Source organism: Phacochoerus africanus, chromosome 4 (assembly GCF_016906955.1).
Source record: "Phacochoerus africanus isolate WHEZ1 chromosome 4, ROS_Pafr_v1, whole genome shotgun sequence".
Lineage (NCBI taxonomy): Eukaryota > Metazoa > Chordata > Mammalia > Artiodactyla > Suidae > Phacochoerus > Phacochoerus africanus.
Genome location: NC_062547.1, coordinates 69,017,879 through 69,078,826, shown reverse-complemented (window position 1 = coordinate 69,078,826; position 60,948 = coordinate 69,017,879). Strand labels below are relative to the sequence as shown.

General features: G+C 48.6%; 4 protein-coding genes and 1 pseudogene across 9 annotated transcripts in view; 3 read left to right on the top strand and 2 right to left on the bottom strand.

Moving 5' to 3' along the window:
- Positions 1-713: 713 nt before the first annotated feature.
- On the bottom strand, positions 714-14,288 carry PIN1 (peptidylprolyl cis/trans isomerase, NIMA-interacting 1). 2 transcript variants are annotated; one of them, XM_047776981.1, is made up of 4 exons: positions 14,181-14,288; positions 11,449-11,661; positions 2,231-2,341; positions 714-1,335 (listed from the first exon to the last, which is right to left on the bottom strand). In XM_047776981.1, the coding sequence occupies exons 1-4, from the start codon at positions 14,236-14,238 to the stop codon at positions 1,226-1,228; spliced, it is 492 nt and encodes a 163-aa protein (XP_047632937.1). In that variant the 5' UTR covers positions 14,239-14,288; the 3' UTR covers positions 714-1,225. The 2 variants fall into 2 exon arrangements, with proteins under 2 accessions (XP_047632937.1, XP_047632938.1); XM_047776982.1 differs by having other exon boundaries at positions 714-1,352; positions 14,181-14,279.
- Positions 14,289-22,163: 7,875 nt separating this feature from the next.
- On the bottom strand, positions 22,164-24,046 carry UBL5 (ubiquitin like 5). The gene is made up of 5 exons (XM_047776980.1): positions 23,932-24,046; positions 23,526-23,592; positions 23,238-23,321; positions 23,040-23,077; positions 22,164-22,320 (listed from the first exon to the last, which is right to left on the bottom strand). The coding sequence occupies exons 2-5, from the start codon at positions 23,579-23,581 to the stop codon at positions 22,277-22,279; spliced, it is 222 nt and encodes a 73-aa protein (XP_047632936.1). The 5' UTR covers positions 23,582-23,592; positions 23,932-24,046; the 3' UTR covers positions 22,164-22,276.
- A 4,244-nt stretch (positions 24,047-28,290) lies between these two features.
- Positions 28,291-37,090, top strand: FBXL12 (F-box and leucine rich repeat protein 12). Of its 4 annotated transcripts, none has more exons than XM_047776976.1 (3): positions 28,291-28,627; positions 28,738-28,844; positions 35,608-37,090. In XM_047776976.1, the coding sequence occupies exon 3, from the start codon at positions 35,608-35,610 to the stop codon at positions 36,427-36,429; it is 822 nt and encodes a 273-aa protein (XP_047632932.1). In that variant the 5' UTR covers positions 28,291-28,627; positions 28,738-28,844; the 3' UTR covers positions 36,430-37,090. The 4 variants fall into 4 exon arrangements, with proteins under 4 accessions (XP_047632932.1, XP_047632931.1, XP_047632933.1 ...); XM_047776975.1 differs by having other exon boundaries at positions 28,292-28,627; positions 28,738-28,810; XM_047776977.1 differs by lacking the exon at positions 28,738-28,844 and having other exon boundaries at positions 28,292-28,627.
- A 6,321-nt stretch (positions 37,091-43,411) lies between these two features.
- Positions 43,412-43,691, top strand: LOC125124675 (60S acidic ribosomal protein P1-like; annotated as a pseudogene).
- Positions 43,692-52,187: 8,496 nt separating this feature from the next.
- LOC125125665 (zinc finger protein 177-like) overlaps positions 52,188-60,948 on the top strand; it is a 10,598-nt gene continuing 1,837 nt past the window's right edge. The window contains exons 1-5 of one of the 2 annotated variants that reach the window (XM_047776973.1): positions 52,188-52,338; positions 56,750-56,837; positions 57,356-57,464; positions 58,237-58,320; positions 59,588-59,824. In XM_047776973.1, coding sequence (XP_047632929.1) covers positions 56,790-56,837; positions 57,356-57,464; positions 58,237-58,320; positions 59,588-59,697 — 351 coding nt within the window. In that variant the 5' untranslated portion in view covers positions 52,188-52,338; positions 56,750-56,789 and the 3' untranslated portion in view covers positions 59,698-59,824. Of the gene's footprint in view, positions 52,339-56,749; positions 56,838-57,355; positions 57,465-58,236; positions 58,321-59,587; positions 59,825-60,948 lie in introns of those variants that run through there. The other variant, XM_047776974.1, reaches the window with a different exon arrangement.

Here is a 60,948-nt window from a genome sequence, read left to right as displayed (position 1 = left end):
GTGGCAGTGGCCCCACTCCCCTCCAGGCTGGCCCTCCCTATTGCTATGGTAACAGCATCTGTGGAGGCAGTAGGACGCAGGCACAACCTGCCGGGAGCACTTACAGTGACAGGGAAGCAGGCATCAGGGTGCCGGGCTAATTTGGTCTAGTTGAAGTGGTGCGAGTGTGCGTGCATGTGTGCATGGGTACAGAGTGGTGGTGGTGGTGGAGATGCCCAGAGCACCGAGATTGGCTCTGATGAATCCAGAGCTGTGCGGTCAGGGCCCTTGCATTCCAGAATATTCTTTTTTTTTTTTTTTTTTGGCGACCCAAGGCATATGAAGTTCCTGGGCCAGGGATCTGATCTGAACCACAGTTATAACCTATGCAGCATCTGTAGCAAGGCTGGGTCCTTAACCCACTGTGCCAGGCTGGGGAATCGAACGTGCGCCCCAGTGCTCCAGAGAGCCCGCTAATCCTGTTGCACCACAGCGGGAACTCCTCTAGAATATTCTTGACCACCCAAGTTTGAGGACTTCTGATACTGAACAGTGCTCTACTTCCAAGAGTCTGGCTGCTGCTAGGATGCCCCCAAGCCCAGGATGAGGAGAGGCTTCTCAGGGAGGAAAGTGCAGCCTGGACACTTGGACACAAGGATGGCAGGAAATGATCACTTCCCCAACAGTGTCCCACCCACCTCAGCAGGGAGGAAATGAGACACGGGACAGTGGAATAGTGGTTCCAGGTTTAATTGAGGGTGGAGAGGGCACTGCGCTGCTGTGTAGAGAGAGCCCCAAAGCAGCAGGCAGCCTGGGCCCCAAGCAGAGCATCTGCTTTTTGCAATTGAAAAGAGGAACATGGCATAACCAGAAACAACTTAAGGCCCTCCTGCCTGCACCCCCCCACCCCCTTCCTGGACCTGGGGGAACACAGGGGGTGGCTCAGCTAACTAGGCCTTCTCTTTGGGACAGGTCACCCCCACCTGCTGGGTCTGGGAGCCTGGAGGGCCTCTCCACCCTAGGCCCTTCTGAAGTCAATTCCTAAAAGGGAGGGGAGTCTGGCAGGGAGACCCCGATGGTGAAGAGCCCCCCTTCCAGCCATGTTGGGATCAATAAATACTGTGTGACGTTAGCAGGCAGGGGGACCCACGGGTCGGCTGGCAGCAGGGAGCAGGGTCTGTGGGCCCAGCCACCCCGTCCCGCCCCACCCCACCCCGGGAGGCCAGGCCTGAGCTGTCCACACCCCTCACTCCGTGCGCAGGATGATGTGGATGCCGGAATCCGTGAACACGGGCCCGCTCATCTCCCCTGTCCGCAGAGCAAAGGAGGCGTCTTCAAATGGCTTCTGCATCTGACCTGGGGAAGTATGAAGGCTGGTGTGTGCGGGGGGGTCAAGACCTGGGCCTGGGGCCAGGACCGGGCAGAGTCAGCAGATGGGGTGCCCACATGCCTGCCCCTGGCCCTCATTCAGACTCATCTGTCACAGGTTTATGGCCCTGTCAAGGGGCCAAGCTGCGGCCCAGCTGGGGGCAGCAGGGCTATTAAGGAGGCCCCAGGAAGCTGGAGGACAGCGTGAGGGATGGCGGACAGAGCTGCAGCCTCCACCGTCCACTGAAGAGATACTTTTTAGTAATGAACTGATCTCCCTGGGCCCGGTTCCCAGCCACTGCCACATCACTTGTCCTACCTGCCTCCTGGGGTGGTCCGCAGCCCCTTGCTGGCTCCCTGACACCCCTCACCCCATTCTGGGTCCCTGATGACCCTAGGGATGGAGGGGGAAGGAGGCGGTGGCCTGGTTCCCTCTGCTCCTCGCTTTCCACAGTCTCAGCTGCAGAGGCCCGAACTCAGGGGTTGCTCACCTGACCTCCCTCCTCCCCTCACCCTGTTGTCCCCACCCACCAGGGGAGGCAAGGGATTCTGGGCCTCCAAGGGCCCCAGCCTGACATCTCCAATGGGAGAATAGGAAAATGTCAGCAAGCACCCACCCTGGTGGGCCTGTGATGGGGCCAAGTGAGCAGAGAGACACACAGACCGCCTCCCCACCCTAAGAAAGAAGGTCATTGGGAGAGGGCTCTGCGGCCGCCACTCCAACAGGGGAGTCTATGAAGCTCGAGGAGGAACAGTGCTGCCACCTGGTGGACCCTAGAGGCCTGCGCGACAGGGGCCAGCCCACCCTATCTCTAGGTGGGGGGCAGGCGCTGGTGGGTTAGGGATTCCCGCCAGGGTTTGGTGGTGCCCATTCCTCGCGCACCTCTGCTGAAGGCACCCAGGTCTCCCCTGGCCTTGGCGGAGTTGCAGTCGCTGAACTGTGAGGCCAGAGATTCAAAGTCCTCCTCTCCCGACTTAATCTTCTGGATATAGCCTGCAGGACACACCAGGAGACCTCCACGTCAGTGGCGGGGCGGGGGGGAGCTCCAGGGAGGGCGGCAAGGTACTCCCTGTGCGCATGCGCAGTCACACCTGGAGTCGTAGGCACCCACGATGTGGGGCTTTTCATGTGCATGCACACCGCGACCCTATGGTGACCTCAACAGCCAGCTGGTCTCACACCCCATTCAATGCATGAGTCTCCCCATAATGGGCGCCTGCATGAACACGAGTACGCATGCGCGCACACATGACTGCACCGTGAAGAGCACAGCTCTTCCTGCCCCTTCTCCCGACACAAACGCTATGAGAGAAAACCTTCCTCCGGGCCGTGTTAGGGAGGATAGCAGGATACAGGACAGATGTTAAAAAGGGACACTGGGACCCAGGGGCTCCCCCAAGGGCCTCAAGGCAGTGGTAGGAAAGTTTTCTAGAGGCTTCTAGGAGAAAGGCAAGAAGGCCAAGGCACGTGCCCAGTTCTGCCATAGGAGACGGCCAGGTCCTAGGCCCATGGGTCTCAGCTGTCCCTTCTGTCCAAAGTGTGAGAAAGGCCAGGGCCGCTCACCAGGGCATTGTGAGGGGACCCAGAGGCCGCCAGGCTGGGGCTCGGAAAGGGACATGCATTGTTCCACGGAGTACGCCCTAGGGGCGGCTGACAAGACTCTTCTTCCAGCTGCCCTGACAGGGTGTGTTGGCAGTGTACCACATTCACCACCATATGTGGCCCGGACTGTCCCCACTGGGGACCGATGCGGGACCGATCCTCCCTGGAGGGACAGGGAGGCTGGGCTCTGTGAGGGGAGGAAAAGATGAAGGACTCCCAATAGAGGGCGCCAGGGGGCAGCAGCGAGCCCAACGCTAGCCTGGTGCAAACTTCACGGTCTGACCTCAACGTCACTTGTCATCCATTTATCTGCCCCAGACGACCAGGACAGCACTCCCTATCACCCTACCACCCCAACCCCATCTCGCTGCACATCAAGGCTGCAACCGCCTGTCCCAGCATCTGCTCTGCCTGGCTGGTTCCATGGCTGTCCCTATAACCCTCACCTTCCCTGTATCTTGGCCACGCTCATACTGTCTTGACCACCCCTCTACCTCTGAGCCTCAAATGTTAGTCATCTGCCAGCAGGCAATGCACTGACACACAGCACAGTGCTCGGCACAGAGAGACACCTTGACAAAGCACACTTGCTGTTGCCATTCTGTTCTCCCTTCTGTGTGGGCTGCCAGCCAGTGATGAGGCTGTCCCTACTCTCCGATCCACCCATCCCTGGTCCTCCTGGTCTGCACTGGCCGTCACCTTGACATGCTGCCTGTCAGACAGGCTCTCTGATGCAACACAAAAGCCCCAACCTCTGCGGACTGCATGCTGCAGTGGCTTCTGCTGTAATGTGTCAGTGTGCTTGGACCACCCCTCTGGGGCTCCCAGGTGGTCCCCCTAAGCCAGAGGCATCTTTGAGTGACTATGATCTGAGTGACTCTGGGCTGAACTGGCTGTCACTGGGATATCCCTCCCCGACCTCCTCTTCTCCCTGGATTCTGGTTCTCTCTCAGCCTCACCAGGGCAGCACCAAGATGGCCTTTTCCTCGCTCCTCTGTTCAGACCTCGGTAACACCAGCCAGGGAATCCTGAGTGCACTGTGGCCCCCAGTGTACCTGTCCACCTCCAGGGACTCTGGCAGGGACACCATTTACACCTGGGGAGTCAGGCCCAGCCCTGTATAAGCACCCCCTTGCTGCATCCTCCAGCAGCTGGGGGTGGATACAGCCACAGGATCCCCAAGACTAGATGGCCTGTCCAAGGTACATACACAGTGCGTGTGTACAGGCAACAGCAGCCTAAACACTGACTAAGAGACAAGCTTTTGCCCCCTCCCGTAGTTCACAGCACCCAAATCTTCTTCTGATCGGCCAACTCCCTCAGAAAATATCCTGCTTGGATGGGAGCCTGACATGATTTCTAAAAAAATTTGTTTCATGGTTAAGGTTCTAGCATTGTCACTGCTGTGGCTTGGGTCACTGTTGCAACCCGGGTTCGATCAAACTTCTACAGCGTGGCAATCGATCGATCAATCAAATAAAATAATAAATAAGTAAATAAATAAAAGTTTCTTCCTAAGCAAGCTCCCCTTTCAAAAGCTGACCATCAGGGGTCTGGCCACAGACCAAGACGCAAAGCTGCATTCAGACCCCTGTGTGTACCCTCAGCTCGGTCTTACACACCTCCATGGTGTCCCCCACAGTCCCGGCCTGGCCCCTGTCACCCCTCAGCCTCTGCTTAATGGTCTCTTTCTACTGGAAGCTCATCTGCTGTTCCCTGGTCGCACCCCAAGTCTTCCTCACTGGGTGAGGTACCTCCCCAGGCCCTGCGTTTACCACTGTCCTGTTTGGGTGTCTGCTGCTGCTTCATACAGAGAGGATGGAGGCCCAGCTGGACTAGCTCACTGCTGTGTCCCCAACCCCTGGCGCTGTGCACAGAACAGGTGTTCACTAATGTTGAAGGAATTCGTGAATAAATGAGACTGAAACAGGCCCTGGGGAAGGAGGGAGAGGAATCCACCATTGGGCTCTGTAGGCAGAAATGCTGAAATCTCACGGCTTTTTTCTACGAACCTCAGGTTCAAGTGCTAAAGAGGAGGCAAGCATGGAACTGCAACTATTGTACATGGAATAGAGGGTCAACGGTGACCTGCTGCATAGCCCAAGGAACTCTACTCGGTACTCTGTGATGACCTATGTGGGAAAGAATCTGAAAAGGAGTGGATGTTCGTATGTGTCTAACCAAATCACTCTGTTGAACCGCAGAAATTATCACAACATTGTAAGTCAGCTATACTTCAGTAAAACTTAAAAAGAACGTAAGCGCAAACCAGACCCCCTAGCCTGTTCCCAGAAACACCCCTCACCCAGACAGGATCCACCCAGTCTTCATCCATCAGGGCACCTGAGGCAGAGAACGGTGGACGCTGGACCCCAACTGCTGTGTTCGGATCCCAGCTCTGTAACTGTCTCTTTGAGCCTCACTTGCCTGGTCGGTAAAATGGGCTAATTATCAGTTCCCACCTTGGAGGGCTGCTGTGGGGAGTTAAGGAGTGAGTGCCAGAACAGGGCCTGGCCCAAAGCGAGCCCCTGACAGTTATCTGCTGCAGTCCATAATAATACATGGAATAATATATATATAATATATAACATATGGAATGTCTGAGTCCCTCTAAAATTCACACTTTGAAGCCCTGGCCCCCAGTGTGATGCTCTTTGGAGATAGGAACTTGACAGAAATAAATGAGGCCTTAAGGGAGGGGCCCAGATCTGACAGGATTAATGTCCTTATAAGGAGACACCAAAAAGCTCTCTTCTCCCTTTCCCTCACCACATGTACTGAGGTAAGGCCAGTACACAGAAGGCAGCTGCATGCAAGCCAAGGAAAGACGCCTCAGAAGAAATCAATCCTGTCTGCACCTTGATCTTGGACTTCTAGCCTCCAGAACTGTGAGAAATAAACATCTACTGTCCAAGCCATCCAGCCTGTGGTATTCTGTTGCAGCAGCCTAATCTGCACTATGACTATCTCAGGGAAAATAGAACAATGGAGTGGTCTCTGATTCTTTTTTTTTTTAATTTTTATTTTTTGGTCTTTTTAGGGCCATACCTGTGGCATATGGAGGTTCCCAGGCTAGGGATTAAATCAAAGCTGCAGCTGCCAGATTACACCACAGCCACAGCAACGCGGGATCCAAACTGCATCTGTGACCTATACCATAGCTCACGGCAATGCTGGATCCCCGACTTGCTGAGCGGGGCCAGGGATCAAACTCGAGTCCTCATGAATACTAGCAGGGTTTGTTACTGCTGAGCCACCACGGGAACTCCCGGTCTCTAATTCTAAAAAGGTTTTTAGAGACAAACTAGGGAAGGGGCCTGGACAGGGAGAAAGGTGACAGGATTAGGTCTGCCTTCCCTAAAGACCCACATTCCAGCAGAGGGTGCGCAGAGAGACCAGAGACCTAGCCTGAAGCCGGCAGGCTGGAAGATGGCCACCCACCTTGGGTGGGAACTCTAGGCCAAAGGTACACACTGACTGCCAGACCCTCGGCCTGTGGGGATGGAGGGATGGGGAGCAGGCACAGAGAGCTGCTCCATGGCTTGGCTTTCTGAGATAAGGACACAGGCAATGACAGGGAGCCAGTCTCCCTGACAAGCCTCTGGCTGCAGCCCAGCAGCTGCAGAGGAGCTGACGCCGGAAAAAGAAGCCTCAGCAGAAAACGTGGACACACTGGTTTTCGCTGCGGGTGGCCTGTCCCCTTGGGGCAACTGGGGAGCACAGGAGCTAAATGGGTATTGATGAGAGTCAGGACCCAGGCTGCCAGCTGCGGCGTGTGCTGCCCAAAGCCTGATCTCTTCATCACCTGGAACAAGCCCTGACGAGAACGGGGGGAAGGGGAACAACACTGTGAATTTCCACTTTCACAAAAGAGAAAACCGAAGCTGGCTGACATTGCACACCAGTGTCTGGTTACCAAGTGCATCAAGGCCTGGGCCATCTTGCTGCCCCCCTCATAATGACCCACAAGGAGGACCTGCCTCAGCCCTCAAGACACTGAATAGAACATCAGGCCAAGGTCATGAGAGGTTTGCACGCTGAGATCACCAGGTCTCTCATGTCCTGGCCAGAGCTCTACCCATGGGCCACCGAGAAGCAGCAGGGGTAGCTGGTGGGCAGAAGCCTTGTTCTGATCACACACACTTAAATGCCTGGGGTCAAGGCTCTGTAGTGTAGACAGCAAGCGGCAGACACTGAGGCCCCTGCTCTGCACCTGGCTGGCCCTTGGATCTTCATGGTCAGCCTGTCCCCGTCCTACAGATGAGGCAACCGAGGCTCTGAGAATGAAGACATCTGCTCCAGGCCACATAGCTGGCACCGAGATCTGTCTCTGGGTGGCTCCTTACATCAGCCTGCCCATCTAATCCATCACCCCATCCTCTTGATTCTGCCTCCTAAATCTCTCTAGAATCTACTCCACCCGCCTCCTACATATGCAGTTCAAGTCACAGTGCTTCTGGTTGCAATTCCTCCCACAGCTTCTACCAGGCCTTCTGGCACAGGCAGGCCTGCAAATCCGACCCCTGCTAACACTCCCGTGTGTGTGTGTGTGTGTGTGTGTGTGTGTGTGTGTGTGTGTGTTGACTTAGGGCTAGGCCCCAGGGCCTGAATATGTACCAGGCACACCCCCAGACACGCCTTCCCAAGACCCCAAGCTGCCCTCAGCACCCCCAGGCCTGCACTGCAGTGTCAGCCCCACCAGACATGCCTCATCCGTCCTTCAAACTGGTGGGGGTGGGGGGGTGGGGGGGAAGGACCTCACTCGTCACTCCCAGGCAGTTCCCATGGCCCAACAGCTTTCCTTTCAAGTGATACCCAGATATCCCTATGTCTACCTGCCTTGGCCTCCTGTCACCTCTGGCCAGGACTGCCCCAAGGGCTTCTGTCTCTGCCTGGCTGCTCTACTGAACCCAGGCCCTCTTGCAGTTGCCTCTCCAATGTCTTCCTCAGCCCATCCCCTGACTGTGCCTCTTCCTGAGTCCCTTCCCTTGCCCAATGATGGCACCTTTTGGAACTCAATCTCCCAGTGCCCATCACCTCGTGCTCACTCTCACATGGCCTGGAAGCCTTAGAACAGGGACCACATGAGTTTGGAGGACCCAGAGGTCAACTTGTGATTCCTTCTGAGCTTCCGGCCTCGACCTCTTCCCCTGGGGCAGCCAGACCCTCTGCACCGCTCACAGTTCACTGCTGCTCCCAGCCCAGCCTGGGCTCTGGGCCTCCCGGCTTCCCTGGCCCATCCCGCTCTGGCCACATGGCTCTTCCCTAAAGGCCAGCACCGCAGGGCCCCCCATCCACATGGGCATGGGTTTCCTGCTGCCTCCAAAAAAAGGGCCCTAAGTCTTGGCCTCAGCCTGGGGCCACAAAGGTCCCACAATGTGGCTGGGACCTGCCCTTGAAGGGTCTCACCCTGCTTCCGTTCCCTGCACAGCCTTCCCCCGAGTCCTGGCTACAGTCCCTGCCGCTTCCTCTGCTGGGAATCCTCCCTTCCTACAGGTTCGTGAAAAAATGCTGAGGGCGCTACCATGGCAGGGCCAGGCTGTGTCCAGTGGTGGGAATACAGCTGCGCTTTTATTTTTTTTAATTTATGTTTTATTTTTTGTTTTTCCTTTTTTGACCGCCCCATGGCATATGGAGTCCCCAGGCCAGGGGTCAGATCAAAGCCCCAGCTGTGCGACCCAATGCCGGATCCCCACTGTGCCAGGCGGGGGACCGAACCTGTGAGCCAGTGCACCCAAGACACCACTGATCCTGCTGCACCACAGTGGGAACTCCAGCTCTTTTATTATTTATTATTTTATTATTTTTTAACAGCTACATCTGTGGCATATGGAAGTTCCTGGGGCAGGGGTTGAGTTGGAACTGCAGCTGACGCCTACGCCACAGCCATGGCAATGCCAGATCCGCAGCTTGCAGCAATGCCGGATTCTCAACCCACTGAGCAAGGCCAGGGATCAAATCTGCATCCTCATGGACACTATATTGGGTTCTTAACCCACTGAGCCACACTAGGAACTCGGAGGTGAACACTTTTTAATCTGCCTTCAAAATTCTGTGCAAGAACTTGGCTTGGCTCTGCAAGGCTGGGAGGTATGAGGCTAAAAGGTGCCATTTATCATGCGAGACCCTATATGGGGTGTACAGTGGGGGTGTGGGTGTGTGTAAGTAATATCCTGCAGGCTAAGTACTGGACCAGTGATGTGAATGTTAAACAGCCAATATGGATCAGCCGTGCCAGGCTTGTGCCAATAACAACACTCATGGAGTTCCCTTGTGGTACAGTGGGTTAAGGATCTGCTGTTGTTACTGCAGTACTGGCCCGGGTTGCTGTTGTGTCCTGGGTTCGATCCCTAGTCCAGGAACTTCCACATGCTACAGGTGCAGCCAACAAACAAACAAAAAACCCAAAAAAAACACACACAATTAGGGTTCCTGTTGTGGCTCAGCAGGTTAAGAACCCTACATAGTATCTGTGAGGATGGCCTCGCTCGGTGGGTTAAGAATCCAGTGTTGCTGCAAGCTGCAGCATAGGTCAGATATGACTCAGATCTGCCACTGCTGTGGCTGTGGTGTAGGACAGCAGCTGCAGCTCTGATTTGACCCCTAACCTGGGAATTTCCATATGCCGTGAGTGTGGCCAGAAAAAAAAGAGAAACAAACAAACAAACAAACAAAAAACCCACAAAAAACCAAAACAGGCATTCCTTCATGGCTCAGTAGTTAACAAGCCCGACTAGGATCCATGAGGATGTACGTTAGAATCCCGGCCTTGCTCATTGGGTTAAGAATCCAGCATTGCCATGAGCTGTAGTGTAGGTTGCGCAGACGTGGCTCGGACCCCATGTTGCTGTGGCTGCAGTGTAGGCCAGCAGCTACAGCTCCGATTTGACCCCTAGCCTGGGATCTTCCATATGCCGCCAGTGCGGCCCTAAAATAGCAAAAAAAAAAAAAAAACCCCAAACAAACCCCAAAACACACACACACTCATAATGGCCACTAGCAATTATAGAACATTTACTAGATGCCAGGGGCTGTTATTCTTGCTTTATTGGATGAGACTAGAATCCTCATAACTACCCTATGGGTGGATTCTATTATCATAACACTAATTTTACAAGTGAAAACACTGGGGCTTAGAAATGTTAAGTGACTTGCTCAGGGTCCCAGAGCCAGGAGCTGGCAGAGCTGGACGGGCACTCAGGCTGTTTGAGCAGGGGAGACAGACTAGTTATGTGGGGCTGGAGCACTTGGGAAAGGTCTGGGATCTCTGCTAAGAGAGGTTGAGTGGATGATGAAAACATAAGGGGAACCCCGACCAGTACTGTCCAACAGAACCTCCTGCAAGGATGGAAATGTTCTATATCTGTGCTATCTGAGATGACAGCCGCTAGCCACATGTGACTACTAAAGAGTGTGGCTAGTGTGAGTGGGTCACACCAACGGGTCGAATCCTGTTGGTTTTGTAAATAAAGTCTAATTGGCGCACAGCCACAGTCATTTGTTTCCACATCCCCTATGGCTACTCTGGTGTTACAAAGCAGAGCTGACAGAGATGGTGTGGCCCTGCAAGACCTAAAATACTTACCATGTGGCCTTTTAAGAAAAGGTCTGCTTACCAAATGCTGCTCTAGAATGTGGGGGGAACACAGAGCAGAGCAAGGAAGAGCCTCCTCCCACAGGGCAGAATTAATTCACTGATGCTGCAGATTAGTTCTAATGCTGCTACTTTTCCTGCCTCCCTCTTTTTTTGCTTTTAGGGCTGTACATGCAGCATATGGAGGTTCCCAGGCTAGGGGTTGAATCAGAGCTGCAGGTGAGGCTTACATGACAGCCCCAGCCACAATAGATCTGAGCCACATCTGTGACCTACACCTCAGGTTGTGGCAACACTGGATTCTTAACCTCCTGAGCGAGGCCAAGGACTGAACCCACTCTCATGGATACTAGTCTGGTTCTTAACCTGCTAAGCCACAAGAGGAACTCTCCAACTCCCTCCTGACCCATCCACATATGTGCCCCAGGACCCTACTTAATGATACTAAGGTCAAGGAGCAATGTGAATGAGATCTGAGGAGCCACCACCGTCCCCCCACCTCCCCTCCATGCTCTGTCTCACCTCACTGAATTTTCACAATGTCCCCTGGAGTATATGTTGATGCCCATTTTACAGAAGTGAAAACTGAGCCTCAAGAAAGTGCTCTGAATCTCCCAAAGTCAAGAAGCTTACTGGGGTATAGCTACCATCTGAACCCAGGTCTGCTAGCCCCAAGGCTGGGTCCACCCCCCCCACCTACCCTGACTCACCATCAATTACCTGCTGGACAGGAAAAGAAGGGGCAGCCATGTGAGCCAGACTCATGCCATGAGCAGGCATTTTCAGGTCAGCCAAGGCCCCACCTGACAGCTGAGCTGGTGAGCCTGGCATGATTCCTACAAGGCCTGCTCTGGCCCCCGGGGGGAGAGGGACCCCCCCCAGCCCTGTCTCCATCCCTGCTTACCGTTGATCAGCTCCAGAGCCTCCTCCTTAGTCCGGGTGATCTTCTCTTGCCGCCAGGACGAGGGCCGCCGGGACTGGCTGTGCTTGACCAGCAGATGCGAGCAGCGGACCCTGGTGGGCTCCCCTTGTCCATTTTTGCTGCCGCCACTGCTGTTGCCACTTGGCCGCTCCCACTGGCTGGCATTAGTGATGTGATTGAAGTAGTACACCCGGCCTGGAAGAGGGGGAAGTGGAATTCAGCTGGGACCTGCTCACAGGACACCACTGGGAAGCCATGATCAGGGGCTGGCTGACGAACTACCTTTCATTCAGCAAGTCCCCAGTGCCACCAGGCCTTAGGGAGCTAGCATTCTAGCTGGGGACACACAGATACCAAACAAGCAAATGAGACCACCTTACAACTTCAGTCATTAATAAGGTCAAGGGGGGAGTGCAGGATTTTTTAGCACTAGCTAGTCTCAGACTACTTGTACAGCCTTACAATAAATGCTGCACTTTCTTTCACCACCAAAAAAAAAAAAAAAAAGTTCAAGGGGGAAAATAACTGAAGTTTAGGAAGAGAGGAAGCCTCAGGGACAGAGAATGGTTCCAAGCATGCATTCAGCAAGGCCGGTCCAAATCTGCGGCTCCACCACTCCCTCACGTGTGATCTACCTTCCCGGGGCCGTGGTTTTCTCGCCTATAAAATGGAAATAAGGACAGTACCTGCCTGAAGGAGTGACTGTATGAGTTCACATCTGCAAAGTGCTTAGGACAGCACCTGGTACACTTAATTAAGAGTGTAGGAGGAGTTCCCGTCATAGCTCAGCGCTAACGAAGCAGACTAGCATCCATGAGAACTTGATCCCTGGCCTTGCTCAGTAGGTTAAGGATCCAGCGGTGCCGTGAGCTGTGGTGTAGGTCACAAATGTGGGTCAGATATAGCATTGCTGTGGCTGTGGCATAGGCTAGCAGCTGTAGCTCCAATTTGACCCCAAGCCAGGGAACTTCCATGTGCCATGGGTGTGGCCCTAAAAAGACAAAAAAAAAAAAAAAAAGACTGTGGCAGCTACTAATATCTCCATGTTATAGACCACAAAACTAAGCAAACTTCCTTGGGTATTTACTCTGCTCCAGGCATAAAAGCCAGGGATGGGGTGTGGTGGGGGAGATAGCAGGATTTGTACTCAGGTGTGCCAGATGCCAAAACTCTGCTCTTTTCCCCTCTGGAGTGCACTGTGCAGCAGAACTAGGGGCCAGCATTACTGGGGGCCAGATGTTACCCAGAGACTAAGGAGCATGGAGTGAGGGCTGCAAACAAGAAACCTGAGGCCGCTCTCTCGCCTTTTGAGATAATATTCTGTCTAAAGAATGTGCATCTTCCAGGCTGCTCTCACCTTCTGAGACGGCCCACACTGTATCAATAAATCTACTTCTTATCTAAGGAAAAAAAAGAAAGAAACTTAAAGTAGGACCCAGTAGAGATAGGCTGTCATTCCAGGGGCCGAGAGTTTGTCTGGGTTATATGGAGGACTTCTGCCCAAGACCGTGAAGGGCTGGATGTCACCCAGGAGGAAGACTGTCAGGGTTGAGCTGAGCAGAAATGGCAGGAGTGGAGGCCCAGAACTGAGAAGAGCATCAGCTTTTTTGCTGCAGGTCCCAGCCACAGGGCTGCAAGCAGGGTGGGCCAGAGCTGAGCCACCCAATGCCTCTAAAACCTTGGCAATGGGTTCCATCTCCCTGAAACTGAGTGTACTCATCTGAAAAGTGAGGGCAAGGTGAGAGAATAAAGATATAGCACTTCATGGGGTTAATGTGGAGAGTCCATCACGATGAGTGCAAAGTGCTCACCAGAGCTCCTGGTGTTCAATAAATTGGAATTATTACTGTGACTGTGATGATTATGAGCTATGGAGGCAGGGGAGTGAAATGCTGGGCCTGCATCTCAGAGGTTTACAGTAACAAGGGCAGGGGGCTCTGGAGTTAAACAGACTGGTGTCTAACCCAGCCCCCAGCCCCTGAAATGAATGACCATGGGCGAGTTTCTTAAGTTTTCTGGCCTCGGTTTCCTCACCGGCAAACTGGGTGTTATTAACTACCCTACCTCTCAGAGTTGTGGCCAGAGTACACACTTAACACCCTTAGCACAATACTCGGCACTGAGATAAGACCTATTATTAACATTATTATGGGGGGAAAGCCCTAATCGGCTCCGAGCACAGAGACTATTCTCAGGCAGATAACCTGAATTCTCACGTTATAGCAAACTCAGAATTCGGTGTGGATGGCAGGCACGTTAGCAGGAGGTTTAGGACTCGAAGCCAAGCAACACCCTGGGGCCACGCCCTGAGCATGGTGTTGGGGTGTCCTTCCCCAGGGGTGCCCCTTGGGCCCAGCAGGGTGCAAAGACATCCCCCCCCACCCCCGCCGGATGTCAGGTGCATTAGGCTGAAAGATGTCAGCAAGATCGGCAGGACCAAGGCCATTGCCTGGGGGAGTGCCGCGGGTACACTGTCCCCCTACCACCCAGGCAGCGCGCCGGGCCTCTCCGACCCAGCCCCTTGCCTCAATTTCCTCGGGTTTCCAGCTCCTCAGGCTCGCAGCCCCGGGGAGGGCCGGGGCCGTTACCCAGGGACAATGCGAAGGAGCCAAGACCCCATGGGAATCGAGCGGCCGCCCGCGTCCGAGGGACAAGCTAGAGCCCTGCTTCCATGGGCCCGCAAGGCCCCGCCCCAGCCCCGACCCCCGCTGCACCTGAGCTGCGGCTCATGCGCTTCTCCCAGCCGGGTGGCAGTTTCTCCTCGTCCGCCATCTTCCCTCCTGCGGCAGAGCCCGCTCCACCTCCGCCGCACCGCCTCTGCCGCCCGTGCCCGCCCACCACCGCCGCCGATTGGCTGGTCCCGTCACGCCCCGGGGCATGGCGACGACACTCATTGGGAACCCTAACTGTCCGGATTGACTCTCTGGCTTCCTATTGAGCAGAAGAAGGAATAGGCGGAGCTTCACATATTTTACCAGGGCCGGGCCTTCTTGGGGGCCTCACCCAAGCCCCGCCCTCCCCCTTTCCTCGGCCCCTAAGTGGTGGGAAAAGGACCTGAGCCCGCCTAATAACGCCCTTTGGCGAACTTCAAAGAAGTTTCGACCCCGCCTTTGCGTCCTTCGCTGCAGAGCCCATTCGATTGGGCAATGCCGCAGCAATTCCCGCCTTCTTAAGCCTACCCCCAGCCGGAGCCCCCACGCGGAAGTGCCTGGCTGGTGTGAGGGTAACCGCCGCAGAGGAGGTTCTTGGAAAAGGCACGCTGCCTTTGCTGTTACCATAGCAACCCAGTTACCTTGGTGATGAACAGCTAAGAACCCAGAAGCCTAAATTTGGCTTCTCCACCCTCCCTCTTCCCACCTGTTCCTTCCACATGCCCAAAGCTAGCCCACCTCCTTTTAGTTTTGTGTAAGTCTCTTTCCCTATGCTACTTACCTAGACACCTTCCACTTCCTTTAGAATCTACTTTACTTCACTTATTCCCTCACAGTCTGGCTCCTGTCTCCATCCTGGGTGACTGGTAGGTGTTGGCATTGCCATTCAGATGGGGACAAGGGGGAAGGTGCAGGTGGGAAGATGAGGAACTCAGTTTTGAGTCAGTTTAAACTTAAGTCTGGCACATGTGGGACACCAAGGAGATGGTTGGAGACCTAGGGCTGGAGACAGACATGGGAGTCAAAACACCAACAGGGAAGAGTTCACTTACAGTTCATCTATAGCACAGGCACTTACGTAACCGCTGAAAAGAATGAGGCGCAGTGACATGAAACGCAGAGGAACACGTCTATGACAAATTACAGAGGCAGGATGCGTAGGTTAAGAGCATTCAGGAGTCAGATTGCTTTGGGTTCAAAGCCTAGCTCTACCATTTGCTATTACCTTGAACAAATTACTTAACCTCCGCACTTCAGCTTCTCCATCTGCGAAATGAGTTTGAGATAATACATATCGTAAATACCTTTGATATAAAGATTAAATGAGTTAATAATCTATATAAAGCACTCAAAAGCAGTGTCTGGTCTTAGCAAGGATATATGCTGCTCAGTGGAAAAAAAAAACCAAGTCATTGTACAGTGTAGCAATTACAGAATGTATGAAAGCATAACAAAACCAAAAAAAAAAATTCAGCAAATAAAGGTTAATTTGAAAGAATGACATCACTTACAGAAAGATATCAAAGCTTTAAAAAGGCCTTAAAAAGCAAGCTGCTGAACGGTATGAATATTATTAGAGTATGCATACTTAGTTGTGTAAAAACTGCAGTTTTATATCACAGAAAATTTCTGGATTCATTCAAGTATGTTAATGACTAACTTAAGCTCTAATGTAACATTTTGATTCTTTTTTACAAGCACATATTAGCATAATAATAATAATTCCTTTTTTTTACGGATAATTTTAGACTTAGGGCAGAACTGTAAAAAACTGTTCAATGCCCTTCACCCAGCCTTCCCTTATATTAGCTTCTTACATAATAGAACAGAGGTTCTCCACCAGGGGTGATTTTGTTCTCTAGAGGACATTTGGCAATGTCTTAAGACCTTTTTGGTTGTCACAAATGAAAGAAGAGAGATGCTACTTGCATCTAGTGGATACAGGCAGAGGATGTTGCTGAACATCCTACAATGCACAACCTCCACAATAAAGAATTATCCATCCTGCGAGTTCCAATCCTGGCTCAGCGGTAATGAACCTGACTAGTATCCATGAGGATGTGGGTTCCATCCCTGGCCTTACTCACTGGGTTAAGGATCTGGTATTGCTGTGAGCTGTGGTGTAGTTTCCAGATGCAGCTCGGATCCCATGTTGCTGTGTCTGTGGCATAGGCCGGCAGCTATAGCTCCAGCTTGACCCCTAGCCTGGGAACTTCCATGCATCATGGGTGCAGCCCTAAAAAGGCAAAAAAAAAAAGAGAGAAAAAAGAATTATCCACACTAAACATCAAGAGCAGCAAAACTGAGAAATTCTGTCACAGAATAATGATCAAAACTAGGAAATCAGGAGTTCCCTTCATGGCTCAGCAGTTCACAAACCTGACTAGGATCCATGAGGATGCAGGTTTGATCCCTGGCCTCACTCAGTGGGTTAAGGATCCTGTGTTGCTGTGAGCTGTGGTGTAGGTTGCAGACATGGCTCAGATCCTACGGTGCTGTGGCTCTCATATAGGCCAGCAGCTGTAGCTCCAATTTGACCCCTAGCCTGGGAACTTCTGTATGCCTCAGGTGTGGCCCTAAAAAGCAAAAAACAAACAAACAAACAAACAAAAAAACCGCACCAAAAAAACTCACCTAAGACATCAACATTGGTACAATACTATTAACTAGACTTTAAAAATTTCCCAGGAGTTCCCGTCGTGGCGCAGTGGTTAACGAATCTGACTAGGAACCATGAGGTTGTGGGTTTGGTCCCTGCCCTTGCTTAGTGGGTTAAGGATCTGGCATTGCTGTGAGCTGTGGTGAAGACTGCAGACACAGCTTGGATCCCGAGTTGCTGTGGCTCTGGTGTAGGCCCGTGGCTACAGCTCCGATTTGACCCCTAGCCTGGGAACCTCCACATGCCGCGGGAGCGGCCCAAGAAATGGCAAAAAGACAAAAAAAAAAAAAAAAATTTCCCAGAGTTCCCGTTGTGGCTCAGTGGTTAATGAATCTGACTAGGAACCATGAGGTTTGGGGTTCAATCTTTGGCCTTGTTCAGTGGGTTAAGGATCGGGAGTTGCCGTGAGCTGTGGTGTAGGTTGCAGACGTGGCTTGGATCCTGAGTTGCTGTGGCTCTGGTGTAGGCTGGCGGCTATGGCTATTGGACCCCTAGCCTGGAAATCTCCTTATGCCGTGGGTGCGGCCCTAGAAAAGACAAAAAAATAAAAATAAAAATAAAAGAATTTCCCCATTAATACCTTTTTCCCCTTTTTTTCTTTTTTTGGCTGCCTCATAGCATATGGAGTTCCTGGGCCAGGGAACCGACCTGAGCTGTAGTTGCAACTACATCACCTGATCCTTAACTCACTGTACCAGGGCAGGGATTGAACCTGAATCCTAGTGCTCCCAAGACACTACTGATCCTGTTGTACCACAGCAGGAACTCCCTACTAATAAACTTTTTATTTTTATTTTTGGCATGTGGAAATTCCTGGGCCAGGGGATGAATACCAACCACAGCTGCAACCTATGCTGTAGATGCAGCAATGCCAGATCCTTTAATTCACTCTGCCACAGCAGTAACCTGGCAAATATCCTATTTCTGCTTAACTTTTGCAAACTAATTTTAGCATCTATTAGTGCATCTTGCCTACAGCAATTATTACTATGGTGACTCAAGGGTGGGTAATTTCCTATTTCCATCTTTCCTTCTACAATTAACTGAAATCCTTTTATAATGAGGTGTCCCTTCTCTCCCATTCCTGTACATATGGTTATTTATTTATATAAGCATAGGCTCGAGGCTATTTATTTTATTCTTTGGATTGTAGTCCAAATTATTATTATTTTGTTGTTTGAGTTGTTCTTTTTATCTGAGCACTACTTCCTGGTACACAAGATGCTCCACTCAGCTTGTATTTTCCCTGCCCTAGCTCTGGAACCAATTACTTCTCCCAGGAGCCCTGGTTCCTTTTATTGGAGAATTATTATTTAGAAACCAAGATCTGGGAGTTCCCATCGTGGCTCAGGGGAAACCAATCTGACTGGCATCCATGAGGATGCAGGTTTGAGCCCTGGCCGTGATCAGTAGATTAAGGATCTGATGTTGCTGTGATCTGTGGTGTAGGTTGCAGAGGGGGCTCGGATCCTGTGTGGCTGTGGCTGTGGCATAGGCCAGCAGGTGTAGCTCCAGTTCAACCCCTAGCCTGGGAAAACTCCATATGCCTTGAGTGCGGCCCTAAAAAGACAAAAACAAAAACAAAGCAAAACAAAAAGAAACCAAGATCTGGGTGCTAGGTGTGCTCATTGATACTGGGGTGTCACTACTTCTGGTCCAAGTGGATAAAACAAGGACATAGATGTATATATATACATATACGCACACACCTATATTTCTACATGTGACAGTAAACATATTAAACAACAAAAAACCCATACTGATCCCTCCCAACTCTGTTTTTTGTTGTTGTTTTTGGCCACACCCCCAGCATGCGGAAGTTCCAGGGCCATGAACTGAGCCCTACCATAGCAGTGACCCTCACCACTGCAGTGACAATCCCAGATCCTTAGCCGGCTGAGCCACATGGGAATTCCTGATGCCTCCAGCCCCACAGGATTCATTCTACCCAGCCCTTCCACTGCACCTCCTCCTAGTTTTATTTGTAACTTCTTTCTCCAGCAGCAAGACAGTTGGCTCCAATTATCTACAATGTATTTATCCAACCCTGTGTGTGTATACATGTATAAAACTAGTTTTAGGATGGCTAAATCATACTGCTCTGAGGAATATATTTACCAACTACAGTACAGTGTTTGATTGTAATTCTTTTTGTCTCTAGCCTTATAGTATCAAGGTAAAATACTTTTCCAGTTATTTAGGTCAGCTCCTTTCTTCCACACTGGATTCAGTGGGGTCATGTGATTCACTTGTAATACAGGCAGATTCACCTGACAGCCTGCATTCCATCTATCTGCCTACATCCCAATCGACAAATGCTGAGTCCTGCATCGACCTCCATAGTTCCAGACCTAACAGTTCCATCATCAGAAAAATCCTTCCATACTGCCTTTTGATACAAAAGAGCAAGGAATTCCCGTTGCAGCTTAGCCGGTTAAGAACCCAACTAGTATCCATGAGGATGCCAGTTCAAGCCCTGGCCTCACTCTGTGGCTTGAAGATCTGGTGTTAGGGCATAGGTTAGCTAGGGCATAGGGTGCAGACGCGGCTTGGATATGGTGTTGCTGTGCCTGTGGCGTAGGCCAGCAACTGCAGCTCTGATTCGACCCCTAGCCTGGGAACTTCCATATGCTACACATACAGCCCTAAAAAAATAAAAAATAAAAAAATAAAAAAGCAAAACAAAAATCAACAAAAACACTAATTAAAAAGAACGAGACAGGTAATTTATATAGAAAAATCAAAGGTAAAGCATAAAAAAGCAAACTGCTGAATGGTATGTGAATATTAGCGAATGTATAAATTATTCCATTTGTATAAAAGCTATAGGTTGTATTTCAGAAAATTTCTGGATTCACTCAGCTATTTTTTTTTCTTTTTGCCTTTTCTTGGGCTGCTCCTGCGGCATATGGAGGTTCCCAGGCTAGGGGTCTAATCAGAGCTGTAGCCACGGGCCCACGCCAGAGCCACAGCAACTCGGGATCCGAGCCGCGTCTGCAACCTACACCACAGCTCAGAGCAACGCCGGATCCTTAACCCACTTAGCAAGGCCAGGGATCAAACCCACAACCTCATGGTTCTGAGTTGGATTCATTAACCACTGAGCCACGATGGAAACTCCTCACTCAGCTATGTTAATGACTGCCATTGTTAGACAGAATGGTATAAATACGAAACTTAATTTTTTTTTAACACACCTGGATTTCCTTATAAGAGGTATTAGCATAGTCAACTTTTAAAAATAAGTTTTAGGAGTTCCCATTGTGGCCTAGTGGAAACGAACCCAACTAGTATCCATGGGGATGCCAGTTCAATCCCTGGCCTCACTCTGTGGGTTGAGGATCCAGCACTGCTGTGAGCTGCAACATAGGTCGAAGATGTGGCTTGGATCTGGCATCGCTGTGCCTGTGGTGTAAGCCAGCAGCTGCAACTCCACAATTTGACCCCTAGCCTGGGAACTTCCATATGCCTGAGTGCGGTCCTAAAATGGCAAAATAAATAAATAAGCTATAAATTACCTATTCATCAATAAAACTTTAAAATAAAAAAAAATTAGTAAGTTTATTTAAATGTATTGAAAAAGGCCTGACCTCAGGAGAGGGAACAAGGTCAGGAGTGGGTTTTACTTGTTAACCAGTACTTTTTTATGCTGATTTGAACACAAAGACTCACCTTGTCAAAGTTGCTGTGTACTTTAGAAAAAATGTGTTGGGTTTGTTTTTTAGGAAGACAGGTGAGGAGACTGAGATATAAGAGCAAGAAGAGCAGAGGTACCAGGAAACAGACATCTGTGACATGTCAGGAGAAAGCAGAGTCCTGGGGACAGGGGGGTAAGCCAAGGGCAAAGGTACAGAGGTGGCTGAAGGAGACCAAGGAGAGACCATAACCAGTGGCCAGCACCCCAGGTAGCCAGCAGGTCTGCGTCCCAAGAAGATTGGTTGTGAAAGGCAGGCAGAAGGCTGGATGGAGCCTGGAGGAGAAGGGAGGAGCAGTGGGCCAGTCTTATTATGGTTATGAACTGATCAGCCAGGTCAACAGAAGAGAGGGGAAAAAGGATGGAGCAAAGTTCTGGGTGAAATTTTTTCTTTCTTTTTTTGTGTGTGGTCTTTCTGTGTTTTCTAGGGCCGCTCCCATGGCATATGGAGGTTCCCAGGCTAGGGGATCTAATCAGAGCTGTTGCTGCCGCCGGACTACGCTGGAGCCACAACAACACGGGATCCAAGCTGCGTCTGTGACCTATACCACAGCTCATGGCAACGCCAGATCGTTAACCCACTGGGCAAGGCCAGGGATGGAACCCACAACCTCATGGTTCCTAGTTGGAGTGGCTCAGTGGTTAATGAATCTGACTAGGAACCATGAGGTTGCAGGTACAGTCCCTGCTTTCTGCTTGGTGTAGGTCGCAGACACGGCTCTGATCCTGCATTGCTGTGGCTCTGGCGTAGGCTGGCAGCAGCAACAGCTCGGATTAGACCCCTAGCCTGGGAACTTCCGTGTGCCACGGGAGCAGCCCTTAAAAAAAAAAAAAAAAAAAAAGAGGCAAAAAAACCACTGAGCCGAAACAGGAACTCCCTAGGTGAAATTTTCAAGGGAGCTCCAGAATATGGCTTTGGGAAAAGACAGGGCCAAGGTTGACCCCAGGATCTGCGGCCAGGGGAATAGAAATGGAGTGTTAGATGTCCTGCCTACTCGCTCCAGAGGAAGAAGGATGGAGATGGCTAATACCACCAGGAATCCTGCTGTTTTAACTGCATTACCTCATTATCTCGAGATGGGATGCCTGGTTTTAGAGTAAGAAACTGACCAGAGAGGCTGATTCCCCAAATCCCACTACTAATGATGAAAATTCAAACTCAGTTGGTCTGACTCTTGAGGCTAGGTTCTTAGAATATATGCCACGCTGTTTCACTCTGTCCACTAGGATTTCATAAGTACCAGGAGCTGTGGCTGCTTAACTATGCTTTATCTCATCTCCATAACACACCAAAGAAGTAAATACCATCATTTCCAATTTGGATAAGGCAATGAAGTTTAAGGGAGATTAAGTAACATGGTGCAGGGTCACAGCTGGTGGCAGAGCTGGGATTCCACCCATAGTCTGTCTGAATTCAAACCAGTATTCCTAACTACTGCATCTACTATTCTTACTCAGAGCCTCCTCTATTAGGATGCCAGTGATCCCAGGATTTCTTGACCTTCAGAAACACACGGCAAGCCCCAAAGCTCTGGTTTTCCAACTCAGGCTCCCAGCCCACTGGCTGACTCTTCCACTGATCCAGTCAATCCTGAACTCTTACTGAGCAGCTAGTTACTGCGAAGATAGTGACAACCACATACCAACCCTCCCCTCAAGAGACAGCCCTCACTCAAAGATGACAACAATGAAGTAGCCTCTAAGTTTTTATTAACATGAGTTTTCAAAAACAAGCAGCCACACTATTGTGGGGGGTGAGGGTAGGAGAAGAGAGAAGGGCAAGGCAGGGGGGGAAGGAATTCTGCTTTATTGGTAATAAAGCTCCAGGTTCATCCCATCATGGATTTCATCTGAAGTAAATGAGTCAAGGAATCATCAGGGTGGGGTTGAACCCCCCCACCCCTCCCATCTCTCACAGCTGGTGGCCACATTTTTGGACTAGGTCATTTTGATTTGAAAAGAATCCAAACTTTTAAATAAAAAGTACATGATCCTCTTGTACAACACATAAGCCTGAGTCTTACTCCACCGTGACTTCCTGCCCAACTAAGGTGGAACTCAGTAATAAATATTTTGACTGCAAACACTTTTTTTTTTTTTTTTGCCTTTTAGGGCCATACTTGCAGCATATGGAAGTTCCCAGGCTAGGGGTCGAATCAGAGCTGCAACTGCTGGCTTATGCCATAGCCACAGCAATAGCAACTCAGAATCTGACCTTGTCTGTGACCTACACCACAACTCAGGGCAAAATACTGGATCCTTAACCCACTCAGCGAGGCCAGGGATCAAACCCGTGTCTTCATGGATACCAGTCAGGTTCGTTACCGCTGAGCCATGATGGGAACTCCAAAGTGTCAAAGTCTTATAAGCCATGTCAAAATACTTCACCAACCACCCTCCTGCCCCAACAAAATAATTACATGGCTCCCATTTCCTAAACACCATGTACCACATACTAAGTTAAATACATTATGTGCATAATCTCATATAGACTCCAGTCTATATATAGAACAAGGAGAACCAAGTCTGGGTATGAAAACCCTTCCTCAAGAAATCACACAAAGGATACAGTCCCCCAGAGACACGTGGTCCTTAAAAATCGTGTACCTAAGGGATAAAAAGTTTTCAGAAAAAAACTTTAAAAAGGCTCTTCATTCTGGAGGCATGCTGAGAAGTTCTGCCTGAGCAAAGGGCTGGCTGCAGCACTCACCCACCCAAAGTCTCTGGCCAGCTCCTTTCCAGCTCCCACCTCCACCACTGTACTCACCACTTCTTCAATACGATCTTGTTCCAACGGGTGCCAGTTTGGGCTGCAATCAGCTTCTTAAGGTCCCCGATGGTGTCATCCGTACTGGGCACGAAGGAGTTAAGGAAAATGGAAGGGGGAGATAGAACGAGGAAGAGGGCATTCCAGGACCGAATGCACTCTGCCAGGATCCCATTCCCGTCCCCGCCTCCCAGGTTTAACTAGAATCACCCTATGGCACAGACTGAGCTGCCCGCCTCAAGCCAAGCACCCCCAGGAAACCACTGCCTCTTGGCCGCCAAAGGATACTTGCATTTAACGCGGACCTTCTTCCCCAGACGGTCGTTGCAAACAACCTCGATCATCCTGTTTGGAGCTACACAGGGCGGGGACGAGGAGGCAACAGAACTTGGACTTCAGGGGTCTTCCAGGGTCCCAAGACCCCCAATTATTGAGTCTTACATTCACGCCCCGCGCAATCCCGACACTGAGGTCCTCCTGGGCCCCGAATCCCGTGTCCAAGGACTTCAGACTCCAGGCGACCGTGGAACCCAGGCAGCCAAACCTCCACCCCCCACTTGCCCCCCCGCTCTGGCCCCTTCCCACTTCAGGTAGCCTGAAGGCCCCGCCTCGCCTCTCGCAGTCCCGTAGATCCACTATGGTCAAGTCCCATCAGCTTTCCCCGACTCCAGCCCTCTCCACCCGGCCCTCTCACCAAGAATCGCCTGGAACCAGCAGACGCCACAACCTCTTCGCTGGAAGGTAGAGCCTGGGACAGAGTCGACGCTAAGAACCGGAAGCGGAAGTGCTCGGCCGGAAGCCGTGGCCCTGGCTCCTCCCAGTGCCTGTCAACACTCCGCAGAGTTCGCCGCCTCCTGGGCGGGAAATCGGTTCCCAGGAGCGGATTTGTGGTCCCAAGCCTGGGCAGGAGGACACCTGCAGACGGTGCACGGGGCCAAGTGAAGGTCGCAGCCCGTGCGGAGAAGGAACATGGAGAGTCAGAGGTCATGGACTGGCGCCCAGCCGTTTGGATGCCGTTGGTTGAAAGCCCTTCACTGTGCCGAAACGCCGTCAGGTGTAGCATCTGCTGGGGAGGCCAGGGGCTCCTGAGGGACGTCCTGGGAAGGGGGGATGACCTCCTGTTCTTGAACCCGATGAAGCCTCTAACTGCAGCTTCAGGGCTACGGGGAGCTTAGGTCGAGTTCTGAGGCATCCGGTCCGCCCCACTGCCTTCATTCAGGGTTTGGAAACGTTTTGCTCAGCCCTCCCCTCTGGCTATCTCGCCAGGGACATCTGGGGTGCAAACTAAAGCCAGCAAGCGAAGGAGCCTCCTGATCCTGGCCTGAATACTAGTATTTACCAGAATGAAGTTCCCATTGCACGCCAACCTGCAACACTGACAAGGAAGCTGGAAGCTGCACAAGCACAAAATCTCCCAGGACTGTTTCTCACGCCCTGCAGGGGGCACCTTGTACCAGATCCTAACCTTGCCTTTCGGATCCAGGGCTGATGCCACACGGAACACCCCTCCCTAGATCCAGCCTGCCAGTAGACCTAACCGTTGAACTGTACTTTCTCAGCTGACAGTATTCTCCTGGTTTGGAAAGCATAAAAGGATTCACTCTGAAAAGGGGACTCCACTTCTGATTCAACCGGTACACTTTCTCAAATTAGGATGAGTTTAGGTGAAAGACATGAGATTCCATCCTGGGGAAAGGGCAGATGCTTGGTAACCTTGTCTGTGCTGCGTTGCCTTAAAGAATAAGCCCAAGAAATTCCACCTTGGTGTTCCCGTTGTGGCTCAGCGGTAACGATATTAACCGACTAGTTAGTATCCATGCGGACGCAGGTTTGATCCCTGACCCTGATCAGTGGGTTAAAGATACAGGTGTTGCCATGAGCGGTAGTGTAGGTCGCAGGCATGGCTAGGGAATGGCGTTGTTGAGACTGTGGCCGGCAGCTGTAGCTCCAATTTGATCCTTAGCTTAGGAACTTCCATAAGTCGCACCTCAAACGCTAGAGTCCCAGGCCCTTCCTGCCTCAGAACTTTGATGTGTTATTCCTCTGCTCCCTGCAGAATCCCTCTGAAAACCCCAACTTATGCGTTATTATTAAGCTGTGTCATCTCAGCACTTCCCTTCTCTGATTCTCATTTTCCTCATCTATGAAAGGGGATAGCAATTCCCACCCTAGGATTGCAGGAAGGATTGGTCTTGGCCCAGCCCCTGACGTCCTCTTGCAGAAGAACAGATGGAACAAGAGGAGAGATGGGAAGGTCAAGGATGAGCCTGAGGGAAATTTGGAAGGAGCACATCTTTGGATTCACATAGGAATACTAGGTCATGGAGTTCCCACTCTGGTGCAACGGGATCCATGGTGTCTGTGCCACGCCAGGACTCAGGTTTGATCCCGGGCCTGGCACAGTGGGTTAAAGGATCCGGCATTTTGGCAGGTGTGGCTGTAGGTTGCAACTGTAGCTGGGATCTGATCCCTGGCGCAGGAACTGCATATTCCGAGGGGAAGCCAAAGAAGAGAAAACAAAAACAAAACCAGCAAAACAAAAAAACTAGGTCACACCAGCTGTTGATGGTGGTTACAGCTAGATGGTGGAATTGCTGGGTCTCATATTCCTCTTTTGGGCACTTTTGGTGTTTTCCCAGATTATCTACAATGAACATATGTTACTTTGTAATGGGGAGAAAAAAGTAAATGCATTTTTAACAAAATGTTCTGATTTCTCAGTGTTTGATTCAAAGTTGGCTCAAGCACAGGATCATGATACTAAGTTATGGGCTGGGGGAGACTGAAAAGTAGTGAGGGTCACTGCTGAAAGGGGAGGAAAATAAAGTCTGGGATTGTTGGGGTTGGGCCCCTCTGGAGGGAGGAATGGGGATCTACTGGGGGGCTGCCAACCCCAGCTGGACTAAGGCATCCTGAGGAAGTAGAGGGGGAGGACAATGGGAAGTCCCAGGACTAGGCTGCCACTGGGAGCCAGATGGGAGAGGGAGGTGCCTCAGGAGACAGGACACCTTATGTAAGAGACCTCTTTCCACATCCTGGTAATTATCATTTGGAGCTTCCCGTGAGGGGACTCAGTGGTCACGGAGGGGCCAGGTCAGCTCTATCCTCCTGTCTGGGAAACTGAAGGATCTGCTGACAGAGCTGCTCTTGGCTGGAGATAAATGCTTCCCAGGAGGGAGAGTTCTGGGTCATGACTCAGGGAGCAAACTGGGCAGGGCCTCTCTGTCTCTTGTTGCCTAAATTTCTGAGCCAGAGGAAGGAACTTAGATGTGACAGTTCCTATCCCTCCACTCCTGTATGCTTGATGGAGCAGGAGATGATTCTTCTTTTCTTTTCTTTCTTTTTTGCTTTTTGGGGCTGCACCTGAGGCATATGGAAGTTCCCAGGCTAGGGCTCGAATTGGAGCTACAGCTGCTGGCCTAAACCACAGCTCACGTACACTGGATCCTTAACCCACTGATCGAAGCCAGGGATTGAACTTGAGTCCTCGTGGATACTAGCTAGGTTCATTACTGCTGAGCCATGATGGGAACTCCTGCCACTGACTTTTTTTTTTTCTTCTTTTGATAGGCAAGTAATAGATTTATTAGGATAGGATGCTTGTGAGAGATGTAAGCAGGCAGGCAAGGGGGCTCTGCCCTGAGGATCTGGTAGGCTGCAGTTTTATCCTGGGTTTTTTTTTTTTTTTTTTTTTTAAAGCAAACGATATCCTAGAGATTGTTGCAAACAGCACAGAAAGACCTACCTCGTTCTTTTTTTTTTTTTTTTTTGTCTTTTTAGCTATCTCTTGGGCTGCACCCGCGGCATATGGAGGTTCCCAGGCTAGGGGTCGAATCGGAGCTGTAGCCACGGGCCTACGCCAGAGCCACAGCAACGTGGGATCCGAGCCGAGTTTGCAATCTACACCGGATTGTTAACCCACTGAGCAAGGGCAGGGACCGAACCCGCAACCTCATGGTTCCTAGTCGGATTCGTTAACCACTGCGCCACGATGGGAACTCCCTGTTGTTTTTTTTTTTTTTTTTTTTTTTTTTACCTCATTCTTTCTGACAATTTGAGATCCTAGAAGTGGGATGCTTGGTCCGGCAGGGGCTACAATCTTATGTTGCCAAACTGTCTTCAAAGATTTTGCATTAATTCTGCCCCAACTGCTGTGGTTGAGAAAGTCTGTTTCCTCATATCAGAGCCAGTGTGGGTATTTTTTGGCTTCCTCATCTTTCTTAATCTGATAAGTGAATTCCATAGTGTTTTACTTTGAATTTATTTATGGATAAGTATAAGCATACAGATTATTTAAGTTTTATTCAGGTACAGTTGGTATACCAAATTGCACACATTTAGCATGTACATCTTAATGAGTTTGCATTTCTTTTTGAAAAAGTTTTCAGCATCTCCAATTTCTTGTGTGTATTAAAAACATTTATTGCCATTTGTTGAGTGTGATTTGGCAAAAGCTACTCAGAATTAAACTCCTCATGTCCTTTGACCCATAAGCACAGCTCCTGTTTATTTATCCTATAGAAATAAAAACATAGGAAGTATATTATATATATGTGTGTACATAAACCTGCATACGTATACACATACATACATATGTAACAGAATGCTTAGCTCCAATATTGTTTATGGTAATAGGTCTGGAAGCAACCGGAATACTCATCAATACGGGAATGCTTGAGTAAATTTCACTGCCTTTATGAATTGCAACTTATAAAAATGAGTGCTGTTTACGAGAAGGAAGTCAGTTCAGGTTCTGTGGAGAACCATTTGACACCATCAATAAAAACGAAAAATTCAACACACCTTTTAACAAGCTATTTATAAACAAAACAAAAGCTATTTCACTCTCGCAAATTTACCCTCATGTACATGCATCACAAAGCTCTAAAGCTGAGACCTCTCTCCGCGGAGCCCTCTGCTCTCGGCTCTGGCCTCAATCCCGCCCTCAGGGCTTGTCACCGCCCCAGCCCCGCCTTCTGGGTTCGGCCCTCGTCCCGGCCACGACCCCAGAGTACGGTTTCCCCCCCTTAACCCCGCCCTTGGTTTGCGTCACCGCCTCAGCCCCGCCTTCCCGGCTTAGTCCCAGTTCTCAGCTGCATTTTTGGTTCGGCGTTCAGATCCTCTGCTGCTCTGGCTCCAGTGCCCAGCCACGTCCCCGCAAGAGGAAAGCTGAATCTCTGCTGGCTATCGGAAGCCGCGACCACCTCCGTGCCAGCACCCTCACTTCCCCCACCTCCTTGGTCGCCCCCAGAACGAGTCCCCGAGTCCCTCTGGACGGAAACGGAAATGCGTGTCGGCGGGATGATGGCGACTTTTGCCGACTTGCCGGACTCTGTCCTGTTGGAGATCTTCTCTTACCTCCCGGTCCGGGACCGGATCCGCATCTCCAGGTGCGGCCCCGCCCCGCGGGAGGGAGGGGCCGGGCGGGGGGCATGCTAGGAGGTGCAGACCTGGTCTCCGCGGGGCCGGGGTCGTTCTAACAGCGGGTCCCCTCCCCCAGGGTCTGTCACCGCTGGAAGAGGCTGGTGGACGACCGGTGGCTGTGGCGACATGTCGACCTGACGCTCTACACGGTATGCGGGGCTGGCCGGGAAGGCCTGGGCCTCGGTAGGTTTAGCCTGACCTCAAGGACCACGCCTCCAACCCTTGTTTCGAGCGAGGCTCTCCCAGGTGCTCCCGGCTGCGCCGCCTACTTGCTCAGCTGTGACCTCTGGGCCTCAATTTCCCCATCTCCAAAATAATGGGTATAACCAAGATCGTTTGGGGAAAGGGCTTATTGATGAGTTTTCACGGAGAAGTAATTTTTTGTAGTCAACTTATTTCCAGAAGTAATCTCCTGAAGAGTGCAATCACACCATTTCCACTTTCTTCCGTTGTTTTTTTGTTTGTTTGTTTTTTTGCCTTTTTGTCTTTTTGCCTTTTCTAGAGCCGCTCCTGCGGCAGGTGGAGGTTCCCAGGCTAGGGGTCCAACCGGAGCCATAACCTCCCGCCCACGCCAGAGCCACAGCAACGCCGGATCCCAGCCGCGTCTGCGACCTACACCACAGCTCAGGGCAATGCCGGATCCCCAACCCACTGAGCAAGACCAGGGATTGAACCTGCAACCTCATGGTTCCTAGTCAGATTGTCAACCACTGAGCCACGACGGGAACTCCTGCATTTTATTTTTCTCTTTATTATGAACTATTTTAAATACAAGTGGAAATGTATAGGGGATAATATCTGAAACCATGTACTCACCATCTAGATTTAACCTTTATTAACCTTTGCTTTATTTGCCGCAGATCTTGAGAAACACAAATGTTTATGTATACATATATACATACAACATTTACAGGTTATTTGTTGCACTTTTTGAAACCCTCCACTATTTTTTTTCTTTATTGGTGGTGTGCGGAAGTTCCTGGGCGGTGGATGGAACCTGTACCCCACAGGAGCTACACAAACAACTACAGTGACAATGTTGGATCCTTAACTGCTGAGTCACAAGGGAATTCCGTTTCTAGAGTTTAGGTAACCCTATTCTATTTAGATGATGAAATGCTATTTTACCCCTAACCAGCTTTTTTTTGGTCTTTTTTATGGCTGCACCTGTAGCATATGGAAAATCAAATCAGAGCTGCAGTTGCCGGCCTAAGCCACAGCCACTGCAACTTGGGATCTGAGATGCATCTAGCTCATGGCAACAGATGGATCTTTAACCCACTGAGTGAGGCCAGGGATCCTTCTCTCATCCTCATGGATATCAGTTGGGTTTGTTTCTGCTGAGCCACAATGGGAACTCCCCCCAACCAGCTTTATTCACACATTGCTTTTGAGATAACTGGGACTTGTAAATCTAATTCATTCCTTTTAACCACGCTTAAATGAATATACCACAATTTGTTTATCGACTTTGCTGTTGACAGATGGTTAGATTATTTCCTATTACTAACAGCTTTTTTTTTTTTTTTTTTTTTTTGCTTTTTAGGGCCCCACTGGTGGCATATGGAAATTCCCAGGTTAGGGGTCGAATCAGAGCTGCAGCTGCCACCCTACCCCACAGCAACAGCAACATGTGATCCGAGCTGAGTCTGTGACCTACACCGCAACTCACAGCAATGCTGGATACCCAAACCACTGAATGAGGCCAGGGATTAAACCTGCATCCTCATGGACACTAGTTAGATTCATTTTGCTGCACCACAAGGGGAACTCCACAAACAGCTTTATAAGTTCACAAATTGTCTCTTTACTATGTGTATGAATCACCTATGGGGATCTTGTTAAAATGCAGATTCTGATTCAGTGGCCTGGAGTAGGGCCTTAGGTTCTGAATTTCTCACAACTTCCCAGGTGTTACTAATGCTGCTGGTTCTTGTTGCACAAGAATGTCCTTTTGTCTATCTTCTTGTGTCCAGGTACCATTTACTCTTAAACCTGGAAGAGCAGTTTATAAGATGTAGGGTCCTTTATATTTTTTCGTTTTCAGTTTTTCATCTGCAATTCCAAAATCAAAAAGCCAGCAAAGTGAAAAGTTTTCTGTAAGCTTGGCACAAATTCATTTGGTGGCAAAACCTTATATGAATTAGTGTAAGGCTATTCTTGTCTTTTCCCTTAAACTACGTAGAATAAAAAGACATATGAAAGGATTAGGTTGCTATGGAGGTGCGGGTTTTGTTCCAGGCACAGTGGGTTAAAGGATCTGGCATTGCCAAAGCTACGGCTCGGATTCAGTTCCTGGCCTGGGAACTTCTGTATTTCACAGGCGCAGCCATTTAAAAAAGATCATGTTATATTGAAAAATATTAATCTGATAATAAAGTGCTGCCCTTGACATTTGTACCATGTTAATTCTGAATTCTGAAATCTGTCTCCAGGAGTTCTGGATAAGGTATCGTGGCCTTGTAGAGAAATTATTTTTATTGAAATCACCTTTTAAAAAATGATAATTTATTTTTACTATTTTATTATGAAAAATTTCAAACATATATAAAAGTTGAAAGAATAGTTCCTGTCATGGTTCAGTGGTAACGAACCTAACTAGTATCAATGAGGATGTGGATTCGATGCCTGGTCCCGCTCAGGTTAATGATCTAGTGCCTTGAGCTTTGGTGAAGGTCGAAGACGAGGCTTGGATCCTGAATTGCTGTGGCTGGGCTGTGGCATAGGCTGGAAGCTGCAGTTCCGGTTAGACCCCTAGCCTGGGAACTTCCATATGCTGAGGGTAGGGTGTAGCCTTTAAAAGACCAAAAAAAAAAAAAAAAGAATAGTACAAAGATCACGGAGTTGCCCACCATTAATATTCACCTTCATTTGTTTTTATCATCTGTTGATCCATCCATCCCTCTTTCCATCCATCAATCCATTTTACTTTTATTTTTAATTTTATTTGTTTATTTTTGGCTGCACACATGGCAGGTGGGAGTTCCTGGGCTAGGGATTGAACTCATGCCACAGCAGTAACCAGAACTACAGCAGTGACAACACCAGATCCTTAACCCACTGGGCCAGCAGGGAACTCCCCATTTTCTTTTCTCTTCTTTTTTCTTTTTCTTTTTATGGCTGTACCCCAACATATGGAAGTTCCTGGGCCAGTTATCAGATTTGAGCTATAGTTTCGACCTACTCCACAACTGCAGCAATGCAGAATCCTTAACACACTGCCTGGTGGGGATTGAACCTGCGTCGCAGTGCTCCAGAGATGCAGCTGATTAGGTTGGGCCACAGTGGGAACTCCACTTTACTTTTTAAAACATTTAAATTTTTTTTGCTTTTTTTTGCCTCTTTTTTTGTTTTGTTTTTTTAGGGCCCCACCGGCAGCACATGGTGGTTCCCAGGCTAGGGGTCTAATCGGAGCTGTAGCTGCCAGGCTACCTCAGAGCCACAGCAACGTGGGATCCTTAATCCACTGAGCAAGGCCAGGGATCGAACCCGCAACCTCATGGTTCCTAGTCAGATTCATTTCCGCTGCACCACGACAGGAACTCCCAATTTTTTGCTTTTTAGGGCCACACCCGTGGCATATGGAATTTCCCAGGCTAGGGGTCAAATTGGAACTGCTGCTGCTGGCCTACACCGCAGCCATAGTAATGCAGGATACAAGTTGCGTTTTCGACTTACATCACAGCTCAAGGACAATGCTGGATCCCTGACCCACTGAGCAAGGCCAGGGATGGAATCTGCATCCTCATGGATACTAGTTGGATTCATTTTCACTGCAACACAGGGGAAACGCCACCATTTTATTTTTAAAATGCACTTTAAAATAAGTTGCAGACAAGAGTCCACTTCATCCCTAAACACTTTAGCACACATAATAGAGATTAACTAGAAGGTTTGTTTTACATTTTTCTTTCTGAGGTACAATTTTTAAAAATCACAAATCATGAATAATTCTTGTAAAAAAGTTGACACACTGTAACAATGTATGGTGAAATGGATAAAGGATCGGGCATTGCAGCAGCTGCAGCCTAGGTTGCAGCTCTGGCTCAGATTTGATCCCTGGCTGGAGAACTTCATATGCCCTGGGGCAGCCAAAAAAGAAACCACCCCAAAAACCAAAATCAAAAAACCAAAGAATTAGTTTAAAAAAATATTAAGTGGAGGGTGGGGGCAAAAAAATTCACGCAAAACATTCAAAATGTACAAAGTAGTGAAAATTGGAAAGTAAAGTCTCTCTTTACCTCTGTCACCCAAGTCAACTTCTTCCCCAGGGAGGCAGCAGGTGCTCCTATAATCTTAAAAACAAAACGGGGGTGGGTGGGTGGGGTATAAATTAGGAGTTTGGGATTAACATATACACACTGCTATATATATAAAATAGATAACCGATAAGAACCTATTGTATAGCACAAGAAACTTTATTCAATATCTTATAATTACTTTGAATGGAAAAGAATCTGAAAAATAATAGACTTTTTAATATGCATAACAGAATCACTTTGCTGTACACCCGGAACTAACACAACATTGTAAATCATACTTCAGTTAAAAAAATAAATAAAAGAGGGAATGAAATAGGGAGTTCCCGTTGTGGCGCAGTGGTTAATGAATCCGACTAGGAACCATGAGGTTGCGGGTTCGATCCCTGCCCTTGCTCAGTGGGTCAAGGTTCCGGCGTTGCCGTGAGCTGTGGTGTAGGTCTCAGATGCGGCTCGGATCCTGCGTTGCTGTGGCTCTGGTGTAGGCCAGTGGCTACAGCTCCGATTCGACGCCTAGCCCGGGAACCTCCATATGCCGCAGGAGCGGTTCAAGAAATGGCAAAAAAAAAGAGGGAATGAAATAAAACATACACATACATACATACACACTAAGGGGGAACAAAAACACAGATGCCAGTGGGTGTCCACATTTTAATTTTCAGTGGAAACCACCAGATCGCATTACAAATTAGTGAGACCAAGTCCCAACCGCAGGACCAGATACCTGCTTTGCCACATCCTGGCCAATGTTTGATGTTATAAAACTTAAAGGATTTGCTCATTTGTCCTTTTACCAGTAAAGGTGATTCATTCTCTGGCTTTGTGGCCATTTAAAATTTTTCCAAAAAAAAAAAAAAAGAAAGAAATTGGAGTTCCCGTCATGGCTCAGTGGTTAACGAATCTGACTAGGAACCATGAGGTTGTGGGTTCGATCCCTGGCCTTGCTCAGTGGGTTAAGGATCTGGCATTGCCATGAGCTGTGGTATAGGTTGCAGACGTGGCTTGGATCCCGTGTTGCTGTGGCTCTGATTAGACCCCTAGCCTGGGAACCTCCATATGCCATGGGAGTGGGCCCCAGAAAAGGCAAAAAGGCAAAAAGACAAAAAGACCAAAAAAAAAAAAAAAAATTGAGTTCCCGTTTCGAGGCAGTGGAAAGGAATCTGACTAGCATCCATGAGGACGCAGGTTTGATCCCTGGCCTCACTCAGTGGGTTAAGGATCCTGTGTTGCTGTGAGCTGTAGTGTATGTCACAGATGTGGCTCAGATCCCGAGTTGCTGTGGTTGTGATATAGGCCAGCAACTGCAGCTCTGATTTTACCCCTAGCCTGGGAACCTCCATATGTTTTAGGTGTGCCCTAAAAAGGCAAAAAAAAAAAAAAAAAATTTCCCAGTGGTGGTTTCTACCCAGGTGAGTTACTTTTAGTGGCCAATATTTCTAGTGAGTCCCTTTCCCTCCACCCACACTTGCAAGTCTAAATTTGATCAGGAAGATTTGATTCCTCTATCAAAAGTAATCAACAGATTTTATGGTATGCATTGTCTTTTTTTTTTTTAAAGGTAAAATGTATATATAGTGAAATGCACAGGATATCATTTAGTTATAGTTTGTTTTCTTTTGCTTTTTTTTAGGGCCACACCTGCAGCATATGGAAGTTCCCACACTAGGGATCAAATCGGAGCTGCAGCTGCTGGCCTACATCACAACCACAACAACTCGGGATCTGAGCCATGTCTGTGACCTACACCACAGCTCACGGCAACACCAGATCCTTGACCCAGTGAGTGGGGCCAGGGATCAAACCCACATCCTCATCCTCAGGTTCGTTCCTGCTGAGCCACAACGGAAACTCTATAATTTGTTTTCTACTAAGTTTAACTTCCCAGGGTTAATTTTTGCAGCTTTCACTGTTACCAGGCTGCTTTTTTGTTTGTTTGTTTGTTTTCCTTTTTTGGCAGCTCAGAAGCGCATGGAAGTTCCCAGGCCAGGGATCAGATCCGAGCTGCAGTTTTGACCTACTTACATCACAGCTGTGGCAATGCTGGATCTTTTACCCACTGTGCTGTCCTGGGGTCCTATGTCCTGGTGCTGAAGAGACGACGCTGATTCCCTTGAGCCACAGTGGGAACACCAATTTTTTCTTTTTTTTTAAAACCTAGATCAAACTTACCCTGGACAGTTTTAGGCTTTCTCAGTTTTCTGTTGCTTATTTCTATGGGAATCATTAGAAGGAGATAAAAAATACTGCTGGGTCACTTGGCTTTCTTCCTTACTCCAGGAGGTAATGAGAATCCACTCTCTTTCTAGAGACAGATATGTTATGATATCTTTCTACCAATTTTTTTTCCCCCTTTTGGCTGTGCCCATGGCAAGGAAAAGTTCCTGGGCCAGCACTGGAACCAGCGCCACAACAGTAACCAGAGCCACAGCAGTGACAACGCCGGATGCTTAACTCTGCCAGGCTACCAGGGAACTCTATGCCAATGTTTTTTATTCAAACCTAGAGGTCAGAATATTCCAGGCTAAGTCATCCTGTTATTCCTGGGGAGGCATCTGTTTGGCTGAGGCTGGCAAGGGAAGGACAAAATTCCTGCCAGATCACCAGAACCCCAGCTGGGACTTGTCTGTCTCCAGGCAGGTGGGGGGCTTGGAAGATGCCCCAGTTATCCCCATCTCTACCTCTTACAGATGCGGCCAAAAGTCATGTGGCATCTCCTTCGCCGGTACATGGCCTCCCGGCTCCATTCCCTGCGGATGGGTGGCTACCTGTTCTCAGGCTCCCAGGCTCCCCAGCTGTCCCCTGCCCTGATGAGAGCCCTGGGCCAGAAGTGCCCCAACCTGAAGCGCCTCTGCCTACATGTGGCCAACCTGAGCATGGTGCCCATCACCAGCCTGCCCAGCACCCTGAGGACCCTGGAGTTGCACAGCTGTGAAATCTCCATGGCCTGGCTCCTGAAAGAGCAGGACCCTACTGTGCTGCCCCTGCTTGAGTGCATTGTGCTGGACCGCGTCCCCGCCTTCCGAGACGAGCACCTGCAGGGCCTGACGCGCTTCCGGGCCCTGCGCTCTCTAGTGCTAGGTGGCACCTACCGTGTGACTGAGACGGGGCTAGATATGGGCCTGCAGGAGCTGAGCTACCTGCAGAGGCTGGAGGTGCTGGGCTGCACCCTCTCGGCCGACAGCACCCTCCTGGCCATCAGCCGCCACCTCCGAGATGTGCGGAAGATCCGGCTGACCGTGAGGGGCCTCTCTGCCCCCGGCCTGGCGGTCCTGGAGGGCATGCCAGCCCTGGAGAGTCTCTGCCTGCTGGGGCCGCTCATCACCCCGGAAATGCCGACCCCGGCTGAAATTCTCTCCTCCTGCCTCACCATGCCCAAGCTCAGGGTCCTTGAGCTTCAGGGACTAGGCTGGGAGGGTCAGGAGGCCGAGAAGATCCTGTGTAAGGGACTGCCCCACTGTATGGTCATCGTCAGGGCCTGCCCCAAAGAGTCCATGGACTGGTGGATGTGACTGCACTACCCTGTCCCTGGGACCCCTCTCAGCTTTTCTTAATGAGCCCCAGACCCTCTGAGTAGCACCTCGTGGTGGCAGCTAATCAGGCTGGAGAGGCCTGAAAGCCACAGGTAGAGAGAACCCAGACCTTGGCACCCTCAGATCGTTGGAATCATTTGCCAGCTGCGTGGCCTCTGTGACATCAGCCAGCCTCTCGGAGGCCCGGTCCTCACATCCAGAAATGAGGAAGACCATAGCTACCTCATGGTTATGTTGCTAAGCCTTACTCTTGATCAGCCTTGGGCTTTGAGGAGGCCCTCCATGAAGGGCTGTTCTCAGGAACAGGATGGATACAGAAGGGTGGCCTAGGAGTCAGGGAGGCCTGAGGGCCCAAGGCCCCTTAGGAAGCCTGGAAGGGCAGTCTATGCACAAGCACCCACACACTGACACACTATAGACATGCCGACACGCCACTAACACGCTGACACGCCATCGATAGAACTACACTTGCACGCAGGAGACACGGAGACAAGGGAAGGTGCACCTCATGCTTTGATAATCAGAATGTTAATAATGGATCTAAGTTGTACTTTCTGTATTTTGTATTCAAACTTTTCCAAGTTTTCCCCGTTATATATTACTATGCTATTAAAGAAAAATAATCGTGTTTTTCAAAAAAGCTTTCAGTTTATTCATTCAACAAAGGTTTCTCAAGCCCCTGCTATTTTGCAGGAACTATTCTAGGTCCTGGGGCCACAGTAATGAACAAAATGCCACAAAGAAGGCAGAATGATAAACAAGGGAAAAGCTCTGTGATAATAAGCCAGGGCCACGTGATGGAGGCATGTGTCTAGTTGAGTGGGCAGGGTGAGCCTGTCTGAGCCCTGACCTGAGAAGTGATGAGAAACCAGCCCTGAGAAGCCCTTGGGAAGACAGAAAAGGTAAAGGCCTAAGATGGGCATGAGCTTGGCATCTTCCAGGGACAAGAAGAAAGTCCAAAAGGGTGAGCAATAGAAAGTGAATCAGAGGAGTTCCCGTTGTGGCTCAGTGGGTTAAGAATCCAACTAGGGAGTTCCCATCGTGGCGCAGTGGTTAACGAATCCAACTAGGAACCATGAGGTTGCGGGTTCGGTCCCTGCCCTTGCTCAGTGGGTTAATGATCCGGCGTTGCCGTGAGCTGTGGTGTAGGTTGCAGACGCGGCTCGGATCCTGCGTTGCTGTGGCTCTGGCGTAGGCCGGCGGCTACAGCTCCGATTGGACCCCTAGCCTGGGAACCTCCATATGCCGCGGGAGCGGCCCAAGAGATAGTAAAAAGACAAAAAAAAAAAAAAAAAGAATCCAACTAGTATCCATGAGGATATGGGTTGGATCCCTGGCCTCTCTGAGTGGGTTAAGGATCCGATGTTGCCATGAGCTGTAGCGTAGGTCAAAGATGTAACTCGGGCTCTGGTGGTGCTGTGGCTGTAGTATAGGCCGGTGGCTGCCACTCTGATTTGACCCCTAGCCTGGGAACTTCCATATGCCAAGGGTGCTGCCCTAAAATAAAAAGAAAATAAAAAAGCAGTGGATCAGATAATTCTGGATGGCCTCACAGGTGGCTTTGGTTGTGGGGGTTCAATAAGTAGCACCTCCTCTTCCTGCCTTCTGAGTCTGAGCCACTTGAAAGATGCAGGTGGCAGACTGCTGGTGATCCTGAGCACCCACCCATGAAACAGGCATTACTTTTGATCTAAGCTCAGTAGGTTGGGGGCATGTGGCCCAGTGGGCTCACCACCTGCCTGCCGGCTCAGCTTCCCTGCATTGTGGTGGGTAGAGCACAGGGAGAGGAAGGGGGCTGAGATGGGTACCCAAGTTCCTTCTAACAAATTCACCCATCAGAGAGGACCTAGATGTTTCATGCTTTCCCTACTGGGGCGTCCATTAGCAATTCCTTCCCCATCTGGCCATATGAAGACCAGGGTGTGAGGGCTTCCCTGATGTGGCCATGACTCATGTCTGCTTGTCTAAACCTAGCAGCTCCAGCCCAGAGCATCCAGGAAACTGGATTGATCCAAGCTGGGGTGTGAACACTGGGAACGTGTAGGGCAGGGAAATGAGATCTGTTATGTTGGTGCGGGGTGTCTAGAGATCTGGCATCTATTGTGGGGTGTATGATCGAAGGGTGGGCACCAGCCCTGTCCTGGACTCTGCTGGTGGCCCTGGAGATGGGCTGCAGATGCAATTTCCTTCCTGGAGTTCCCATTGTGGCTCAGCCGGTTAAGAACCTGACTAGTATCCATGAAGATGCAGGTTCGATCTCTGGCCTCGCTCAGTGGGTTGAGGATCTGTTGTTGCCGCAAGCTGTGTCATAGGTCGCAGATGTAGCTTGGATCTGGCATTGCTGTGGATGTGGCATAGCTGGCAGCTGCACCTCTGATTCTGCCCTTAGCCTGGGAACTTCCATATGCTGCAGGTGCGGCCCTGAAAAGAGAAAAAAGAAGAAGAAAAGAGATTTCTTTCCTTTCTCTCCCTCCCTGCATTTCCAGTGGGGATTGAGTAACAGACATAGAGTTAAAGGTAGCGTGATGCACACGGAAATGTTTAACTGTCAGTGTTGGCAGGTGGTGATGGGGGAAGTCCTGGTTCACAGTGTCTGTGGCAAGTGCAGATTTCTGGGGTGTAAATACCCTCACCACAGCTGGTTTCAAGCCACCAGCAGTTTAACAACTGGCCCAAGAAATGTGTGAACATTTAGCAATCGGCTCCCCTGCCCTGGTGTGAGCTGGCTAGGTGTTAGGGTTAGGGTTAGGGTTAGGATTACGGTTAGATGTGTCTTTCTCCCAGGCTCACCCTGTGGAGGACACACTCTGCTTTTGTGTCCCCTCCCCAGGGCTTAGCTCTAAGGGCTGATGGGGTTATGGGACATCAGACAGAGCTCCTCCCTTCTTGGGATTTCCCCTATCCCTAACTAGTGCCTTCTCCCAAATAAGGAGTTGGGGGCTTAAGGCTACCCTCTGTTTTAAAAGGTACCTGGGAGTTCCCACTGTGGTGCAGTGGGTTAAGGATCTGGTGTTGCTGCAGCTGTGATGTAGGTTGTAATCTCTGGCCTGAGAAATTCAATGTGCTGTAGGTGCAGCCGAAAAAGAAAAAATTTAAAAGATAAAAAAGTAAAACGGGGAGTTCCCGTCGTGGCGCAGTGGTTAACGAATCCAACTAAGAACCATGCGGTTGCGGGTTCGATCCCTGGCCTTGCTTAGTGGGTTAAGGATCCGGCGTTGCCGTGAGCTGTGGTGTAGGTCGTAGACGCGGCTCGGATCCCGTGTTGCTGTGGCTCTGGCGTAGGCTTGCCAGCTACAGCTCCGATTGGACCCCTAGTCTGGGAACCTCCATATACCGCGGGAGCAGCCCAAGAAATGGCAAAAAGACAAAAAAAAAAAAAGTAAAACGTACTGGAATTTATTTTCATCGAGTATAGTAAGGTGACAGACATGGAGACAACTGTTGTATGGCCGTTAGCATAACTAATGCCATCTTGGGCTCTTTGAGTTCCTCCTGTCCTTCTGCCAACCCTCCCCAGGACCGTGCTGTGCGGTAAATCACTTCTCCGTCGTCAAGAGCTGTGTAGTTAACAGGTATTGTTTAATAAGCAATTACTAGGATCAGGCAGCCTCTATGCTCGGTTAGTTCCCAAACAATGATGAAAACCTTTGCTGCTAATGTCTTCCCGGCGCCCACAAAAGGAGTTACCCATTTATAAATCTTGACTTAGGAATGCACATCCTGTTTCCAAGCAGCTTCCCCCACACCCTAGGTTAACTGTAAATTGTCCCTGTGGCCCCTGGTGGTGGGGTGCAGAAGGCAGCTGCAAATGCTTACAGACTGCTGTCCACCTGATCCTACCCTGTGAGCAAGTTACCCTGTAACAAACTGATCCATCGATTATATGGTGCAGCCTGCCTTGTTTTTTGCTCTCAAGATGCCTACTCATTTCGGTGGTCACTTTTCGTTCTCTCCATCCTCCAGTAGCTGACTTTTAAAGAAGGTCTTCTTGCTTACAATTCCCAAGCAGAAGGGGTAATGCCTCACCACGCAGGGCCGCATGAGGAGGCACCAGGATTGGTCAGAAGGAGTGAGGGGAAAGCATGGGCCAGAACCTTTATTATTTGTTTTTTAAGAAAGAATGGGTGAGGCAGGGGAAGCTAATAGAGCAAGCTTAGAATTGGATAATTTCAGAGAGTTCCCATTGTGGCACTGCAGAAATGAATCCAGCTAGCATTCATGAGGATGAGGGTTCGATCCCTGGCCTCACCCAGTGGGTTAAATGATCTGGTGTTGTTGTGGCTGTGGTGTAGGCCTGCAGCTGCAGCTCTGATTCGACCCCTAGCCTGTAGCCCGGAAAATTCCATATGCAGAGGGTGCAGCCTTAAAAAGACCAAAAACAAAACAAAACAAAACGAAAAAAAGGGATTAATATCGGAAGGTTTAAAGTTCTAGAGGAGGTCCCTGTTGCCTGTTAACTGAATCCTGGGCTGATTTAGTTCCAGGGGAATATTGGTTCAGAGTGCCAGAGTTAGAAAAAGGAGGTGTTTAGATTGGCTTGTTTACATATGAAAGGTGGGCTCCCAAGAAAGTAGTTTGCTATCTCTAAGAACTAGCTAAGCCTGGGAGGAGTGGTCCTTCCCCAGGCTTGCAAAGACCTAAGAAAATAAAAAAATGATTAAAACACAATGAACTAAAAGGGTAGTCACAATAGCTGGACTTTTTAATTTAATTTTATTTTTTAGGACCGAAACTGCAGCATATGGAAGATGCCAGGCTAGGGGTCCAATCCGAGCTGCAGCTGCTGGCCTGCACCACAGCCATAACTACACCAGATCTGAGCCACCTCTGTGGACCTACACCACAGCTCATGGCAACACTGGAGCCTTAATTCACTGAGTGGGGCCAGGCATCAAACCAGCATCCTCATGGTTACCAGTCATGTTTATAATCCACTAAGTCACAACAGGAACTCCTAGCTGACATTTATTGAGTGCTTATTATGTGTCCAGCACTGGGCTTAGTCCTTCATGTATAGACTCCTATTAGCAGCCAGTGAGCAAGGCAACTGAGGCCCAGAGAAGTCAAGTTGTCCAAAGCCACATGAGCAGTAAAGTAGCAGAACCTGAATCATCTTATTCCATGATCTTAACCATGATGTGATGTTGCTTTGTTGACAGGTAATAGTGTCTGAAAGGATAGCTCAGTAACTCGGCAATACTAGACAAAAAAGATTTTTTTTTTAGTTTAATGAGGCATAATTAAACACAAACCACGTGTTTAAGTAATTTGATGACTTTTGACATGTGTATACTCATGAAACCATCACCACAATCAAGATAATGAACATCACCCCCAAAAGTTTCCCCGTAGCCCCAAGTAACCCTCCCTCCATTCCTGTCCCCAGGCAACCATGATCTCCATTCTGTCACTATAGATTGCTTCGTTTTTCCTAGAATCGTATGTAAATAGAATAATATAGTGTGTTCCTATGTGGTGTTCCAGGGGGTTTTGTTTCTCTCATCCAGCATGAAAATTCTGAGATTCATCCAGATTATGGCAGGAATCAATAATTTGTTCCATCATATGGCTATATACAATTTGTTATCCATTCACTGGTTATTTGCAGTAAATGTATAATTTTTGGTTAAAAGGAAATTTCCCTGATGTTTAAAGTAACACTTGCTTGCAAAGAATATTAACATTGTATTTGCAGCATATGGAAGTTCTTAGGCTAGGGGTCAAATTGGAGCTGCACGTGCCGGCCTATCACGTGCCGGCCTATGCCACTGCCACAGCCACAGCCACGCCAGATCTGAGCCTTGTTTGCAACCTACACAGCAGCTTGCAGCAACGTCAGGTCCTTAACCCACTGAATGAGGCCAGGGATCAAACCTGCATCCTCATGGATACTAGTCCGGTTCTTAACCCGCTGAACCACAATGGGAAAGCCAGTCTATAATCTTCTAACATTTTTTTTGTCTTGTCGACTGAAAAAAAAAAAAAAAACCACACCAGGTGAGAGTCATGAATTAAGTTTTATTTGGCGCAAAATGAGAACTTTACCCATGAGACAGCCTCTCAGTTCCCAAGAGGTGGGCAGGGAGGGAGGTCAGTACCTGTGTGATTTTAGTGAAGGGGGTTACTGCAAACAAGCACACATTTTAGTAGAAGTTTGCTGCTAGTCATAAGGAGTAGATGTCTCCATTAATGACATTAACGTTTGTCTTTTTATAAAAAATTTTTTTTTTATGGAGGAGTTCCTGCTGTGGCTCAGCGGAAACGAATCTGACTAGCATCCATGAGGATGCAAGTTTGATCCCTGGCCTTGCTCAGTGGGTTAAGGATCTGGCGTTGCTGTGAGCTGTGGTGTAGGTTGCAGATGCGGCTTGGATCCCGAGTTGCTTTGGCTGTGGCATAGGCTGGCAGCTGTAGGTTTGATTCGACCCCTAGCCTGGGAACCTCCATAGGCTAAAAAAGAAAAAAAGAAATTATTATAGTTGATTTACAATGTTCTGCCAATTTCTGCTGTACAGCAAAGTGACCCAGTTATACATATATATACATTCTTTTTCTCACATTATCCTCCATCATGTTCCATCACAAATGATTAGATGTGGTTCTCTGTGCTATACAGCAGGATCTCATTGCCTATCCACACCAAGTGCAATACTTTGCATCTGCTAACCCCAAACTCCCAGTCCATCCCACTCCCTTCCCTTTCTCCTTGGCAACCACAAGTCTGTTCTCCATGTCCATGAGTTTGTTTCTTTTCTGTGGAAAGGTCCATTTGTGCCATAAATTAGATTCCAGACATAAGTGATATCATATGCTATTTGTCTTTCTCTTTCTGACTTAATTCACTTAGTATGAGAATCTCTAGTTCCATCCATGTTGTTGGAAATGGCATTATTTTGTTCTTTTTTTTATGGCTGAGTAGTAAACGCTTTTCTAAATAGGAGGAGATGCATGGCCTCAATCAATGCTTGCCTGCATCTACCCTGCTCTCATCCTGCACAACAATGAGGTGAAGGTCACGGAGGATAAGATCAATGCCCTGATTAAAGCAACTAGTGTAAAGGTTGAGCCTTTCTGGCCAGGCTTATTTGCAAGGACTCTGGCCAATGTCAACATCAGGGATCTAGGAGGTCCTGTTCCCTTCTCCACTGCTGCCCCAGCTGGGAGAAGAAAGTGGGAGCAAAGAGAGAAGAATCTGAGGCGAAGAATCTGGTGGTGATATGGGCTTTGGTCTTTTCTTCTAAACCTCTATAACACAGTCAATAATAAAAAGCTGGAATTCCCGTTGTGGCTCAGTGGGTTAAGAATGCAACTAGTAACCATGATGTGGGTTCCATCCCTGACCTCGATCAGTGGGTTAAGGATCTAGCATTGCCACAAGCTACAGTGTCCGTCTCAGATGAGGCTCAGATCTTGTATCACTGTGGCTGTGGTGTAGGCCGGCAGCTGTAGTTCCAGTTCAACTCCTAGCCTGGAAACTTCTATCTGCTGCCCTTAAAAAAAAAAAAAAAAAAAAAAAAAAAAGAGGAGATGGAAGAATTTGGGCTCAAAAAGTTTTCTCTTGAAAATATCTAACCTTCTGAAGACCTGTTCTGCCAGTTTTTCTCCCAGAGCACAGAGTGTCTCATTCCTGCCCAGAACCCTTTTAAGGGTGTGTTGAAGGTCAGTCAGACCCTGCAGTGGCTAGGGACTTCTTTCTAGAACTAGATGGCAGGCAACAACTTTTAGATGGCTATCTATTATTGGGATTTAAAAAGAAATTTTTTTATTACAGTTGATTTACAATGTCCTGTCAATTTCTGCTGTATAGCAAAGTGCATTATCCTGCATCATGTTCCATTACAAATGTTTAGATATAATTCCCTGTGCTATACAGCAGGTATTGTTGGGATTTTGAACAACAACAACAAAAAAATCATTGGCATCTCTTCATTTCCCTTCTGAGTTTGAGACCAGTCACAGGAACCAGCGATAAAGAAAAAACATTGGCTTCGTGTTGGATAAAAGCAGATTGGAACACGTGGCTTCACTATGCAGCCCAGTGGGCTTTCTGATGTTTCACCCCTAAATGTGCCAAAAGCTACTTGGGCATGACACAGCTGGTCAACCACAAGGCTCCTGTGGATGCTTATCACATGGCCTCGGCTTGATCAAAATACCCTCTTTCTGGGGTCCAGCAGATTTCAAAAGTCAGAGAGAAAGTTGTGCAGGGTGCAAACTCGGTTCCTTCTTCTAAACCCATAAAATGTGTGGGTGTGTTTGTGTAGAGAGGGGTCAGGACTGTCACTTTAGCTGAAATTCCTCCTACAAGGACCCAAGAAGCCAGAGGAATGGAGTTTCTTCCCTTGCTCAGACTAAATGAGATGCATACCTATTATGCGTTGCTCCCAGCCTATGGACAGGGATGCTATCAGCTAGCAATGCCTGGGGCACTCAGCTAGGCCTGGACTAATTGGGGTGGGGGGCCTCCACAGACATTTCTTCAACCAGAACCAATGCTGTGTGCACTGGCCCTTGTGGTTTCTTACTATAATTGTGATGCAATACAATTTATTTTTTCTTTTTAAGGCCACACGTGTGGCATATGGAAGTTCCCAGGATAGAGGTCAAATCAGAGCTGCAGCTGTCAGCCTACACCACAGCCACAGCAATGCCAGATCTGAGCCGAGTCTGGACCTACACCACAGCCCATGGCAATGCCAGATGCTTAACCCACTGAGGGAGGCCAGGGATCCAACCGAGATCCTCACGGATACTAGTCAAGTTCTTAACCCATTGAGCCACAACAGGAATTCCTAGCTGACATTTATTGAGTGCTTATTACATGTCTGGCACTGGGTTCAGTCCTTCACATACAGACTCCTATTAGCAGTCCAGTGAGGAAGGCAACTGAGCGAGGCCAGGGATCAAACCTTCATCCTCATGGATACTAGCTGGGTTCTTAACCTGTTGAGACACAGGGGAGCTCCCGGATACACATCCCTTTGAGCTCTTCTGCAGAACTAAAACCCCCAACAAATGAAAGATGTTAACTACTCAATGAAGCATTCTCCATTCCAGAAAGAAGAAGGACCACTAGAATCACTCCCAGGGCCACTTAACACCAGCTTGAACCTACCGGATCCTCATCTTCAGTCCCATTTTCCACTCCCAAACTGTAAGAACATCCTGTCTTCTCTACCAGTAGGGGGCGCAGTCTTTAAGGCATTAGCCTGTTATGGTCTCCTTTGCCTTGCGAAGCAATATATGCTATTCTTTTCTCCTTCACCCAAAAGTCTGTCTCCACATTTCTGTTCAGCACTGGTGGACAGAAGCCAAGTTTCGGTAACAGTTGGACAAAAAAAAAAAAAAATTAAACGTAAGATTCTCTCTCCTCCCCTTTGGATGCAATGTGCATCTGTGTGACACATTACCCAGACCTCCTTAGAGGTCACAGAAATACCTGCTTGATTGTAAAGAGCAATTTTCTCCTGGCGCCAGCGAGGGAACTCCTTATGAGATAACATTCTTTTCTTGATCCTATAAAAGGTCACATTGACCCACTATTCACCTTATACGTGCAGATCTGGGCTGTGTAAATTCAAGGCATGTGGCTTTGATGTATGCCCTTTGTCTCCAACAAACATATGTAACTGTGCTTTGACTTCTAATGGGTGGAACAATCCTCAGAACTTTTAGGGCCACACTTGCGGCATATGGAGGTTCCCAGGCTAGGGGTGGAATCAGAGCTGCAGCTGCTGGCCTATACCACAGCCACAGCAATGCAGGATCCAAGCCACATCTGTGATCTACACCACAGCTCACGGCAATGCCAGATCCTTTAATCCACTGTGCTGAGCAAGGACAGGGATTGAACCTGCAACCTCAGATTCGTTTCCGCTGTGCCACAATGGGAACTTTTCTCAGAGCTTTCTGCAAGACTCTCTCCCAGGTTATGATCCTCAGATTGGCTAGAATAAAATTCATTATTTCTCTCTTAGATTGACTGTTAATTAAACTTTTTCAATGACAATTCCAAGATACACCTCAGCAACGATCATCAAAGAACTTTGGAAAAACAAGTTTTGGAGTTCCTGTGGAGGCTCAGTGGGTTAAGAACCCCACTAGGATCCGTGAGGATTCAGGTTCCAACCCTGGCCTCGCTCAGTGGGTTAAGGATCCGGCATTGCTGTGAGCTGTGGTGTAGGTGATAGACACGGCTTGGATCCCACATTGCTGTGGCTATGGATGTGGCTGGCAGCTGCCACTTCAATTGGACCCTAGCCTGGGATCTTCCAGATGCTTTGGGTGTGGCCCTAAAAAGCTAAAAATAAAAAGGAGAAAAAACATTTTTTTTTTTGCTTTTACCTCAGCATGTGGAAGTCCCCAGGCTAGGGATCAAACTCGAGTGGCAGTTGAGACTTGTGTCACAGTTGCCGCAAGGTTGGATCGTTAACCTGCTGTGCAACAAGGGAATTTCCTGAAAATACAGTTTATTGGTCATAGGTTCTCTAAAGAACAGGGATATGCCTAAGATCTCAGAGAGAGAGAAATAAAGAGGAAGCATGGACTCAGGTTCTCCCTTTACTGGGGCTAAAGGTGGGGTGCCTAGTGTTTTGAGGGTTCATTCTGTATTGGTGAATTTATTTTTTATTTTTATTTTTTTTGTCTTTTTGCCTTTTCTAGGGCCGCTTCCATGGCATATGGAGATTCCCAGGCTAGGGGTTGAATCGGAGCCGTAGCCACCGGCCTATGCCACAGCCACAGCAACTCGGAATCTGAGCCGCGTCTGCAACCTACACCACAGCTCATGGCAACTACCGGATCCTTAACCCACTGAGCAAGGCCAGGGATCGAACCCGCAACCTCATGGTTCCTAGTCAGATTCGTTAACCACTGCACCATGATGGGAACTCCTGTATTGGTCAATTTAAAACATAAGAGCAGGAGAGCTCCCTTGTGCCACATGGGCTAAAGATCTGGCATTGTCATTGCAGTGGCTTGGGTTGCTGCTGTGGTGCAAGATTTGATCCCTGATTTGAGAACTTCCACATGCTGCAGGCATGGCCTAAATAAGTGAATAAATAAAAATAAATCATAAAAGCAGAAACCAGGGTGCAGGCATAGAAAAGTGTGATCACTCAAGTAGTTTTCTAGGTTACTCGGGGCTCTCTAAAAGGTGACATTCATGGATGGGGCAATCTGATTTCTAATGGGTTGTTTAGCTAGTAACTGTGTTATGCAGCTGGTAACAGGTTTATTTGAGGTGGATATCTTTGAAATAGATGCCTCATCAGTCAAAGCCGATGCCAGCCACTTACATGTTGCCTCTTAATTTATTTGTTCATTTGTTTTATGACCATACCTGTGACATATGGAAATTCCCAGACTAGGGGTCCAGTTGGAGCTGCAGCTGCTCGCCTATGTCACAGCCATAGCAACGCCAGATCCAGTTTGCTCAATGCTGGATCCTCAACCCACTGAGCAGGGCCAAGGATTGAACCCGAATCCTCCTGGATACTAGTCGGGTTCTTAACCAGCTGAGCCACAGTGGGAACTCCCACATGTCACCTACTTAAATGCAAAGCCATTTTCTGATATTCTTGGGGGAGAAACCTATTCCCCTAACAAAAGAAGAGCCTTTTTCTGCCTAACTGTCAAGATGCTTGCAGATCTGGTCAGTCTCCCTCTTGCAATAATCGTTTTAAATTAAGTCTTTCTTTACTGATCTCCAGAATTATTATTATTATTTTTTGGCTGTGCCCAAGGCATGTGGAAGTTCCCCAAGCCAGGGATCAAACCCTCACCCCAGAGCCACTGCAGTGACAATGCCTAACTTTTAAACTGCTCTGCCACAAAAGAACCCCCAGAATTATTTTTATTTCACAATGCAAAACTAACAAGAATCCTCAGAGTCTGTTTTTTTTTTTTTTTTTTTTTTTTTTGGCTGCACCCATGGCATATGGAAGTTTCCAAGACAGGGATTGAATCCAAGCTGCAGCCTTGACCTATGCTACAGCTCCAGCAATGCTGGAGACTTAACTCACTGTGCCAGGCCAGGGATTGAATCCACTACAGAGACAATGCCAGATCCTTGACCCACTGTACCACAGTGGGAACTCCTTCAGAGTCATTTTTTTTTTCGTCTTTTTAGGGATGCACCCGCAGCATATAGAAGTTTCCAGGCCAGGGGTTGGATCGGAGCTATAGCCACAGGCCTAAGCCACAGCCACAGCAATGCCAGATATGAGCCGTGTTCATCATCCACACCATAGCTCACAGCAATGCCGGATCCCTAATCTACTGAGCAAGGCCACACAGATGGAACCCCTGTCCTCATGGATTCTAGTTGGATTCATTACCTCTGAGTCACAGATGGGAACTCCTCCTTCAGAGTCATTCTTGACACCCTGCCCCCAAACATCAAATCCATCAGCAGATAGTCATGGCTCTGCCCCAATTCTCATACTAGAGCACTGTCCCACCCCTTCCATCCTTGCCTGCCACCCTTGTCCAGACATCTCCGTCATCAGGATTATAGTATCACACAAAAGACAGCTTTAAAAAATACACATCCTTGGAGTCCCCACTGTGGCACAATAGTAGCACTAATGATCTGGCTTGTCTCTATGGCAGGCTTGGTTCGATCCCCAGGCCTGGCACAATAGGTTAATGATCCACTGTTGCCCCAGCTGTGGCATAGGTCACAGCTGCAGCTTGGATTTGATCCCTGGTGCCGGGAAATTCCATAGAAGAAAAAGAAAAAAAATTACATCCTGGAGTTCCTCGGTGGCTCAGTGGGGTGAGGATCCATATTATCACTGCAGTGGGTTGGGTCGCTGCTGTGGCTTGGGTTTGATCCCTGACCTGGGAACTTCCCCATGCTGTGGGTGAGGAAAAAATCACACTAAAAAATTCCATGCTGTAGCTCAAAACCATTCAGGAACTCCCTACTGCACTCAGAGTAAAACCCAAAATTCTCATAGTTGCCCAGATGGCCCCATATGCTCTTACTTTGTTGCTTCTCTGACCTCATTTTCTGCTAGTCTCTATCCTGCCTGATTCCCGTCAACCATTTTATTTATTATTTATTTATTTATTTATTTTTTGTCTTTTTTTTGCCTTTTCTAGGGCCGCTTCCCTTGGCATATGGAGGTTCCCAGACTAGGGGTCGAATCGGAGCTGTAGCTGCCAGCCTACGCCAGAGCCACAGCAACGTGGGATCCAAGCCGCATCTGCGACCTATACCACAGCTCATGGCGACGCTGGATCCTTAACCCACTGAGCAAGGCCAGGGATTGAACACGCAACCTCATGGTTTCTAGTTGGATTCGTTAACCACTGAGCCATGATGGGAACTCCGACGGTCAACCATTTTAGATATTGGGTTTCTTCTGATCTTCCCACTCCACCCTCAAGCACTAAGCACTGTTAGAACCCAAAGGTATAGTGGGTAGGAAAAGTGCTTTTTTTTGAGGGGGAGGCCACACTTGCGGCCTTTGGAAGTTCCTAGGCTAGGGTCGCACCTCCTGCCCTACACCACAGCCACAGCAATCTGGGATTCAAGCCTTATTTGTGACCTACACCACAGCTCACAGTACTGCTGGGTCCTTAACCCACTGAGAAGGGCCAGGGATAGAATCCGCATCCTCATGGATATTAGCTGGGTTTATTACCACTGAGCCACAACGTAAACTCTGGAAAAATGCTTTTTTAAAATGAGAACTTTACAATACAGAGTTTTATGTTTGATTTCAAGAGCAGCTGAAGATAGAATGTAATACCTATGTTTCCCAGGAGATGGCAGCACATAATCAAATTTGCCATGTAAATTATAATTTCATAACAGGAATTAGGAGGAGTTGCTAACGTTTGTATTACACTTCACCATAAGGGAAAAAATGGAATTTTTCATAAGGGAAAAAAATGAATTTGTATTTTTTTAGGTATCTACTTTACCAGCTGGATATTCTGATTTATATCTATGATTTAAATCAGAGCATGCCCCTCATCTCTCAAAACTCCCCAATAATAATCAAATGGAAATGAAAATTTAGATGTTTATGTACAGTGTCTAGGAGTTAAACTAATAGAAAGATACAACCAGTTGAAGAAAAATTTAAACTTTAACTCCCTAAAAGCGTTCCCATTGTGGTGCAGCAGTTTAAGGATCAGTGTTGTCACCCCTGTGGCTCAGGTTACTGCTGTGGAGCTAGTTCGGTCCCTGGCCCGGGAACTTCCACATGTCTCAGGTGTGGCCAAAAAAGAAAAAAAAGTTTTTAAAAATAAATTATCGAATGAATCGCCACTGAATGCAATTTGGAAAAGTGCTAGGAATATTCCATTGTGGCAATCACGTATGACATGTTCTCTTGTATATATTTATTCTACTATCTGTCCTCCTCCCCAATTGAAATAAAAGTTTTGTGAATGCATGACTCAAACATTCCCTAAATGAATGAATGAAAGAAAAGTATTCAGGGAAACAATAGTAACTGCCTAAAACCAAAAAATTATACATATATAAAATATATAAACATGTACATACATATAGAATGTCTAAAAATCCACTACTATTTATTATATAAAACGAGATAGAAGTTTCTGTTGTGGCTCGGTGGGTTAAGAAACCTACGTAGTATCCATGAGAATTCGGTTCGATCTCTGGCCTTGCTCAGTAGGTTAAGGATCCCGTGTTACCACAAGCTGTGGCTTAGGTGGTCGATGTGGCTCAGGTTTGGCGTTGCTGTGGCATAGTCCGCAGGTGCAGCTCTGATTCGACCCCTTGCTCAGGAACTTCCAGATGCCGCAGGTGCGGCCCTAAAAAGAAAAAAAAACCAAAAAACTGGGTAGATTGAAATGAAGTTAACAGCACCAAGATTAATGTACAAATGTTAAGACAAGTTCAAAGAACTTGAAACATTTTTGAGAAGGACAAGAAAGTTTGGAAATAAAGAATAGTGAAGAGGGATTTATCGGTTATTTACTGCTGTATATAACAAACCAGTTCTGAAACATTGTGTCCCAGCACCAAGCTGCAAGAGCTCAGAAAAAACCATTCTTTGAGTCTCCGGCTGCACGGTCCTTCTAGGGCACGCACGAGGACCCGCCCAACCGACTTTGTACAGCTGTGGTCTCCCCCCCCCCCAGCACCCTCCTCTCGCCTGGCTCCGCCCCCAAGGCTCCCAATTGGAGCCCGCCAGGCGGGGACCAACGGCATCCAGTGGGGGGGACACTAGAACTGCATAGGCCAAGGCTGGAGGACGCGGTAGCAGCACCTCCCGCCGCCTCAGGACCTTCCTAGGTCGGGGCTCTGAGCCTTTCGCTTTCGGAGGACTGGCGTCTTTTCCGTTATAGCGCCACTACCTTCTTCGGGACCTGCCTCTGGCACTGACTAGTACGGCCCCGCCACTGGGAGGGCGGGGTCTCGGAGAGGGCCCGGAGACAGTGCCCCGGGGGGCGGGGTCTCTTTAAAGGCGGGGAGACCGGGATCCAGAGGAGCAGGGTCGGCTGGGGCCGGAAAACTAGGCTCAAGGGGGCGGGATCTAGGCGAGGGCGGGGAAATGGGCTCGGGAGGGTGGGGTTTCTTTAAGGGCGGGGGAAAAGAAGCTCCAGAGGGCAGGGTCTCGGCGAGGGCGGGGAGACTGGGCTCAGTTGGGGCGGGGAGATGGGGCTCCTGAGGGCGGGTCTCTGCGGGGGCGGGGCCCTGAAGCTTCGGAGGCGAGGTCTCGAGCGACAGGGGACAAGCTGGTGTAGACCGAGTCTCCGTGTCCTTCTGTCCTCGTGACCTCGGCATTTTGTCGGTTTTTCGGGTGAGAGGCGCTGGTGAATTTTAATCAAGGAAATCCCTTTCTGCCCTCCTCGTACAAGAAAATTTTACCCGGGATTTTTGCTTTTGTGAGCGGCATTGAGGTGAGGTTTTAAGATAGATTTTTCAGTTATTTACGTTTGATAAATTCGTCTGGGAAAAATACTTTCTCCGTTTTCCAGGGTCAGTGTAAATACGTACGTGTAATAAAACGAAAGGGAGGTGAAAACGTAAATAACAGGTCTTACAATTACATTAAGATTACTCAGCTCTGTACTTCCCAAGTCAGTTCCGACTCTCCTAGAGGCTATAATCACCGCAGAGTTTTAGAACATAGGGATCTCTTAATATTGATATTATTAAAGTGAATGTTGGTACCATATGCTTGTATTTAAAGCGTGATAGAAACCTAAAGTATAAGGGAATTACATGACGTTTTATGTCTTAAAAACAGAACTCTCTGGGAAAAGGAGGAAGCAGCTTTCCTAATATTAGTAGCAGAAAATCGAATTTACTAACCTTAAACGAGATGCGTTTTGACCAAGTGGGATTTTTTTTTTAATGACCTGCAAAACTCATGGATGAGAAATTGGACGAAAAATAATTTTGGGAGTTCCCGTCGTGGCGCAGTGGTTAACGAATCCGACTAGGAACCATGAGGGTGCGGGTTCGGTCCCTGCCCTTGCTCAGTGGGTTAACGATCCGGCGTTGCCATGAGCTGTGGTGTAGGTTGCAGACGCGGCTCGGATCCCGCGTTGCTGTGGCTCTGGCGTGGGCCCGTGGCTACAGCTCCGATTCAACCCCTAGCCTGGGAACCTCCATATGCCGTGGGAGCGGCCCAAGAAATAGCAAAAAGACAAAAAAAAAAAAAAAGAATTTTTCTTAAGGGAGTTCCTGTTCTTGCGCAGCAGAAACGAATGCTACTAGGAACCATGAGGTTGCCCGTTTGATCCCTGGCCTTGCTCAGTGGGTTAAGGATCCAGCGTTGCTGTGGCTGAACCTGCATCTCAGTGCTCCCAAAGCAGCAGGCACTCCCATTTTAATATATATATATATATTTTTGTTGTTGTTGTTGTTGTTGTCGTTGCTATTTCTTGGGCCGCTCCCTCGGCATATGGAGATTCCCAGGCTAGGGGTCGAATCGGAGCTGTAGTCACTGGCCTACGCCAGAGCCACAGCAACGCGGGATCCGAGCTGCGTCTGCGACCTACACCGCAGCTCACGGCAACGCCGGATCATTAACCCACTGAGCAAGGGCAGGGACCGAACCCGCAACCTCATGGTTCCTAGTCGGATTAGTTAACCACTGCGCCACGACGGGAACTCCCCCATTTTAATATTTTTAATGTTTATATTACATAGATTTTTTACATTTTTACATTTATTTATACATATTTGTACATTTTTTACATTTTACATTTATATGCTTTTATCTATACATTTTTATTTATATTTTTATATTACTTATTTTTATATATATTTACATTTTACATTCATACATTTAAAATTTATATTATTTTTATATTATATTTTTTGATTTTCCATTTTACTAATGTACTCCAGGCCACAACTTCGGCACATTATAAGCAGCTTGCAATAATGTTGCCTTATTTTTTATTTTTCATTTTTTTTAGGACTGCACCCTCTGCATATGTAAGTTCCCAGGCTAGGGGTTCAGTTAGAGCTGCAGCTACTGGGCTATACCACAGCCACAGCAATGCCAGATTCGAGCCTCATCTGTGACCTACAACACAGCTCACACCAACACCAGATCTTTCACCAGATCTTTCACCTGAGTGGGGCCAGGGATCTATCCTGCATCCTCATGGTTACTAGTCAGGGTTGTTACTGCTGAGCCACAAGAGACAGGTGTGCGGAAGGCTGCCTGGAGCCAGATGTTGGAGGGTCTTCCCTGTTGAGACTGGAGGAGGTATTCTAGAAGACCTTATGTCCTTAAGGGAAGGGGCATAATCAGATCTGTGGTCACATAATCAGATCATGTTTTTTCTTTTTTTCTTTTCTTTTTTTTTAGGGCCACACCTGTGGCATATGGAGGTTTCCAGGCTAGGGGTCAAATTGGAGGTGTAGCAGCCGGCCTATTGCTACAGCCACAGCAATGTGGGATCTGAGCCGCATCTGCAACCTACACTACAGCTTATGGCAACACTGGTTCCTTAACCCACTGAGTGAGACCAGGGATCGAACCTCTGTCCTCATGGATGCTAGTCAGATTCGTTAACCACTGAGCCACGATGGGAACTCTAGACCATCTTATTTTATCTTTAGAAATAATGTAAGGCAAACATTATCAAGCATTATAAGGCAACATTTTTGGGAGTTCCCATTGCGGTTCAGCAGTAACAAACCCGACTAGTGTCTGTTAGGGTGAGGGTTCAATCCCTGGCCTCACTCAGTGGGTCAAGGAACTGGCGTTACTGCAAATTGTCACAGATGTGGCTTGGATCCAGTGCTGCTGTGGCCGTGGCATAGGTCGGCAACTTCAGCTCTGATTCAACTCCTATCCTGGGAACCTCCATATGCCACAGTTGCTGCTGCAAAAAGAAAAAAACAAACAGTGTCATGCTTTTCTCCAGTCACCTTCAGTGTTGCTAATGTCAGTGCGGCTTTGCAGTTTTTTTTTTTTTTTTGCTTTTTAGGGCTGCACCCTCGGCATATGGAGGTTCCCAGGCTAGGGGTTGAATCAGAGCTACAGCTGCCTGCCTACACCACAGCCACAGCAATGTGGGATCCTAAAAGCATCTAACTATCTGAAGACCTGTTCTTCCAGTTTTCCCAGAGCACACAGTGCCTCGCTCCTGGTCTCCAACCTGAGCTGCTGCCGTGGCTCATGTTTTACTCCATGTAGAGACTGATGGCAAGTGCCAAACTTCAGTTCACATCCCCATCCCACCTTCCACCCCAGTCCCTAGAAAATCCTTTGATCTTTCCTCTGATATGTTTACCATACTAACCACTTAGGATGTCTCTGCTGCTTCTCACCTCCTCCAAGGCATCCTGGGCCCTGCTGCTGCCCCTCACCAGCCCCCTGCTTCTGTTATTGCCCTCCCCAGTTCTGTCCTGTGAACAGCAGCCAATATAATCTTAAAAAAATATAAATTGGAACATAACATTCGGAGTTTCCTGGTGGCTCAGTAGGTTAAGGAAATGGCATTGTCACTGCTGTGGCCTGGCTTGCTGCTGTGACAGGAGTTCGATACCTGGCCCCGGGCACGTAACCAACATTTATTGAGCACCTACTGTTTGTTGGGTTAGACATAGGGAAGCTGCTTTCATTATGGTGATGGCGGTTTTCTAGTAAGTGAATGGTTATTGAACACCCCCCTGACCCTGGAACTTTCGGTGTGGCCAAAAAAAAAAAAAAAAAAAAGGAAAGAAAAGAATAGAAACCTTCTTCTGCAAAACTCTTCTGCTGAGCCCATCAATAGGTATAAATCCAGATGCTCTTTTGCCTCCGTCTTCATCCAGCTCTGCTTCCCTCTCCTCCCACATTCCTCTCCAGACACCCCAGTCACCAAGCTCCAGCCTTCTCCCCACTGAGCTCCCTTCCTGAGCTTGATCTTGCCTTGGCCACTATTTCTGGGAGACCTTCTTCTTCTAGGGCTTCCAAAGGCCAGGAAGAGGTGGGAGTGCAGCCCCAGAAGCCCCCAAGTCTGTGCATCACTGGCAGTGCCTTTTAGGGTTTGAGATATTTGGGGCATAATATTGAATTATTCTTTTTTTTTTTTTTGGTCTTTTTAGGGCCCCACCTGCGGCATGTGGAGGTTCCCAGGCCAGGGGTTCAATTGGAGTTGGAGCTGCTTGTCTACACCACAGCCACAGCAACAAAGGATCTGAGTTGCACCTGTAACCTACACCACAGCTCATGGCAATGCCAGATCCTTAACCCACTGAGGAGAGCCAGGGATTGAGCCCACATCCTCATGGATATGAGTCAGGTTCGTAACCCACTGAGCCACAATGGGAACTCCATTATCCCTTGTTTTTGATTTATAAACTTGGACAGTTGACTTGCAAAACTGTTCTGAAGCTTGAGTCCCCTCAATCGTCTCAGGAGTTTACTAGCCTTTCCCATGGGCTTTCTGGTTGTGAGAGACAGGACCTTTTAGGGACAGGCCTGTGAGAGAAAGGCCTAAAAGGAAATCTGCCTGAACAGATGCTGACTCACAGACATTGAAAAACTTATGGTCTCCGGAGGAGACAGGTTGGGGGGTGGGGGGATGTGCTTGGGTTATGGGATGGAAATCCTGTGAAATTGAATTGTTATAATCATTATATAACTACAGATGTGATAAATTCATTTGAGTAATAAAAAATAAAATAAAATGAAACACAGAGAGAAAAAGAAAAAAAAAAAGGCAATCTGCCTGTGGGCAGGTGGGGGCGGAGCGGGCTTGTGCTTTGTCTTCTGCAAGGTCTTGTGAAGCAGCCTCCAGGCTTGTGCCGGGTGGAATCTGGGGATGGTCTATCACACACAGCCCCTCTCTTGTCCTCCAGCTCTGGCTGCTCAGGACTCTGTCTATCTCCAGGAGGGAACATGGAGGCGGAAGAGACGGCTCCAGGGCTGCTGACAACCTGGTCACAGGTAACCAGAAATCCCCCTCCTTCCAACATGGCAGTTCCTTTCCCTGAAGGGTGAGTGGCCTGGAGCCTCAAACCCCACTGGGACTTGTCCCCGCTATTCCCCTGATGGTGGCTAAGGGACTTCCTGGAGAATGTTCTCATTGCTTCAGTATTTATGAACTTTGTTCAGTGCATTGTCCTTTTTAGCTCAATAATCACTTCTAGGCTATGATAGAAAACCAAGCAAGGCTATGAAAGATGGTTTTTTCTCAAGAACTCTTGGGAACATCACTCCTTCCTGTACTAAGTATTTATTCTAGGCCACATGGGTTCACAGACTAGTTGGAGAGGGAAGTTCAGCCTGGTGTGGAAGAGCTAATACACTGACGGGGCAACGTGGGGCTGCTGAGGGCAGGCTCGCCTTCCTGTCTGAAATTCCCAAGCCTCAATCCCTTGGTGCCATCCTCCTCGTGCCCTGCCCTCCTGGGACAGGGATGGAGGTGGGGCTTGGTGAGCTCAAACATGCATGATGGCTTCCAGGAAGTGGCAGTGGACTTCACCCAGGAGGAGTGGGCCCTGCTGGCCCCTGCTCAGAAAATCCTGTACCGAGATGTGATGCTGGAGAACTACAGGAACCTGGCCTCAGTGGGTAAGTAAGCCTGGCCTCATCTCTCTCTTTTTCTTTTTAGGACATATGGAGGTTCCCAGCCTAGGGGTCGAATTGCAGCTGTAGCCACCACCACAGCCACAGCAGTGTGGGATCAGAGCAGAGTCTGTGACCTACACTACAGCTCATGGCAACGCTGGATCCTTTAACCCACTGAGCGAGGCCAGGGATCGAACTTGAGTCCTCATGGATACTAGTCGAGTTAGTTACTGCTGAACCACAATGGGAACTCCTCTCTCTCTTTTTTTTTTTTTGGCCATGTGTAAGTTCCCAGGCCAGGGATCAAACCTGAGCCACAGCAGTGACAATGCCGGATCCTTAATCCAGTGAGCGAGGTTGGGGATTAAACCCACATCCTCACAGACACTATGTTGGGTCCTTAACCTGCGAAGCCACAACAGAAACTCCTGCAGTGGGATTCTTAACCCACTGCACCACAGCAGGAAGGCCATAGCTATTTTATATATAGTAGTGTGTGTGTTAATCCCAGACTCCTAATTTATCCCTCCTGCTCCCATTACTTGGTTTTCTTCAAGTAATTGGAAGCTTCCGTGCTCCTGATGTGTGTCTCTGAGCTTGGCTCCCTGACCCCTGTAGGGTATGCTGTGAAGTAGTTAGAGTTTGGGGTCCTGGGTACCGCATGCTCCTGGGTCACTCATGGGCATCTTCTGAAAGTGTTGGCCCCATTCTGTGGGGGAGTTTGCTTTTTGTTCCTGCACAGCCGCCCACCTCCTGTGTCTTTCACACGTGCCAGGGTATCATCTCCGCAAGCCCAGCCTGCTCACCCAGGAGGAGCTGAGGATCAAGAAGAAGAGAATCCTCCAAGACACCTGTGCAGGTGAGGGCTGGGGAAAAGGGGCTCTTTTAGGGAATTTTTCAAATGTCATTTTGTCTGAGAGGTTATTTCTGGCCACTTGGGATGAGTTTTCCTCTTAAAGCTTCTACTTCCCTTACTTTTTTTTGTCCCATTTTGGAACTTTTTTAAATTAAAAAAAAAAATGTGGGGGGGGGGGGCTGCACCTGGAGCTTATGGAAGTTCCCAGGCTAGGGGCTGAATGGAAGCTGCATCTTCTGGCCTATGCCACAGCCACAGCCACAGCAACGGGCTCTAGGGTTTGGGAGCCCTGCATCTTTGACCTACACTGCAGCTAGCAGCAATGCTGGATCCTTAAGCCACTGAGCAGAGCCAGGGATCGAACCTGCATCCTGATGGATACTGGTTGGGTTCTCAACCCACTGAGCTACAAAGGGAATTCCATTCTGTCCCACTTTTGCTCTCAGAGAAAGCTGTCCTGTTTCCTCTTTCCAGAACATTTCCATGGGTGCTACCTGCCCATTTTTCCAACATCCCTAAGCTTTGCTTGCCTGTTAGTAGCCTCTCTCAGACTATTAGCAGCCATCTCATTCTTGGCAAAATTGTTTCTCAGCAACTCACCTGACATTCCCACCCCACCTCGTTCCCATTCTTGTCATATTCTACACGTTGCTGAAATCTTGGAGTTTGTCTTTTTTTTCTTTTTTTTCTTTTCTTTTTCTTTTTTTTTTTTTGCTTTTTAGGGCTGCACCTGCCAGCTATGGAAGTTCTCAGGTTAGGGGTCAAATCGGAACTGCAGTTGCTGGACTGCACCACAGCTCACGGCAACACCGTATCCTTAACCCTCTGAGCGAGGCCAGGGATTGAACCCGCATCCTCATGGATACTCTTCAGGGTCACGACCACTAAGCCACAACGGGAACTTCTTATGTCTATCTTTAACTGCTGGTGTACTCGTCCCTGTCACACTGACTTTTCATGTTTAGGGTCAGTATTTGAAAAAAAATCTGGCTGCCTTTTCTTTTAATTTTTCGTTTTTGGCTGCCCTGTGGTCTATAGAGTTCCTAGGCCAGGGATCAGATCCAAGCTGCAGTTGTGACCTATGCCGCAGCTGTGATAATGCTGGATCCTTAACCCTCTGCACCAGACTGGGGATCAAGCCTTCGTCCCAGTGCTGCAGAGATGCTGCTGATCCCTTTCCTCCACAACAGGAACTTCATTTTTTTTCAGATCACTCTTATCATTTATTTCTTCAAAAATTTAAATATTTTTTTCCTCTGATTCATTTCAGACCAGATTTCTCAACTTAAAACCAAAGAGACCACTGCCAAGTGGAATAAAGTTTGGGAAAAACCATTTACTGGCAGGAAAGGGGTAAGGCCTATGAGCACTCATTGCTGATTCTGTGCAGGAGAATCCCGGGGTTGCCAGGAGAGAATAGCACTACTTCTTAGAGAGACAACTTGGGGCCATTGGCCTTTACCCAAGAGAAGTTGTGTCCCAGGAGAAAATCTTAGGGTATCATGAATTTGGGGAATATTCTTAACTGATTACAGTATTTATTTCATGGGGAAGTCCCACAAGTAAGCATGTCCATAAATATAACTTAGACAGTGAGCACTGACACATAATTCAGGTTTTTTTTTTTTTTTTAAATTTTTTGCCACACCTATGGCATATGGAAGTTCCCAGGCTAGGGGTCAATCGGAGCTGCACCACAGCCACAGCCACAGCCACAGCAATGCCAGATCTGAGCTGCATCTCTGACCTACACTGCAGCTTGTAGCAATGCCAGATCCTTGACCCACTGAGCGAGGCCAGGGATTGAACCCACATCCTCATGGATACTAATTGGGTTCCTAACTTGCTGAGCCAAGCAGGAACTCCATAATTCAGTTTTTACTTTAATTTATTTTTATTTTTATTTTTGTTGCTTTTTAGGCCCACACCCATGGCATATGGAGGTTCCCAGGCTAGGGGTCCAATCAGAGCTATAGCTGCCAGCCTATGCCACAGCCATAACAACATCAGGTCTGAGCCACATCTGCGACCTACACCACAGCTCATGGCAACATGGGATCCTTAACCCACTGAGCGAGGCCAGGGATCGAACCCGCAACCTCATGGTTCCTAGTCGGATTCATTTCTGCTGTGCCATGAGGGGAAATCCCAGTTTTTATTTTAAACAACTATGGAGAAAAAAACCTGTACGTAGGAAGCCTTCTGAATGTGGCTGTGATGGAGCCTTGTAGTAGAGCATTTCCCCTACACAGTTTGAACTCAAACAGGGCGGAAGCAGTACATATGCTCTGAAAATGATAGCAACTTTTTTTGGGGGGGGGGAGTAGCTTTATTGCTTTGCCAGGCAAATCCCCTAAAAACTATTCCCTTCTCTGGGAGTGAAGAGGAAGTGGTTTTGTAGTTTGAGAGTAGAAAATAGGGCCACAGGTAAGGATCAGGGTAGATGCAAGTTTTTATTCTTCTTCATAGTTGGTGTTTAGTGGTCCTGGGACTGGATCTGGTAGTTCTTTTTTCTGGAATGAAGAATACTTCATATTTGTTGGGGGTTTTGGTTCTGATGTCTGGACTTCCTGAGGTTCAGGTTCTTTGTGTCTCACCACAGAAGGAATACAGTGAGAGACTAAGTGATAG

Coding starts and splice junctions, on each gene's coding strand:
- PIN1 (XM_047776981.1), bottom strand. CDS start 14,238: ATGGCGGACGAGGAGAAACTGCCACCCGGCTGGGAGAAGCGCATGAGC. Junction 2,342..11,448: donor GGCTCTGGAGCTGATCAACG/GTAAGCAGGGAT, acceptor TGTGTCCTGCAG/GCTATATCCAGAAGATTAAG. Junction 1,336..2,230: donor CCTGGGTGCCTTCAGCAGAG/GTGCGCGAGGAA, acceptor ATACTTCCCCAG/GTCAGATGCAGAAGCCATTT.
- UBL5 (XM_047776980.1), bottom strand. CDS start 23,581: ATGATCGAGGTTGTTTGCAACGACCGTCTGGGGAAGAAGGTCCGCGTT. Junction 23,322..23,525: donor AAGGTCCGCGTTAAATGCAA/GTATCCTTTGGC, acceptor CTTCGTGCCCAG/TACGGATGACACCATCGGGG. Junction 23,078..23,237: donor AAGATCGTATTGAAGAAGTG/GTGAGTACAGTG, acceptor TTTATCCCTTAG/GTACACGATTTTTAAGGACC.
- FBXL12 (XM_047776975.1), top strand. CDS start 28,524: ATGCGTGTCGGCGGGATGATGGCGACTTTTGCCGACTTGCCGGACTCT. Junction 28,628..28,737: donor GACCGGATCCGCATCTCCAG/GTGCGGCCCCGC, acceptor CCCCTCCCCCAG/GGTCTGTCACCGCTGGAAGA. Junction 28,811..35,607: donor TCGACCTGACGCTCTACACG/GTATGCGGGGCT, acceptor TACCTCTTACAG/ATGCGGCCAAAAGTCATGTG.